Source organism: Cryptomeria japonica, chromosome 8 (assembly GCF_030272615.1).
Source record: "Cryptomeria japonica chromosome 8, Sugi_1.0, whole genome shotgun sequence".
NCBI lineage: Eukaryota > Viridiplantae > Streptophyta > Pinopsida > Cupressales > Cupressaceae > Cryptomeria > Cryptomeria japonica.
Window position 1 is genome coordinate 548,052,666 of NC_081412.1, and position 72,089 is coordinate 548,124,754.

General features: G+C 36.4%; 1 protein-coding gene across 1 annotated transcript; it reads left to right on the forward strand.

Moving 5' to 3' along the window:
* Positions 1 to 8,068: 8,068 nt before the first annotated feature.
* LOC131067106 (AT-hook motif nuclear-localized protein 10) lies at positions 8,069 to 58,413 on the forward strand. Its single transcript, XM_058002042.2, has 5 exons — positions 8,069 to 9,399; positions 11,045 to 11,112; positions 17,356 to 17,487; positions 57,405 to 57,566; positions 57,646 to 58,413. The coding sequence occupies exons 1-5, from the start codon at positions 8,928 to 8,930 to the stop codon at positions 57,982 to 57,984; spliced, it is 1,173 nt and encodes a 390-aa protein (XP_057858025.1). The 5' UTR covers positions 8,069 to 8,927; the 3' UTR covers positions 57,985 to 58,413.
* The last annotated feature ends 13,676 nt before the right edge of the window (positions 58,414 to 72,089 follow it).

Consider the following 72,089-nt stretch of genomic DNA (forward strand, 5'->3'; position numbering starts at 1 on the left):
ATCTTAAGGTATAAATTCTTTTGTCATCGCCAAGTGGGGAATCAACATCACAAGCAAAATTTGACTCAACAATATAATTCTCTACCCTCAAAATTTCTATGGCTAACCAAATTTCTTCATTTGTGATGGGGAATGAACTATCCTTGACCTTAGTTGTAGAAATTGCTAAGCACTCAAATTCAAAAGAACAAATAAAGGAGAGCTTAAACATTTAGCTAATATTGCCATAAAATAATCGAGATTCCTCCATATAAAATCTAAACTAGGCTTTGCGTGTTTCAGGAATTCATTTTTGCAAGTGAGCTACCTAGATGTAACTAGAACATTACAAAAGAGACACTTTGCCCTCCATAAAAAACATCTAAAAGGCAACCCTCCATAGTTAACCTATTGAGTACATGGGCCACATGTAGAAAAATCCAAATAAAATGGAAAAGAGGTTTGGAGATGTTTACCATAGAAAAAGCGCTAGAAAATCTGTTATAACTATCATCCTTTTCCAAATCAATACTCACAAAATCTCCAAATTTTTATGCCAATAACTTTTAAAATATAATGTTTTGCATAACTAGAGGAAGTCTATAAAAAGAATCCATTTTAGAATTTTAGAAAATTATCTCTCTATATTAAAGAAAGGTTTCCAATGACACATGAACACACTAACCTTGTGAAATTAGAACTAAGGAATCTAGCACAAAACAAAAAAGAAACCCCTAGATAATAGAGATAATGAAGGTTATTTTATATTATTCCAATTTTTTTTCATCAATTTTATGAATCTCCTTAATCATAAGTCTTATACTTATTAACAATTGTATATCATCTATCCAAATACTTAGGAAAAATAAAGATTCAAAACATCCTTTGCAAAATAAATTAGAATGTAACCTAAGGAAATGAAAATTGAGCCTTGCCAATCCTTATCACCAAAAGACAAATATTTTCTCCATCACTCTTCTTCTAATAAATTATAGTGCTAAAGGTTGGGTCAATGTCATCTATGTTCATATGTTAAGACTAGTCCTCAATAGGAGGCACCCTCATAAGCATATGATAATACTAATTGTCTTTATTCAATATTTGTTCCTTACAAATAAATCACATAGATGAAAAGGATTTAAGGCATCGTTAAAGCTTTGATAAATTTTCCTCTTCCCAAACTCTTTTGCTTGCAATGACAATTTCTTAACTAGAATTATCTCTTTGGTACTAAAATATTTTTAAAGAAGTTTTGAAAGCCAAAATATTTCACGTTAAAACAAAAAATACTAAACTTCTCTCATCCCAAACCATTCTTCTTCCCCATAGAAACTCCCTTCATTTCTTGGTTGCAAACTCACCTTTACCTCTAATTAAAATCATCCTTTCAACTACAAAATTCCTCTTGTCCTCTCTCTTCCACTACACCCCTTGCTCCTATTTCTACCTCTCTTTCCACACCTTAGAGCCTCACTCATTAGTAAGCACACATTTTTTGCATTGAGACTTTGGTGATCTTTCCTACAAATACCAAAACAAAGCTTAGTGTTTGGATTATCTTGCATCTTTTTTTCTTTTTTTTTGTCGTTAGAGTATCCCTACGGCCCCAGCCTAGTGTGCCCCGACCTTACCCTAGTTTAGGCAAGGGGCGAGCTAGGGGTGAGACTAATCCCTGTGGCCATGGTGCCATCGGGTGCCATCAACACCGCCCCCAAGTGCCCGTGGTAGAATAACTCTGGGAGAGAGAGTCGAACCCAATACCCCAAGGAGCAAACTTGAGACTTAAGACCAACTACTCTAACCCGTGGGGGTGACTATCTTGCATCTTTATCCTTTTTGATGTCCTTAAAAAAAATCTCCCATCAATGTGCCTACTACCTTAGCTCATTTACCTTCACCCACCATTATCTTCTTATTAGTTATGAGTGAGTCTCCTTTACACATAATTCACGCTTTTTTCTATGAAGTTGTTAGAGCTTCAATCATACCATAACTTAACCAATGTTTAATCAATTATAATTGCATGCTTGAAAGTCAAATTTTAATTATAATGACATGCTTGAAAGTCAAACTTTAGCTAAACTTTAAAACTTTAGAATTAAAAAATATAAAGTGTATGAATTATAATATAATTATTAATTTTAAAATATTGTAATAAAAAATATTTAAAAGTAAAGACATATCGTACTTAATTCAATGTATCTTAAAATAAAAGAATTTTATTTAATTAATTATAATTATATACATTTTAAAAAGCTTACCTTTACTTAAACTTTTCACAAATTATATGGAATGATATATTAGTATCTCGTTTCAATAAAAAGGCATGCAAACAAGATTAAATTGGTCTTAAACACAAAGAATGAGACTAAAAGATGATTATTTCTTTTAACTTTTTTCATATAAATTTTAATTCGATGTTAAAATTTTATTTTTTATTGACTTTTAACTTTTTCATATTTTCTAATTTATTATTATTATTATTGAAATAACTTGTACTTTATTAGAGTGTAAGATCATTATAAAATATAATAAACTTTACGATGTCACTTTTATTATAATAATAATCATTTCAAATTAAAATTTATTAGGTTAAATATATTTAAATTTAATGTATGTCCGTATTAAGATTTGGAAGACAATAATACAAATTTATGAAGATAAAAAATTCCAACACAAGTGTGAAATTGAATTATTATCAAGTTAGTTTATATTAGCAATATTTATGAGATTAAGGTATTATGTTTCCAAAAGTGTTGTATTGAATGCATTTATTATCTCTTATCCTACTAAAATAATAATTAAAATTACACTTAATTACCATATATTGTATTGTGCATATAAATTTATAAACTTTCCTAAAAATTCTAAAAGCAAATGTTATTTTCTTTTAACTTCCCAACCGAATAAGTGAGAAGTAAACTTTACCTAATTCTATAACTCCACTAGTCTTCAAAATTTAACTCATAAGAATAGAAATGACTTAATGCCTTCATTTCAAATATATTCAAGTATAAGCATGATACTATAGAAAATATTTAGCCTCCTTTCTATTTATCTTTTCTCTCATGCATAAAAAATAGGTAGAGAAACAAAGAAAAAGCTGAGAAATATAATATCTTAAACAATTAAAAAATGTCACTTATATTTTGTTATAAAACTAAAAGGTATGAAAAATAAAGAATAATGATACATTGTACAACAATAAATAAAATATTATGATTAAATAATACATTTAAATATGTTTTTTTTTGGTAATTTATTTCTAGATTCATGTTCACACCCACTCACAAAATTAAAATTCATAATCAAAATAATTTAAATGAAGATAACACGAGAAGTTAATACTACCATTTTTCATCACTCAATCCTTCCTTTTAACCTCTCTAGAGAACTCTATAACAGATGCCCTAGAAATGACCAAAAGTTCTGAGAAGGAGCCTATCTCTTTCCACCAAGGGCTCATAATTTTTCTCTACCATATTCATTTAGACATGTGTCACCCCCAACCCATTGTTGTGGAGGAAGCCCCCTACATTCTAATTCCCTTCTCGTTACTACTAGTTTGGACTCCCTTGACAGACATAAAATTAAAAAGAAGTGCTTACTGAACCTTGGTGATTAAGGTGAAAAATGGGTGTTTACTAGTCTAGGCACACAAATTAGGAAACAACCCCACTTTCAACAATAATCATACTAAGGTAAATGATACTCAATAGGTTCAACCTCAAAACCCATTGACAAAGGACCTAGACACATATTGGAATTCAATTACCTTGTTTGAGTTGAAATGAATTTTGGAATGATGTGAATTAAATGCAAGAACTAGGGTTTTTTTTTTTAACTCTAAGGTATCCTCGTGTCTCAACCAAGCAATTTCCACCAGACCTTGCCTTGGGCTTACCTTTTATTGCCAAGTTGGGGTCACTAAGGGGCGAGTTGAGGTGAGACTAGTCCATTGTGGACAACTAAGAAGGCTCAAACAACCCAACCGACAATTAAATCCAGCATGCGAGAGTTGAACCTTGGACCTACATGGGACAAGCCCAAAGCCTTAGTACAACCTTACCAACTATTTGAGCTGGTGGGTTTCCCCAAGAACTAAGGTTGATGATGTAGAATTGATAAAGATTAGCATGCATAGACAATTTCAAAATAAATATGCAGATATAGAGTACAAAAATGGAAATAGGAAGTAGAGAGGAATATGTGGATGGAATATGGGCCCAAAATTTTGGGACAGAGATGTTAGGCATTCTTGACCCAAAATTGTCAGATGTAGATAACATAAATAGTTTTAGAATCAGGATGTCGAGCTCTAAGTATCTCCCTGAAATTTCATCGGAAAGACATTTGGTCACTGATGCTAAGTAGCCTTGACCCATTTTTTTTACTTATTCAAAATTTGGTGTTGTGAGTCTTGTTTTTTCTCTTTTTAGATCTATATTTGTTGTCTCTAGATACTATAACTTGCACACACAAAGAGGAAAAAATGTTGTTGGATTGATAGGTGTTTGCCTAGGGCAAACCCTAGGTTTGGAATTAACCCTATGATGAATTGAAATGAAAATGAAAGTGTGCCTTGATAGGGAAGAGGCTAAAATTGGAATTGAAAAGTTGAATTGAAATATTATACCTTTATGAATCTTCCTTTTCTTGAAGTCTTTATGGAAAGGTTGATATTGCCAAGTAGGAATTCATGGATGTCTTTGTGAGAACTTGATCATACATGCCGTCTTGAATGCTTGAAATCTAAATACTTGATGTCTTCTTCACTGCTTTAATAACACTAATGAAGAGCATAAAGATGTTGACTCCAACCCTAGGAGATCTAACATGCTTGCAGGTTAGTTGCTGGCCAAATAAAAAGAGAAGGTGAATGGGGATGATAATGAGGTTGAGTCTGGGATGAAGGAATTTAAATATTTTGAGGATGGGGATAGCTCAGAGAAGGTGACTAACAACCAATCAAAGAATTCTCGCCACTTGGACAACACCAAGATGACTTTGTTGTACTTGATTGAAGGTGCCCACCTGGCTAAAGATGCCCACCAAGCTAGTGACCCCCACACTTGCACAGAATGTGACACAACAACTGCTAAACTTGCATCATTTAAGGTGAAGGTCTTGGACATTGAAAATAAGTTGGTGAGTCTATTCAGGTTAGGCTCGAAGGTGATGAACGGGTCTACCACCATGATCTGTCTGTTGTAGGAGAAGGAACTGATAATACATGACAACACGAATATACATTACAAAGATATGTTTAAGTTCCCCATGAGGACTGGGGTGACCTCTTTGCTTAGGCCCTTGGTTGTTGTTTTTAGGTCTTCTGGTTGTGTACTTTAAAAAAAAATTAAAACTTATTGTTGGTTTATTACTATATAGACTATTTATGATATTAGCAACTGGTTTATTGTTAAAATATTGTTAATGTGCTATTAATAGCTTGCTTATGCTACCTTTGAGCTATTTGTTAAAAGGGTTAGCACATTAGTTTTTCTACTTCTAATATAAAAAAAATGAGAAGTCAATACATTGCAACATATTTGAACCCAAGGCTTAAAGTATCTCCTTTATTTTTTATTTCAAACAAAATTTAGTTATAATCCAATGGCTAGAAATGCACTTGGAAGTTAAACATGGATGAATATGTTTATTAAGGTGTCATTGAAGCTATAACTTAGAGGTATAGTGGAGATGGAGTGTTTATTATCGTCATATTATTTATAGTATATGAATGTCTATGTTTTTGTAAAGGTGAAATGTGCTATATATATATATATATATATATATATATATATATATACATTCAAATTATGTATTCTATTTAAGACTCGACATACACCATATTTTAATATGAACTTGAACCCTATTCTATGATACATTCATATCTTCTTTAATTTTTTTGTTTTAGTCTTAGGTCATGATTGTAAGGGCAATCCTAAACGTAGTTCATAATTGCATATGCAACCTTGACCTCTAATTTTTAATTCAAATCATCTATTACTTGTTAACTCAAGTACACAATATTCAAATTTACATATGTGTTGTATAAAAGGATGAGTCATTTCTACATCCGTCCATCTTACATCTAATCATCGAATTATCATCATAGAGAGCATATTAATATATGTATTCATAAGGACATTTCTAAGCATTTGCATTTTATCTAACATGTTATGAGCTTGTTATAGATCATTGAATTGATCAAGGGGCTCACTCAAGGCACAAGGTGGGAATTTAGTTGATTTTCATTCCTTAGCATAACCGGGTCTAAGAATGCTTCTAAGCAACACCATTCTAGACATGTAGGCAAACAAAAATCTTAAGATCGAAAGTATACAGTTCAAAGTTGTGCAAAAAATTTAAGACTATAGAAGTAGCTCAAGGTTACAAATTTCTAGATTAGCGCGACTCTATTTTAATTCATTCCCACTCCATCAAAACTCACCTTCAATTTAGATTACTAAACATACACTACAATTGAAACTAATAAATATATCTTTTAAGGTTTGGACAATTTGCCTCAAGGTTGTGTGTTCATACCATATATTGTGACATCATTTGACTCAAACAACAATAAATTTTTTTATATTACTAATAAAATATCTTTTTAATTATATAAATTTATTTCTACAACTTTATTACAACTTTAAATTGATTCTGATTCTGATTATGATTGTTTTATTACTTTATTTAAGTAATAAATCTACTTAGAAGATTGTATTTCTTTTTTTTTTTCCACTTTTGTTTAACTATTAACTCTTGCGGGATCGAGCGAGTTAGTTGCAAAGTGCGGTGTGTCATTGTCGATGTAAATAAATTTACATTTACATATAAAATATAAGATGAATTTCCAGTCCGCATTACCTCCTCTCGAGATTCAAACATGGAGATTCTCCGAAAGAAGACAGAGAAAAAGCATACTTTAGATATGAATTAAAAATAATCTCAAAAAGCGTGTTTCAAAAAGGAATTCATGAATTATAGAAAAACCTTTTTGACCACGAAAAAGAGACGAGATAAATTTGAATTAATACCTGAGATAAGCATAAAAAATCCTTAATTTCAGGCATAAATTAGGGCATGGATTTCAGGGTAAAGTTTGAACGGATTGTATTTCTTGTGTAAAAATTTTTCGAATTAAAAGTTTTGAATTATATTTTGTAAATTATTATTAAGAAGAGAAAAATAAGTAGAGAATGTGATCTGAGATCTAGATTTGAAAAATTCAGTACAACTTTATGAAAAATGTATTATCTATAATATATTTTTATAGATTGTAGAACTATCACATTCTAAATTTGTATGTTTTTGTTATTTAAAGTGTTTGGAATAATCAATCATATTTTGATTGTTTACAAGGAAAATCGATGTTAAAAAATTTGTTATTTATTAGAAAGAATATTATCAATGATTTGTCATATTGTTTATTCTATTGAACTGAAGAATTGATTAAATTTAATTGATAAGAATGATAAAATGTTGATTGATGATACCATACACCAAACTTCAAATCCCCAAATTCAACCTGTAAAGATTCAAATTGAAAAATTCAACCTATTAATGACTTTGACAGACTAAATTTATAGTAATCCAGTTGTTTGTATCGAAAAGATTATCAGATTGGTAGTTTTGGCAGTGATTGAGGAAGCGTCAATATCTTGAAATTTAGTAAATATGTATTTTCGCACTGTAGCGTTGGCATTATGTTGTTCTCACAGAAAAAAAAGAGGGTACAGTCAAAGAAAATGGATGATGAACAGAGTTGGTTGGTTGGTTGGTATGTTCTTTTGTATTAACAAATCAGAATTCTTTAAGCGTCAATTTGGCAGCTTTCAACTTTATCTTTGACTCGTTAAAAAAATATATGAACACAGAAAGTCCCCACCTCATGATATCGAGATTGAATTAAAGTGAATCTATTTTGAATTCCACACACAACTGCAATGATTTTATATTTGATTCTTTCCTATCACGCCCGCCTTTTGGGTATGCTACCAATTTTTAAGTCTAATATTAGAACAAAACAAAATAATTTTCAAGTCCACCTTTTTTTTTTCTTGCAATACAAATTAGGTGCATATTGTTTAAGCGAATCGAAATGCCTTTTCAAGTCCAGGAAAAGCAACAGGAAATCATTTTTATTTGATATTAATTTTTAATTTTTAATTTTAACTTTATCTCTAAAATACTTTTTATGTATTTATTTAGGTTATTCAGCTACTGGTTATTTTTTCAGCAGCACAGCAGGCAGAGACTGTAGTAAGCAGGAGGCACAGAGAGTCTGTAAATGGTGGAAGTACGTGAAAGAATAAAAGATGTTTCTTTGGCGGTTTCATTTTTTGTTTTGCAGGTTTTGAGTTTTTAGAGTTTCATCCTTACAATTTTTTACTGATGGCAGTCTATTTAAATTCCATGGCATTTATAAGTAGACGTGGCATTTAGTGTTAGGAGATATCGCATTTGTAGAATATAAGCATTTCTAAGTTCAGGAGATAAATAGTGGCTTCATTGGATAAAAAGGAGGCGAACATAAGCACTCCATGTTTTGCTTAGGGCGGGGAAAAGAATTGGTATTTAAAACCCTAGCTAGACAAAGAGATTTTATACAGGTGTAAATGCCAATTTAATCTCTTAGTTATATTTCATTTCGAGAAATGAATAGCAGTGGCAGAGGAATTTTAGTTTGGTCTTAGGTGAAATTTAGGAAAAAGCCAGCATTGGTAATGCCTGGCAACTCCGGACTCGCTTGAGTTTGATATTTAGTAACTAAGCTTTTAAATACAACTGCAAGAGTGGTTAAGTGGGTCGGGAGCTGGGCATATGCTGAAAGAAACACGTAGCGTTAGTATTGTAGTCTATGCTGATAGATGGGGAATGCACAATTCTGGTTATTTTAAATTTATATACGGAAAATTTCTTAGTGGCTTTGAAATCTATGAATGGAGGGCAGAGAGTCCGTGGGGTTGAGTGGTCCTGCGTCTTTTGGTGCACTTTTGCAGCAGCAGCAGCAGCAGCAGAGAGGAGTAGGCTCTCTACATAATAGTAGTAGTAGCGGTATGGCGGCACCTACTGCATCGACACCTGCTGCAGCTATACATTCCCCAGCAGCATTGAGGCCTGCAGTGACCATTGCTTCTACTCCCAGCAGTAATCCTCTATACGCAAGTGATTCTTCTGCCGTGGTTGTTTCCCATGGTGTCAACATGGGTGTGGGAATGGGGGTTGGTATAGCACGCACTGAGCCACTTAAGAGGAAGAGAGGGAGGCCTAGAAAATACGGGCCGGATGGAAGTATGGCATTGGCTTTAGCTCCATTGACTCCTTCAGTTCCAGGATCGTTTTCCGCTTTGCAGAAGCGGGGTAGAGGGCGGCCACCTGGGTCAGGCAGGAAGCAGCAGTTGGCTGCTCTTGGTAGGTTGCTTGCTCTTCCTTTGCTATGAATCGTTGTTTTCATGGTTAATTGTATCGTTTGTTCACCATTATTGGAGTGCACTGTCAAGCTTAGAACACCTTTATGCTTAGAAGCCATATTTTAAGGGTTTCTATTCTACCAGGGTATGGTCTGCATTACTGCCCAACGGGCTAGCACCGGGGTTATCATCTTTGTTACAAATCATTTGGCAATATATTATAAATTTGAGTTTCTGCATTTCTGCTTATGCCATGGTGTGTGAGATTCCTTTTGCCTTGAACATCGTTTTTGTCCGTGTGTTGAATGTTGTTTTTGGCTCTTTAAGTAATTTATCCTCGTTTGGAAGCAACTATCGTCTGTAACAGTGCTTTGTATTTCTGGAGCTGCCTCGAACCTTTTCAACGAACTATATCCTATTTTATTTTTCTTAATCGAAAAAGTCACATCTTATGAATAATAACTAAAAACAAAACATTGGTAATCTAAACAGAACTGGTCATTTCGTGGTCCATAGCCAATATCCATTCTTCAGTTCAATGATCTGATCAATCGCATAGTGATCATGCATAGAGAGTATCGACCAGGACACTTCGTATATCCAGCATACGGATAATGTAATACAGTACATAAAAAGAACTAGCCACAATTATAATAGACAATGATTGTAAATGATAACAAATTTTTTCTTCTATTACATGTAGCGTCTAAACCAGTAGAAATCTCTAGATCGCAAATCAACAGTATTTTATCTACAAGAAACTTTAATTCATGGAAGAAAGTGTTAAGCAATGTCCTAGTTTGATGTCTTTTCTCTACTGACGAAATTGTTCAGAAACAATATGCTTCCAAAAATATTGTAACTTTATATAATGTAAAATTCACATATCCCAAAAATACTTAATGCTAGAATTTTAATGTAATGCATAAAAATACAAGTATTTTAATGTAACATTTTACAATGTTTATCCCAAAAATACTAGTATTTTATTCGCATGTCCAGCATAAAGATAAGGTAATACAGTACAAAAAAACTATACAAAAATTTAACTGTACATGATAAACCGATCAAAAAATAACTGTACATAATAACAATATTTTTCTTCTATCACATGTAGCGATTCAACCACAATTTTAAACGAGTAGAAATCTCTAGATTGCAAATTATCAGTATTTTATCTACAAAAAACTTTAAATCATGGGAGAAACTGTTATGCAATATACAAAAACAATAGGCTTCCAAAAATTCTATAATTTGGGAACTTTCCATCCAGTCCATAGGATAAGTTGGGTATGTCCAAAGCATGATAAAAACAATTCTAGGAAATTTAGGTTCAGGGTTAAGTAGCATTAGAGCTTTTGGAATCATATTCTGAAATTTATTCCTATGTAAGATGGTTACTTGTGTATCTTGATGGTAGGAAGAAAATGCTTAGACAGCTATTATGTTTGCCACTCGTAGTCGAATCAAATTGTAACAGAATAGAAATACATCAACGTTATTCTATAAGAAAGTTGATATTGATGGGTGTTTTGTGGGGCTATTTCTTTCTTATTATCATTTCAGGCAGTTATGTGAGTTCTATGCAAAGATTGGTTTCCCATATTGTTTTGCTCATTTTGTTCATTTTAAATCCTGTCTCCCAGGAGAATGGCTTGCAGGATCAGCAGGTGTGGGTTTCACTCCACATGTTATAACAATAGCCACAGGAGAGGTATGTGATAGCTTTGGTAATCTTGTTCGGAAGCTAAATCACTGTTCATAATACTTGTTTGTATTTGTTGTTGTTTATGTGAAGAGAAATGTGACAACATAATAATTTTGGCATCAAGCCAAGTCAGCGTAACAAACACTATGTTTTTTTCTATGTATATTAGTTGTAAAAAGCCACACTGTTGATTTTTTCCTTCATATTTGTTTCACAATCTTCTGTCAAGTGTGGGCGTAGGAGTAAAAGATTTTGAAAATTTGGTTTTAAAAGGGAAAAATATCCCAAATGTTGAAACATGACATCTTAGATGAAATGTTTACCATAAAAAATGAAATATATTTCAGCTCTTAATTTATTGACTCTCAATTTCCAGTTCCTCGATACCATGAAAAATTTCTGATAGTATATTGCATAGAAGCAAATATCTTTCTAGGAAATTTTTTGGCAAACCAAAAGTTAAATATTTTTTTTTTACCTGGAAAAAACCAGGAAAATTTTGGGAACCAAAAAAATTTGAGAAAAAAAGGGAGAAATAAATGACTTGATTAGCTTTAAAACTATCCTGATTGCATAGAGAGTGAGAGAATTGAAATAGCGTGCACACCATGAACTTTAAAATATGAATTTTCCTCATTAATTTTGAGATCACTGATTACAGTGCACACTGCATAATGCATTACTACATGGTTCAACTTCAAAGTTTGAACCACAAAATCAATTACAGACTACAAAATACAAATGCCAACCTATAAAGTACAAACTACACAGTAACACGAAGCAGATTGACCCAATGATGCTAGCTGCTATGAAATGTGATGCACTAGGGGGCTGTATTTTCTTATGATGACGCTCCGACATTTTGCTCTCTTCTAATTCAATTCAACTGCTCTTCATCAAATACCTAGGCTTCCTTCAAGACATCAAGATTCAAACTAATGACCTCTTCGCTTGTTGGACTTCATATTTTAATTAAAAAAGAAATTTCCTTCTTCAATGATATTAAACTGAGATGTTTTACTAAAACTAAAGAATATTGAACACAAAAACTATGGTCCAAACGCAATAAGACCTTCAACATGAATTCTTCTTAATGGTATCATGAGGCAAATTAAAGTCAGCCTTCGATTAACTGAAGTTATCTCAACTTTTTTTTTATGGGAAAGAAGACAGGGTAGGGTTGTCAAAAGGGATCTCTGATTTCTAATCAGGTAGACTTGTTCTTCAAGTTTTGGGATGTAAAATTTAACAATTAACCCTATAATATCTCTTCTCAATCAAATTTGGTTGTAGTGTTTGGGCTTATATTTTATTTGGATTGAATGTTCATCTAGTTATGGCAGGAAGATAGATGCTAGATTGCCCCAAATATTTATATGTTTATCAGGAGTTGCTTCAAATGGTGTAAATCTGAGGTGAAATCATGCCAGAAATTATCAGACCAGCAGCTTTTCATCTGGAAATCTTTCGGTTGGTTCCAGGCTATTGGCTTCCAAATAAACTGACTTGTGAAATATTCAGATTCAGATGCAGGTAGTAGGAGTTAGTAATGTGTGCATTTAAATAGGCCAATAGATCTTCATAAAAATATCATGATAAAAGATATTATAGAAAATGACATTAGTAACATCAAACTCTTATTTCAGCAGATTCAAAACAAAAGTGAGAGGATGTGGAGAAGAATAAGGAAATCTGAATGAATGTCTAACATTTTCGTTTAGATCAATAGTTTTAAGGTCCAACTGATAAATTTAGAAAGACAGTGTTTCTTGTTTGCTTTCATATTATAAATTCAGAATACAATTGTTTTGTGTGCGAATATATAGGTTTGGGAAAAATGGCCAGAACCAAATTTTTTTCTTTTGAAATCAAAGATGATTAGTGTCAGTTGCTATGCTGCAAGTGATTCTATGCAGGTTTGCAATTTAAAGTATTATGTTCTTGTGTGAGGCAAACTGTATAAACTATGCACAAAACGTTAAAACCCTAAAAACACAGAGGAAATTTGCACAAAAAAGAAACCAGAATGTGGAAAAAATTTCAGAGCAGAGTTATATATAGAAAAACTGGAATATCGCCAAAATATTGCAGTAAATTGGCTTTACCTGGGAGAAAATCAGCTTTTCTTGGTCAGATTCTTGTTGACTGATATTTTCAGAATTTCAATGTTTTTTGGAAATTTATTGGCAGGCAGGGCAATAAATGTGATATCATGATTTCTTGTGATATTTTGGCAATATCTGTTTCTATGGTATATTTGTGATATCACTGGTGAGATCAGGCTTTTATTTTATAAATTATCATCATGAGTTGAACTGACGATTAGTGCCACAAGAACAGCGTTATGCCAAATAAAAAAAACTTTTTATGGAATTAAGGTTGTCTTGTTTGCAACAGAATGTTAGAGGTCTATAGAAGCAACTGCATATGAAAATTGTCATCCAATATTTCAAATCTCTCTTTTGGATCCATCTATAGGGATCCGACTTCAATCTTACAATCTGTAAAGATGGATCCAGCAGAGAGATTTGAAATTTTGGACAATAATCTAGATTGAAGTCTGTGGAAGGGAAGCTTATTGCTTGCAGGTATGAGAAGGGGGTGTAATCATGCTAGATTTCTTCTACAAGCATCAACAAGGAAAAAGGGAAATTTATGATTGTAAACCATTTCTTTTTTTAAATTGCATCAATGGAGATACAACTGGGTTTTGGCCAATTACAAGGGAATGGCTCGGTGGCATACAAGCCTTTAGTATTTCATCTTTAAAACTGTTAATGTTATAGGAGTCAGGTCTGTACCACATTTCTATGGAAATGCCACAAGAAAATATATGTGGAATTTCAACATGTGCCTATTTTGAGGCTAAAAACATATATTGGAATAATGAACTAGAAATTCATAGCCAACGCATGTTTAAGCAATAAAGAAGGTTATGTCAATCGTTACAGAGGAAGAATAAATGCATACTTCGAAATTTTTTGAATTGTAATCAGAGGATAATAACATGATAAATGTAAATGTTTTTAAACTAGCATACCTATAGTTTGAAAATTTAATGTAAAAGATGCTGAAAGATATCATCATGGGGACAATTATTTTATTTGTCCATTATTCTACTTGAAAAATTATTATATCATTATGTTATAATTATTATTAAATTATGACTAATAATATGATTATATTATTATATTATTCTTATTATTATATTTTTATTTTCCTATTAAACTCTTTACAAAAGCAAAAAAGTATAAAGACTAAATTATTACTATATTATTATATCATTATATTTTTATTTTATATTATTTTAATATTCCACTTAAAAATTATTATATTATTATACTGTAGCTAACATTAAATAATGATAATTATGACTGTTGTATGATTAAATTTTTATATCATTCTTATTATTATACTTTTATATTTTTATATTCTTATTATATTTTTATTCTATATTATTCTAATTCTTATACTTATCGTTGCAAAAAAAGTGGGTTTTCTTGACATTCGCTTTCAATCTTCCATGCTGTCATCAACTGGAGGCTTAGTTTCCTTAATCCACAGGAACTTTATAATACCTGACAAAGGTTCCAACTTCCAACATTCTGAGTCCTGACATGAATTCCCATACCTACCAACCATTCTATTGGCTACTTTTAAAAATTACTCGAGTAAATGTTTCAATTTGCACTAACTCTATCAAAATACCTGAAATTCTCTCTCTACAGACTAAGCTTCGTCTAACGCACTGTCAATAATTGTCTTAAACTAATCCTATATAATCTTGATAATGTATCCATGATTAAAATATTTTCTGCATATTGGTGCTAGTTAGTCTTTTGAAGTTCTCAGGTGCTTCCAGTATTTTCTGCATGCCAGATTATATAGATTTTTCTTTTCAATTCAGTGTTTGTTCTGTACAGTTTTTTTATAAAATGCCAGACCACAGTCCTTCAATGATAAATCATGTCTCTTCAATGAGTCATTAGGGTTGCCTGCACTTTTTCACAATAAATCTACAAGTGCTAGTCTTAACTCTAAAGCTCGTCTTTGCAATGATCCACTAGGAATTTTGCTAAAGGTGTGTGGGTTCAGGCTCTTGTGGGCCACATTCATGGTGAAGCTTGATGGTGCACTTATTTGACACTTGATGATATTTTCTCTACCCATAATACTTTGAAAGTTAAACAGCTTTGCTTCTATTCTTTGCAGTGGGTTTGGAAACACTGTGTTGGATTGAGTCTTCGAAGTCAGTTGATCAAGATATGTTCATCTGAAAAGCTCAGTCTTACTCTGATGTAATTTAGAGCAAGTAACGAAATAACTAAAAGAATAATCACTACTTGTTCAATCTTAAAGGTTTGATCACTCATGTAATGAAATCAACGATTTCTGGGCTGCTTAAAATTGGGAAAACGTGTAGACCCGTTGGAGGACTACCATTTGTTATGATGCCAAAAGGATAATCCTAAGTTACCGGATTCTTCTAGTTTAGCTCGGGTCCTGGTACTGGTACTGTTTGGGTTCTTCCTAGGTACGGCTTGGGTTCTTCCTAGGTACCTGGGTTCTCTATGGGTCCTTTTGTGAAGAACCCACAGAGAATCCAGGCATCCAGGAAGTACCAAGGGCCGTACCCAAGCATAGTTTCATAAACTAAAACCTCAGTTTCACTCCCATAACTTTGTGACAGCATTTTTTATCAGAATATGCCAGCAAGCAAGCAATTAAATATCATTTCAGTTGCATTTGTGAGCTATACATATGAACACAAGGTTACTAAACTTTATATCAGCAATACTGAGATTGATTTCAGTTGATTTACATTATGCATACGTAGCAGCTGTTTGCTTATGTTTTGTGAAATCGCTTTCCTTGTGTTGTTAATGATTTGGCATTTTGTCAAATGTTTGAAAAATGAAATCGAACCAGCTTCTGCACTTGACACAGCTAGTGGTAGTGGCAATCCAATTGATTGTGGTTCAAATGAAATTGAACCAAATGTTGATATTGACCTTGACTCTTCTGATGAAGAACATGAATATTAAAATCAATTATAATTTGAATTTTCATTGTGTAATGACATTTTGAAACTTGAGTATTTTCATTTTTGCAAATTATGAATGGGGTATCAAAATATTCTATTCTTTGATATTTATTGGCAATTATGGATTTATGAGTATCACTCTTCTTGTAGTTATACAATGATATAGTCTATAATGTTTGAACATGTATGTGTGTATGTACGGACGTACCCATACCCGTATCCGTACCCAAGGAACAATTTTTTTTGCCGTACCCGCGAATCTGTACCTGTATCTGTATCTGTACCCATACCCGAATCGGTCACTTAGGGATAATCTTGAGTAGTGATTATGCTGTCCCTTTTGTACTAGCTTCTGTAGGTTGTTTATTTACTGATGTAGTTGCTTAGTCATTGGTTTTTAGATCTGTGGATTTACATTTTTGGTTAACTGTGTTTTATTTTGTGTTTGAGCTTTCACTTTTTAAGGGGGCGTTTTTAGATATCCCAATATCTTAACGGGATGGTTTTTTCAGTCTCATGTGCTGGCTTTGATCATTGTTCAACAACATACACTTTCTTTCTGTCTATTTGTTTGAAGTTTGAGAAACCATTTAGGTTGCTGTTTTTGCTATCCTGGGTTATTGTACAAAGTGCCTGATCTCAACTTTAGTATGCAGTTCTTTATTTTTTTAAAGCTTTCATCACCTTAGGATGACATGCATGATCAGAAGCTTGTACAAATGAAAGGGGAAAGTATTAAAATATATAATTATGCCTATTGCTTCCAAGCTATTTTTTGGGCAACAATTTCTGTAATTGCAGAGAAATTTCGAAAACGAATTGCATGTGTTAACATGTTACTTTCTGCATTTACTGACCACTGTCTGCAATGTAAATGGTGTTTATACCATATATTTACCAGTCCAGTTAGTGTGCAAATTGTATATGTCTTTTTTTTTTAAAAACGTTTTCACTGCTATAATCAATTGAAAAGATCACTGTTTTAGATATTTGCATAAAAGGGCATGTTTAGACTCAAATGTTCTCATATTATGATCGGGATGCTAAATGTCTTTCTTGGATCAAATACCAGATATGTCCACAGACCCATTGAATATGCTTAAAGTTAGATTGATGAATCTCAGCAGTTTGGGAAACTCACTTTGCAGTAAAATGTTAATATATATATCATTATTGTCTACTTAGAATCTTTCTACCATATGCAGGATGTTTCATCAAAAATAATGTCATTTTCGCAACAAGGCCCCAGAGCAGTATGCATTCTTTCAGCAAATGGTGCTATTTCAAATGTGACACTTCGTCAGTCTGCAACTTCCGGTGGCACTGTGACATATGAGGTTTGCTTTGGAGTTACCATCTAACCTGTAATTTCCCATTTTTAGAGAAAAATTTGCTATAATTAAATCTTTCCTTGAGAGACTGTTTGGATTTTTTTATAAAGCCATCTTATCTATCTTTTGTATCCAATTTGCATAGCTCCTTTCTGTTGATAGGTCTTTTGGCACAGCCCCAGTGAGAGTGGAAGCTCTAAGCACACTCTGCTTGAAAGAGGTTTATTTAATTATCCCGAGGATCAAAACCTGTTGATAAGAGTTCATTAATTGGAAATTAAAGTATGTGAACTGTTTTTGTGTTTGCAAGGGGCTACAGTATCCTGATGACCACCTAGCATCCTTATTGGTTAGGGTTTCTCTGAAAATTTACTGAACTCAAGAACACGAATTATTTCAAAACGACTTTGATAATCATCTAGTTCATTGTATGCCATCAACATTTCAAGAAATCATCAAGAGTTAGGGAGGGCATGAGAGAAAATAAACTTGCTTTATAAAAGAATCACCAAAGAGGAAATTCTGCCACATTCATTCATTTACCAACTAGAACCAGAGTTCAGCAATGGAAATGATAACAAAAGCAACATGGAAAACAATGAATACTAGATAAGCAGATCTTTTCATATAGGTAGTGTCTATACAATTGTTCACTACAGGGTTGGTCCTAGACAACATATCTTTCTTGACGACTTGCTTTCAAATCATAAATGACAATACATATGGTTATTGGTTACACAATTGTCAACAACTGAATACAAGAAGTGACATTACTATCTAATGCTGACAAGGATTAACATGACAACATAGGCTTACTAACAAAATATATTTAATTTCCAGTCTGCTTTATTCCCGCATTTAGAAAAGTTGGAGTCCCTTCTGACAACAATAATAACAAAAAGAAAGAACTTAGCAAGAAGTTAGAGGTGGGGGATGAAAGGATGGCCTTGGAGCTCTAATAGGTGGTGAAGCTGTTAAGCAACAGCTTATTTTGCCGTAAGTTGCACTAATTTAAGAAAAAACTGATCTCTAGATCGTTAATCTGTTGGAATACCTGATTACAAGTGTAAATAGCCACATGATATTTGTCCAATGGATCAAAAGCTGCACGTACCCAGCAGATAAAATTCCATTTGCAGACAACCCTGTAGTAGATTATGTCGTCTTGTCTGTGGTTCGTACAAGCTGCTCTGAATGGAACGCAATCTGATGTAGTAGCCATATATATGGAAGCAATGATGGCATCAAAAAAATCATACCGTAGGGCTGTATTTATTGAATGTACAATGTTACATGTGAGTGTACAGAAATACTTGAGCAATCAGATGGACCAGCATTAAAACTATAGAGTGAAAAGAGTTTCCAGGCTGTACTGCAGAAATATTGCACGAGAACAACTTGTACAACATATGGTAGAATGATACATTATAGATGGTATGGTAGGACACATAACAAAATTTCCAGACTGTACTGCAGACTGTATGCCGGAGGTGGTGTGATCGTTTGTGCAAGTTGTTGCAGTCAACGGTTTTGGAAATTTTTCAGTTGTGGCATATAGTCAGTACAGTGGGTGCCACTGCTACAATATGATCTGTTCAAGCCATATCAGAAATTTCAGGCTGTATTGCAGCAGCAACTGAATGTACGTCATCAATTTAATGTTCTAAAAGTGTAGCCCATAAGGTTATGGTGACATCAGCTGATGATCATACAGTAGCTTGGCTAGTGGTGATTTGCCTGATGGTGGGTTTGTTGATGATGACTTGCCTGATGGCAGGTTCTCCGACAAGGGGTTCATCAATGATAGGAGACCTAACAGTGGGTTGCTCAGTGATGGGATGATTCTTGTATTTTATTTCCTCAAGGCTACCAATTTTATTCTTAGGCTTCTCATTAGTTTGGCATCACCCACTTTGTACTCTATAAATTTGAAGGTAAAGCAATATGCACAAATGAGATCCTTCCAAGTTTGGTGCTGTAGATCCTACAGAGTCATCATGCTTCTTCTCCTCACCTTTTTCTATTACCTTGATCTCCACAAAATTACAACTAGGTTCCATTCTCCAAGGGAGTTGATTTCATACTCAAAGCAAGATTGTAATGCTAAGACCCCTTCATCAGTCAGCTTTATAGTACCTCAGTTTCTAGCTATTGAATCGTTCTTAAAAGTCTGAAGATGACAATTCATCTAATGAAGCTAACTCTTAGTCCCTAGTTTGTCAAATTCATTGTGTAATTTCCACCATTATTTTTGATATTCTTTTTCAGTTATGGTTGGCTTTGGTGGCTTTCAACCTACCTTAACCAAGATTGTATCACATGTTTTTTTTCTTCAAGGAAATGACTACAAAATTCAAAATAAAGGGTTGAGTTCGAATGATTACCTTTTGAGCCATATAGATGCCCAACACTTTTATACCATACTGATTTACTTCTATCAAATACAACGGTAGTAGCCAAATAGGGGGCTACCCAAGATTCTTCCATGTTACCGCTGGAAGCATGGTCATGATAGATCCATTGTCAACAATATTATTTGAGTTTGCTCCCAATCATTTTTATATGTATAATTATAAGTTGTTGGGATATGTGTGAGATTTTGCCAAGATCAAAAGCTCAATGAAAAGTACAATAGAGAGACAAAATAGATGATAGGAATAAACTGTATTCTATCAAGATGAAAATACTGATCAACTAGATCATCAATCGTTACATACAATGAATATGAGCTTGCTTATATAGGGAAGGCTATATGGATATGTGAGCACACAAACATGACATGCGGCTCAATAAGAAACAAGGGTAGGTAGGAAATAGGTGTGGTAGGTAGGAGAAACAATAAAATATTCCACATGAGGTGGATCACCCACCGAAGGTGGAATTATCACTCCACAATAAGTGGATATGATAGAGTAGTAACAAGATCAACACCATAAAAGGTGGAAATTCTCCTACACACACTATCCCAATATGGCACAAACATCCAAGTGTCTCATACCCAAATTAGTATGATATGCATGTACCTAAGTAAACTTAAGTAAGGTGTAATAATATCCAAGATGAATAATTATTTACACCAACACTATGTTTATCATTAGGAGCGTAAGATTAATTACTTGATAACCTTAAAGAGAGTGGTCTTTCTTTTTCTTTAGATCCTCACCCCTTTATTGACATTTTGCTATTTGACACTAGTTGTGCATGTGCATACTCCATGCTCAAGCAAGTGCCTTGTACATTAGTAGTTATAGCATCATTTAGTTCCAAAATACTATCATTACTATGCGTTAAATCAATTACCTTTATCAGTGTGGTGGATTGCAAGACATGCCTTGTGATAGCCTTATTGAAATTGAGTTTTCTTGTTATTGCAATTGCATGTGATCACTACCTTTCTTCAAGTGTTTCTCCTATAGCTTTTTCTCTTGCTTTGGCCAACCTTTGCTTCTTTGTGTGTGGGTTTGGGTAGTCAACTCTTTTTGTTTGGGATGTAGTAATTGCCATTACCTCATTCTCAACCACATTAATCATATTGCAATTACCTTTGCTATGGTCCCTACGTCAACATCAATGATAGAGGAGCCTAGTAATTTGATCGGTAGGGCAATCCCTCGTGAAATGGCCACTCTTGTTACATTTTTGAAATTGTACAATTGGTTGTTGTTGACCATTTTTTTGGATTTGGCTTTTGCTTCCACCTTTTTTAAGCATCCATTATGTCATTAATCATATTGCAATTACCTTTGCTATGGTCCTGTTGATGTGTATTTTGTACACGACCAAACACAGAATAAAATACCTAAAGGGTACCTTATCCTCTCTTGAATAAAGTCTCCGAATGCTGAAGATGTCGCGAAAAGGATGAATCGGGATGACTTCAAGGTTCTTTGTATGTAGGATCTCTACGTGTGGATAAGCTCTCTGTGGTATGATGTGATTTTGCTGGAATCACAAGGGGACTTACACTTGATGACCTAAACGTCTGTTTTGCTGGAATCACAAGATTTTACTGGCTTAGATTTGAAAAAAAAGGAAAAAGGACAAGGTCGAGGAAAGGATCTAATTCTGACACTAAGAATGTAGGAGCAATGAATGATCTTTGATGAAATTCTAACTAAGTCTTGTTTTGACATCCCAGGACCATCTCCACAAGATTAGTGCGATCTTCGGAGGAAAGCTTTATGATGTTTAGATCATCGCTACAGGCATAGACACCATCAGGCTGATGCATGTCAATGAAGAAGCGACAATTGAAGTTAAGCTCAAGCTGAATGATTCCAGTTGACTACACAAGGCAAGTTTGCAATCAACAAATTGCCAGTAGTATGGATAAACAAATTTCACCATCAATCAAACACATTTCTTCCATTCATCTAATAACATGAAATCAAATCTGAGAAGTATAAAGACCATGCAAATTGTTGAATCGACCCATAGATTTCACCATTTCTTCAATGAAGTTTACAAGTCTTTTACAACATCTTGGCAACAATCTTTGCCTTCTCTCTCTACTCCACTCTAATTGCTATACTATTAACTGACTATTCACTAACTATTTACCCACTACTTTTCCACTATTCACTAACTACTTTCTATTATCCTTTACAAATGAAGAGCCGGGGCTTATACAGTGCCCTCAATACCATTCAATGGCTTGGAATATGTTCTCCAAACGCATTTCACCATTCAAAATGAGCTGATTCTCGATCATCCACAAGAAGCGTAGAAGAGGATCCTTGCTCTCTGGGACACTGAAGCTGCCTTCTTTTGTTTCTGGCCTGGGGACATCCCAAAAGAAGATCTTTCCCTGCGCTGCCGATTCCATCCTTGATAAGTACTTCAAGCAATGCATTTCATCATGTTCATTTGTCTCGTGAACTCGACACTGTCCTGGCCTTGCAAACTCGGACAATCTGTGTGGATAAAGTTGTGTATCTAATCTCCACCAAAGTTCAGGGAAATCAACTTGTTGCTCATTGTGAAACTGTTGTTGCTCCATTGAGAAATCTTTTCTTTTTGATTTTTTTTTTGGATTTTCTATTTTCACTTTTTTTTTGGATTTTTTATTTTTCACTTTTTTATTTTTGGATTTTGTGGAAAAAGGGAGATCTTGAAAATCTCAGATTCAACTTGAGAGCACAATTGGTTCCAGCTTGCTTCCTTCTTTCGCAAGTCCAACTGACGATCCAGCGATCACTTTCCTTTTCTGTATCGGCTCTACTGAGTGTTTGAAAAAGGCTTTCCATTGATCTTCCTTGGATTCAAGAGTTCGCGTTCGCTGTCTTTTCTTCTGCTTCAATTTTGGTCGAGCATGGAGGAGGGTAAAAAGCTCTGGATAATTTCTTCAAATGCGATGTGACTTGACAGGATCGGACGTTCAAATGCTCAGCCCTCCTTCTAGCGCCAATTCTGTTGATGTGTTTTTTGTGCACATGCGAACACAGAATAAAATACCTAAAGGGTACCTTATCCTCTCTTGAATAAAGCCTCCGAATGTTGAAGATGTCGCGAAAAGGATCAATCGGGATGACTTCAAGGTTCTTTTTGTAGGATCTCTACATGTGGATAAGCTCTCTGTGGTATGATGTGATTTTGCTGGAATCACAAGAGGACTTACACTTGACGACCTAAACGTCTGATTCGCTTTGAATATTGCTGGAACACAGGATTTCACTAGCCTAGACTTTTTGAAAAAATGAAAAAATTAAGTTGAGTGCTCAATATTTGTTATTTGCCTTTATTTGCCAAGTCGGTCATCCTTCAAAAAGGGGGTTTTATTTCATTTTATTTCCTTTTTGTCAAGTCGGCCTCAACAAGAATTAGGGTGAGCGCCCTATATAAGGAAGGAGTATTGTTTCAAAATTCAAATCATTCATTCATTCCTTCTTATGCGAATTTGAGGAGCACATTAGAGGAGCGAAATCTAGCAGATTGGAGGCGAATTTCTTACTAAGTTGGAGGCTAAATCCCAGAATTTGCTAAATGTTGGAGGCTAAAGAAGGTGAAGGTTTTGAAGGCTAATTGAGGCGTAATTCATCCAAAGGAAGACCACAATTCAACTCTTGTCTAGCAAAATCCGGTCTTCTTTCTTCATTTTCCAAGGTTTTATAGTTAGGCTTTCAAAGGAGAAGGTATGAAGAATCATTTTGAAGTTCTTATTCAAGATTTATATTGATTTCATTGCCATCAATTTGAAATATTAGAATTCTGGATTTATCATTGTCATTTCCAAATTAATATCTTAAATCATTCTCTTGAAAGGTCCTAAATTCTATGCTTTAAGGTTTGATGCTCAAAGACTAACTTTAATCTTTTGTGTAGGCATCAATTACTTGGCGGACCCTCATCAAAGAAGATCAAGCCAGGACAAGGACGACCTCCTCCAGTCCAGCATCAACAAGGATGACCTTCTCTATCTATCTTCTAGTCCAGCATTTGAAGGAAAGCATCACCAAATTGAGCATCAACCAAGTGTTAGACAAGGTGGCATCCTAGTCATCACTCCTCCAGTCAGGTTGGTCCACCTCAGCATGTCCAGATTCAATGTACCTGACTCATGGGAGATGGCACAAACTTCGATGTACCTACCCCGCCTATCCATTGGTCGAATATCCCAGAGAAGACATGTGTCCAAATAATGCAATTATTTCATTGGTCAGAATTAAGTTTGTTGTAACAAACCCTAATTAGGTTTTCATTGTAAAATCTTGGCCATTGATCTCAAATTGATCCAAGCCATTGAATGGTATTGAGAGCATTATATAAGCCCCGGCTCTTCATTTGTAAAGGATAATAGAAAGCTAATAGTTAGTGAATAGGGAGTCAATAGTTAGTCAATAATAGCTAATAGTAAATAGTCAGTTGATAGAATAGCAATTAGAGTAGAATAGCAAGAGAATGCAAAGATTGTTGCCAAGATGTTGTAAAAGACTTGTAAAACTTCATTGAAGAAATGGTGAAATCTATGGGTCGATTCAACAATTTGCATGGTCTCTATACTTCTCAAATTTGATTTCATGTTATTAGATGAGTGGAAGAAATGTGTTTGATTGATGGTGAAATTCGTATATCCATACTACTAGCAGTTTGTTGATTGCAGACTTGCCTTGTGTAGTCAACTGGAATCATTCAGCTTAAGCTCAACTTCAATTGTCGCTTCTTCATTGATATGCATCAGCCTGATGGTGTCTATGCCTGTAGCGATGATCTGAACATCATAAAGTTTTCCTCCGAAGATTGCACTAACCTTGTGGAGATGGTCCTGGGATGTCAAAACAAGACTTAGTTAGAATTTCATCAAAAAATCAATCATTGCTCCTACATTTCTTAGTATCAGAATTAGATCCTTTTCTCGCCCTCATCCTTTTTTCCTTTTTTCAAAAAGTCTAGGCTAGTGAAATCCTGTGTTCCAGCAATATTCAAAGCGAATCAGACGTTTAGGTCGTAAAGTGTAAGTCCCCTTGTCATTCCAGCAAAATCACATCATACCACAGAGAGCTTATCCACACGTAGAGATCCTACAAAAAGAACCTTGAAGTCATCCCGATTGATCCTTTTCGCGACATCTTTAGCATTCGGAGGCTTTATTCAAGAGAGGATAAGGTACCCTTTAGGTATTTTATTCTGTGTTCGCATGTGCACCAAAAACACATCAACAGGTCCCTACGTCAGCATCAATGATAGAGGCCTAGTAATTTGATCAGTAGGGCAATCCCTTGTGAAATGGCCACACTTGTTACACTTTTGAAATTGTACAATTGGTTGTTGTTGACCATTGTATTGGATTTGGCTTTTGCTTCCACTCATTTTTTGGCATCCATTATGTCATTACATTCGATAGCTTGTAGATGCATTAAGAGATGTGCCTTCATCAAAGTGGTAGGTGGCACTAGTGGCTCTCCTTGAATGAAGGCTACTTAGGCACTCATACTTTTTAAATTGTATGGGCAATCTTTCATTTATGGCCCATAACTTGGTAATTTCACAAAAATCTTTGACAATTATCCTTGATATGGCCTTTTTCTTGCAGTGCATGCACAACAAGTCGCTTCCTTCCTCTCTTTTATCTTTCATTAACTCTATCACCATTTGAAGCATAGATGGAATACTTGCAGAACACTCGACAAGTTTTTCTCGCAATTTTTTTTGCTAGGCAAGTATTTATGCCATTGACTAGTAGAAGAAACTTGCCGAGTTTTTGGCGAGTTTCTCACAAAAACTCGGGTGCATTAAAAAAAGAGGACCAAAAATGTCAAAAAATTATCTATTTTTTTTCAAGTTAGTCTCATTCCCTTCATCAGAATATATATATGAAATATAAAATTTCAATATGTCTTTTTTCTTTCTTATACTTTAAGTTATATTTCATGTATATATTGGTAGGATGTTGGAGAGTGGTTTTAGATCTCTAGGAGTTAGAATGCAAATTCTAGGTTTTAGAAGATTTTCTATATTTTTAGATAGTCAAATTTCATTAATTAGTAGGCTCCTATCAACATTCTCTAGCTCTCTCTATCTCACTCACTTTATCTACCTCGAAATCTAGCCCTATTTTTCTCCCTATCACTCTTCCTCTATCCCCTCTCTCTACCACTCTCTCCTCTCTCCCCCAAGATCTAGACCTATCTCTCTACCCCTCTCTCTCTCACCCTCAAAACCCCACAAGGGGTGCTACCCTCAACCTCATTTTGGCAAGGTGGAGGAGCCACATCGGACTCTGAGGACTAGACCCTCTAGTTCTATCTCTCACCTAGTTTTCACTAGAGCTGGGAAGAGGAAGATGTAAAATGTTTCTATGTAGTATCTACTTTTAGTTTTACAAAAACAATTTTCTATTTCATTTTGTTTCAGTGTATCAGCAGTCAGCATTCCACAAGAGGATGCCATTTTGTACCTAATGTGCATTTAAATCAATCAAATATATCTAGACTCAGCTCGTGTCTTTTGTGTACTCATTTATTGACTCATTGGATGCATCTCCTCACTGAATTTTGCAAAAAAATGCATTTCTAATTAAATTTAAGCAAATTCTTAAGTTGCCAAGTTTTGGCGAGTTTTTGGCGAGTTTTTTGTTTTTTTTCTGGCCTTGGCGAGTTTTTGTTTGTGGCAAGTCGTTCAACTATGATTTGAAGCATGCCCCTTCTTAGAGCTTGAACAATCTTTGTTTTGCCATCACTTGAATAAGAACTATTTTCACTTTTTCTTGAGTGCAAGGACATATTGTTTTCACTTTTAATATCCATTGCATGTTATACACATCCACATTAGATTTAGGTGGAACTACCTTCATCTTCCTTTGTAATGAGGTTATCAACCCTTTGATGAACCAACACTTACTTAGACCATCAATCTCTCCGTGTATGGTTTTAGTTTTGAGTTGCTAATATTGTCTTTGAGTAGAGTTTTGTCCAAATTCTCCAACTTGATAACCCCATTGTCATAGACTTCCCAGATTTTAAAGGGACTGAGCCATCTCACTTCGAATTTAACTGGTTTAATTTCGTTACGGCCATTATATTTTAGAACTAACTATCTAAAGTTCATTCTTCGAAGATCTTTATCATGCTCGTACTTACTAAGTGGGATTTGTGAGTCTTTGTAGACCTGCAAGTCTAGGCATGAGACTTAGTAGATACTCAAATTGAAGCTATAGACTCATTGGGTTTGTCTTGGACCAAGATGAGTGAGGGCCCAAGTAGTCTCAATAGTATGGTTCATCCAACTAGTTAGGCTTTGAGAGGCAACCATATTCAATAGGTCAACAATGTATGTTGAGCTTACCAAGTTATGAAGTGGGGATTAAAGATTGCTTAATTTTCAGATATTCTCTCTTCTATGAGATCTGAGGTAGATAACATGATTTTACAACGATTGGGATGGTTCCTTATCCATTTTCTTTCACTACCTTGGCACAAGACCATTTTAATGACTATAATAAGTGCATTGACATAAGACAATCAATGAATCCTTGATCTCTATTATTATGATCTATAGGGTTATATTTTATATCTCAAATATAAAGAAATGGATTCTTTCACAGCTAATCTTTACTAATTATCTAAGGAAGACTAGATGCATATTTAATATTTAAGTTTTTAGAAATGTAATGTGTGCTTTTTCATACAATTCCTATCATAATGGGTCAATACAAGCCTATCAATGTGTCTACAATTTTGAACAGAAGCTACAGATGTAGGATGGTCCTTTGCTATAGCTTGGAGAGAAAACACCAACAATAGGAGATTAATAATGTTGAAGAAAAGGAAATAGAAATGGAGCAATAGTTGTATTGTATAAAATTATAAATACATATTGTTATATAAGCTTGAGAAACTGGTATTCATAGAAAGCTCATACTGGCTAGTATCAGTCAAACTATGTCACATATTGTAGTTAAGCCTGTTATTTTTAATCTGTACAAGATGACAAAATATTTGATGTTGCTGTTTTGTGCAAGCATCAATTTTTTTTAAGCTCGTTCTTGCAAGTTTCTTTCCAAAGCAGTGGTTTATAGGTATGACCTTTATTCATTTTAAAATAGAAAATTGATTAACTTCTCACAGCTATATTGCTGAGAACTTTACTAAAGCATTGAGTTCATCTTCTAAAAGCTGCTGATTATTAGTTAATGCTCTTTGTGAAGTTGGATTAGATATTAATCAATACGGATAGAGTTTTGTTCATAAATAGATGAAAGCTTTACATATAGATGATTGGAGGCAGAATTTAGAAAATAGGAGAATGAAGCTGCTAAGTTATCTCAAGTATTACTACATTAGGTGTAAAGGAATTCATGATGATACCATGCATCCATCCCTGGCCTCATTCTCTTTAAGGTAGAATAATCTTAGGGCTATCATGTAAAATGTAAGGTCACAACATATGTGTTCCATGGTTAAGATACTTTAAATTATAATGAGCATGTGTTTGATGGCTTTCAAGCAGCTCCTCATTAGAGATACCTGATCATATCCTTGGATTATCATGTGCACGTCGTGGTTAGGGTTAATAGTGATTATCAATAATCATTTTTGTAGGATTCGAATTATAATAAGCACTTGTTTAATGGCTTTCAAGAAGATCCTCTTTTGAGAAACCTGATCAAGTCCTTGGACTATCACGTGCATATTGTGGCTAGTATTAACAATAATTATTAAAATTGCACATCAAATCATTTTCATAGGCTGTCATAATACTTGGAAAGAAACAGGAAGATGTGAATAGTCAATAACTTTAGATGAGCCAATGCATGGACACGACAGAATTGAGGGAATGCATTTGTCATGTCAAGGGCAACTTTGCCAACTTCTAGATCCATTGCTCACCTTGTGGAAGAAAAATGGAGGAACAAAAGAAATGGGAAGACTTTCTTGAGGTGGGAATAAAAAAAGTTCCCATAGATATTTAAGATTTGTTGGATAGTCAGTTAGTTGATCAATGTTAACTTCATGGAAGAATTGGTTGATAGAGACCTTGCTTCTATTGTTCAAATTTCACATAGCCAATTGAATGTAAAAACTCATTATTGTTCAAGCTTGACCTTCACTTGTGCTAGTGGATGGATGGAGGAGCGATTCAAAATTCTTTTGAGTATCAATTTTTTTGTTTGTTTATCATAAAGCTCCTAGCAGTCGTATCTTACTTTGTGTATTTTTCTGATCAATATTGTGCTCCTCAGGGACATTCCTTGCAAAAATTTGAACATTTCAGGGACATGGAGACAGTTAGAAAACATCCCCACCCCCATACTCAATACTCAATTTTAAAAATTGTCAAATGCTCTAGGGATGGGATTTTATGGCCAAGAAATGGATGGTTGGGGGATGTTTAGACTTTATACATGATATCAAAATAACTCTTAAGACTGGAAAAGAAAAATGGTTTGGGGGGCCGCACAAACCTCCCCCACACCTTTAAACCAACCATAAACCTAAAACAAGCCCCAAAAATCTAAAAACAAACTCATGTTGACATTTTGCAATTTGTGAAGAGAGAGAAAGAGCAGCAGTGAGAAGAAGAGAACTTTAGTGGAAGGCAAGAGAGCATCGAATCAATGTCATTTGAGATAAGTTTACTATTCATATTCATTTGCTCAAATTCCTTTTCTTTTTTTTAAAGTTCTACACACTTTAGGAGGGTTTTTTTGTTCTATGTTTGAAGTTGCAATCATGTTTTGAATTTTCAACAAAAAAAGAGTAATAGTGAGGGTAGTGAGAGTGAAGAGGTTCAAATTCAACAAAGAAGTCGTAGAAGTACTAGTGGGGTTTTTTCTTGGAGTGAAAGTGTTTTAGGGATTGTGAGTTTGAGTAATCCATATGAATACTCTTTACAACTCCTCAAAACCTATCCAAAAGGCCCGTTTAATTGTTAATAATCTCTTTTACAAATTGCAACATGCATAATGAAAGACAATAAAATCATTCAAGGGGGTTAGTAAAGTATGGCTTTTTAATTTGTGCAACAAATACTATAAGACCAGCTACGCTAGAGTTTATTCTGATTTTTTGTGCATAACTGGAATAGGGGTAAAATATTGTGATAAGCTTTGTTAAAAAGGTTTAGGTGACTAGGTTGCACATGGAAGTGGATGCAAGGGTTAAGGGAATTCCAATGTAGACTATGCAGCCTAGTGTGTCAATGCCCACCCAAACTATATAGATCAGAGTTATAGGACTCGCAGAATCTGGCCTAGACTCGGTGATTCCTGAGGCGGATCACCTCTGCCGAGGCTAGAGGACCTTGGACTCGAACTCGGCCGAGTTTGGCTAGGTCTGTGCATACTCGCAAGTTTGTCATGCTCGGTAGTGTTGGTGTTTGTTTTATCATCTACCAAACATTAGGATAGGATACTTGAAGGTATTCTATCCTCTCCTGAAAAATCACTACTGATTCCAAGGTCTATATGTGCGAACAAGCGACTTTAGTGGAATAGCTTCTTGGGTAGTGTATGCTGAAATTTTCAAGGGGGACTTATGTCTGACAAGTATTCTTGAACTACTGGACTTAGATGGATTTAGCAATTTTTAGGCTCTTCTTTTTTTTTTTGGGGGGGGGGGGGATTTTCTGGGATTTAGACTTTCAAAAGAAAGGGAAAAAGAGATAGGGTTTAGGAAGGCTAATCTAATCCTACGAATTCTGGAGACGGTATCAATTGGGTGCTCTCGAGAAACCAAACCTTGCTTCGCCACACTAGGGACAACTACACAAGGCCGGTGCAATCTTCAATGGGTTGTGCTTATGATCGAGATGTTGGGATGCACAGGGGATGGGCTCAGACTAACTTTGCACGGTAGAATGGAAATCATCCATTTTACCAAAAGTATGAGCGGAGATACACCATTGATTGACACTTATCAAATCCTTCATTCAAATTAACAACAATGAAAGCAAATCTAAACTAATTCTAACTAAGTGTTGAGGCAATTGAAACCATGCAAATCATTCAAATAATAGAGATTACAAAGCAGCGCACATGCAATATATTATCTGGAAATGACCTTAAGCAACAATACATCAAAAACCTCACCCTTTTCAAATGAGAGGAGGTAGCCTTATATAGTTCTCAAAAATAAATGAACGGCCGAGATCAAACAGTGATCAAGGGCCTAGATTGAAGGCTATAAACCCTAATTAGGGTTTCCCAAAACTAACTACCCTCGACCGATTACATTTGGGACACTTGTCCTTCTTGCTAAATATGAACCATCAATGAAAATAGAAGGTTGTTGCATTGTGAAGTGTGCCCTTCTAGAAGCTTCTGGATAAGTCAGGTTCATCAAACCTGGACATGCTGACTTGGAGCGATCTGATTGGTTGGAAAATGACGAGGCGCCACCTCAACGTGTTGGATGTCTTTCTTGAATTCTCCAATTTGTGTCAAGAAATCTCCTAAGTATGGAAATTTGATTCCTTCTTGTCGCCATTTGATTCTGCTTGGGAGCTTGTCCTTTTTAATTCCTTTAGGAGATGAAATTCTTCAAGAAGTTGGAAGTTTATCTAACTTTTCCATATTTTCACCAAGTCTGAGAACTTTTCTTTCTTGATACCCTGAGATTCTTTCAAGTGCCTCAAATTTGGAGAAGAAAACCCCTTGTGAAGTTTTTCTCATACTTAGCCAAATTTTGGCCCTCTCTATACTCGGACGAACCTTGCTCGTGGTCCCGTCTGCAATTCTGAATTTGGCTCGAAACTCCATTTGTGTTTTCTATGATGATCCTGCCCTCAGTTGCCAATTTATGTTGCGTGGGAGGAGGGTAAAAGCTCTAGATAACCCCTTGCAAATATGAAATGATGGGATCGAGCTGTTCAGGCATTCGCTGCGATCATGTCCTCCTTCTCAATACCTTGACATTTGGAGAAGAATTTCTCCATGCCTTCATCATAATTGAGGAAATTGAATTTTTCTTTGTAAAACATTTCCCATACTTATCCAAATTTTGGCTATCTTCATGCCTGGATGAACCTTGCCTGTGAACTTGTCCTCAATCTTTCGTTTGGCTTGAAATTCCAGCTGCGATCTCTATGATGATCCCGCTTCTATTTCCTCCTACGACCTGTAAAACCAAAGGAAAATAAGTTAGAAATCTATCTTGGATTAAAGAAAATCAAGGCTGCGAACGGCTAAGTGTTGGGGAAATTTCACTTCATTTTCATACTTAGCCATAAAAATCGAATTTTCACCTTAAAACCCTCAGTCTTAAGGCTGGTTGTGGTCACCACCAAGTGTCAAAACTTTCAAAAAAATTTCATACTTAGCCAAAAAAATGATTTTCTTCCTTCAAAATTTTCGAAAAAATCATTTATTAAATTCTGGAAAATATTCAGAAAATTCACAATTTTAATTTCACCTCTGACTTGGATAGAAGTAAGGCTAGAATTTTCTCCAAAATATTCAGAAAATTCAGAAAAGTTTGGATGATTCTTCCTCGTACTAGTTGCCTTTATCCAGAAATTTGTAAACCTTTTGCCAAAAATATTATCCAACTTCCAGCAATGTCTAGAATTTTCTCCAGATGATCTTCAAACTGACATACTTTACTAAGCTCTCCTTAGTAACTTTGAATTTCTTGGTGTAATAATGAAGTTGATAATGAAGCATTTGTAGACAAGGTTAAATCTTCAAGTAAAACCCCTAAAATCATCCAACTCATACTTCTAATTTAAAAAAAAAACTTTCCATTTTGATGTAAGTTCGAAGATATTCATCAATTCTCCAATATTCCATTTCAACAAAACTTTCCATTTTGGATTTAATTTTGAAATCTCAGTGGATTTTGTGACATCACCGACATCTTGTTGATTTTGTTTGACTTTTCAATGCGTAGGTGGACTTTTGAAATTTATCTCCATCTTCTCCAAGGTATGACGGACTTTGGAGACCTTTCCTCATGGCTCTCTTCAAGGCAAAATTTTTGGCTAAGGCATGGGGCGAACTTTAGCCTTTGCTCCTACATGGTGAAATTTTGGCTAAGGCATGGGGCGGGCTTTGAAGGTCCCTCCTCATAGCTCTCTTACTTTGGCGGACTTGGGAGAGGGCTCCTACATGACCTCCATCTTGGGCGGACTTTGGTGGCGGCTCCCATCTTGGGCGGACTTTGGTGGTGTCCCCAACTTGGGCGGACTTCTATCACTCCTCCTCCTTAGCCTCCCAACCTTGGCGGACTTTGGAGGGCTCTCCACCTTGGCGGACTTTAGGCTAGGCTCCCACCTTGGTGGACTTCAAACCCATCCCCTAAGCGGACTTCAAGCAACCTCCCCTTGGGCGGACTTTGGTGTTAGCTCCCCCATGACCTCTCTAGCCTTGGCGGACTTTGGTGAGTGCTCCCACATGACCTCTCTAGCCTTGGGCGGACTTTAGAAGGCTCTCCACCTTGGGCGGACTTTAAGCATAGCTCCTATATAACCCTCCTAGCCTATGGCGGACTTTAGAATGTTGGCCACCTTGGCCTCTTTAGGCTGGGTGGACTTTGGACAAGGCTTCTCCATCACTTGGCATGCTTGGGCGGACTTTAAAGAGTGCTCCCACCTTGGGCGGACTTTGAGGCGCTTTCCACATGCTTGGGCAGACTTTGAAGAGTGCTCCCACATGCTTGGGCGGACTTTGAGGCGCTCTTCACCTTGGGCAGACTTTGAGGCGCTTTCCACCTTGGGCGGACTTTGAGGCGCTCTCCACATGCTTGGGCGGACTTTGAAGAGTGCTCCCACATGACCTCCCAACCCATGGCGGACTTTGAAGGTCTCTCAAGAGGGCGGACTATATATGAAATATAACATTTAAGTACTTTAAGTTATATTTCATATATATTGTCAGGATGTTTGAGAGTGGTTTCGGGCCTCTAGGACTAATAATGCAAAATCTAGTTTTTGGAGGATTCTCCAATTTTCCAGACTTAGTCAAATTTCAGGATCAGGATGACATTCCAGACTTAGCCAAATTTCAGGACATTTGAGGATCAGGATGATTTTTCGAGCTGATTATCCTTTGAAGGTGCCATGACCCCCTAAAATATAGGAACTTAGCTTTTTGGGTCAAAATTTGAAAATTTTGGATCGCGGTCGAAGCAGGTCAGTGGTACAAGTGTAAACCCTAGGTTTGCATCCCGAAAAAGCAAAAAGCCTAAAATCTAGGGATTTAGCTTTTTTAGGTCAAAACTTGGAATTTTCGAGTTTAGGTCGAAGCTAGTCAGTGGTGCAAGTGTAAACCCTAGGTTTGCATCCCGAAAAAGCAAAAAAGCCTAAAATCTAGGGATTTAGCTTTTTTAGATCAAAACTTGGAATTTTTGAGTTTCGGTTGAAGCAGGTCAGTGGTGCAAGTGTGAACCCTAGGTTTGCATCCCGAAAAAGCAAAAAAGCCTAAAATCTAGGGATTTAGCTTTTTTTAGATCAAAACTTGGAATTTTCAAGTGTCGGTTGAAGCAGGTCAGTGGTGCAAGTGTGAACCCTAGGTTTGCATCTCGAAAAAGCAAAAAGCCTAAAATCTAGGGATTTAGTTTTTTTAGGTCAAAACTTGGAATTTTCGAGTTCCGGTTGAAGCAGGTTAGTGGTGCAAGTGTAAACCCTTGGTTCCCCTTCCGAAAAAGCAAAAAGCAAACATCCCTAAAAAATAGGGAAAACTTTCTAAAAATAGCCATACCGGGGATTGGGCTAAAAAGGCCAAAAACAAAACTTCCTAAAAAATAGGAAAAAGCAAAAAAAACAAACTTTCTAAAAATAGAAAGTTGTCCAAATTCATCCAAATCAATTGCGATCTTCGTCCTTTGGCCTCTCTAAGCACTCTGGTGGTGTTCGCATTTCGGAATCACGTAACTTGCAAAAACTAACTTTCAATCGTCAGGCCTGAAATGCTCTGAACTGGACAAGGCTTGGTGAAACTGCAGCAAAAGGTCATAGGACACTTAACAAACACCCTAGGAAGCAGGAAAAGAGAGGGTCCCCATTTGCAATGGGGCGATGTGTGAAAAAGGTCACAACAGGTAGACTCGCCGAGTCCTGAGCCTTAGACTCTGCCGCTTGACAAGTAAAAAAAAGGCAGAAAAATTTAAAAAGTCGGTGGAGTCTCTATTAGAGACAAATTTCAAGGACGTGAGGAGTGATAAAGCCAACGCAAACCTTGGACTTTGATGGATATTCTACAAATATTATTTTCTGAGCATTAGATATCAGCCAATAGAGAAAATAACTCCCAACGGCTTTATAAAATAATAAAAGTCATTTGAGCACTGCCCTTGGACCCTGCAAGGGGCGCTGCCCCCAAACCCTCGCTGAATAATTTGGGGGGAAACTGCGCCTATAAAAGGGGGGAAAATTTGACCTTTGAGTCTGATTAGGCTCCATAGAACAACATTGGTCAATATTTATATCAAACTTAGATTTATGAAATTCTCTATTGAAGTTATTTCTACAAATTTGTTCAATAATAGCTGTTCATTAATTATGATTTAGTTGCTATTTAGTGTGCAAATATCTTTGTTTAGTTGAATAAGATTGAATGCAAATATGTTGGAAGACATAGCTGATAAGGTGCAACATGTTGAAATACTCTTGAGTTATTATAAAATGTCAAGCTGGTTACAAACCAAGTCTGCTCTGCAAATATTATTTTCTGAGCATTAGACATTTTGCAAATGTTTGTTATAATTGTTTGGAATATATTACAAGGACTTGGGGTGAAATTAGTAAGGGTATCTCATAGTGGTATCAGAGATTTGACACTGCCAGCTTGTCGGGTTAAGAGTTGCAGTTGTCAGACAAAGATGGAGTCCAATCAGAATCACATTGAGGAATTCAATACAGAGTTTATAAAGTGTTTGCAGGTGTTCAAATATCAGGAAGATTTTCTGAATCAGATTCATCAGATTTCCACAGTCCATGTTGCTGATTTGCATTTATACTTATGTGATCAATGTAAATTGGTGTATGTGCTTCTATTTGATGAGATTATTGTGTCTTTAATGTTTATTTATTAAAGGATGCATGAAACAGGTTTTAAATCCTCAAAATTTTTTGAATTTCTTGGGTTTTCCAATTTACCGAGTCTTGGCCGAGTTTGGCTGTCGAGTCCGATTCCGAGTCAAAAATCAGCTTGCCAAGTCTGATCCAAGTCCGAGTTGTTGTTTGTAATTAGGGCTGGCGGATTCCAATTGCCTTGGGCAACATTGGAATCCGCCTAAGGGGGCCAACCCCTTCTCCAACATATAGGGCCAGGCCCCATACCTCTCGGCTCCACCTAAAAGGTCCCCACACTACACCCAAACCCAACACGCCTTCATGATAGGGCCGACCCTATCCATTTCGCTTAAAAGGAATTAAATAAATTAATATGTTTAATTTGCAAAGAAGGCCGACATGATTAAGAAGTATTGCTACTCCTATAAATAAAGCATATACTTCACATAACATCATCCATTCAGTTTTGCAAGAAGATGCGAAATATATTCTAATGAAGCGAAATATATATTCAAGGTAGTTGATAACAACGAACTACATTAAAGGGCAACAAATCATTAATAGAAGACAACGAACTTCATCAAAGGCAGCAGATCACCACCAAGAGATAGAGAACTCCATTGAAGGCCCAAACAAACCCTATAGAAGGACTGCAAACTAGTTGAAAGGTGCAGCTACCCTTGTTACGGACAACAAGTCAGATTAGAAGGACTGCAAATCATGATCTCCATTAGCAAACTAATTGTGTAGACTTCTATGTCATCTTCCTTGTGACTGCAACATCTATACTCTAGATAAGTGTGTAATTATCAGTTGAATTCAAAACCATAATCAGATCTGAGGATCTTTTCTGGTTGGGTTTTTCCTCCTAGGAGGTTTTCGCAGGGTAACTGTGCTTTGTCTTTATGCATTCATTTCCTTTACTATGCTTAAATCTGGAAAACAATAAATCTAATTAACCTAGTTAAAACTAATTCTGATTTTCTGAGTTTTATTCAATCTGAAAGTACTAAAAATAACATGGTATCAGAGCTATAGGCTAGATCAACTTTCAGATTTAGAATTCAGTACTCCTTTATTTCCAGATTGTTGTCGCATTTGCAGGTCAGGTCAATGGGGCTGAAAGTTGAAGATAGGCTTGATGGGAATCTCAATTTCACTGCATGGAAGGTTCGAATCAAGTTGGCACTAGAGGAAGAAGATCTTTTCCAATTCATTGAAGCGAAAGAGCTAACTGAACCTACGGATGCAGCCGAGCTAAAACAATTCAAAAAGGATGCTGTCAAGGCCAAGAAGATTCTCATTGATTCAGTCAAAGACCACCTAGTCACCTCTATTGCCTCATTTACCACTGCAAGGGAAATTTTTAGCCATCTACAAGGTACATATGAAGTTAACAATCTCAGTAGGGCAATTACTTTGAGACAACAACTACTTAAAATCAAAATGGCAAAAGAAGACTCTGTTATTTCCTACTTTATGAGAATTTCAGAACTAAAGAATCAGCTAGGTTTAATTGGTCATAACATGGAAGACAAAGACCTTGTCATGATTGCCCTAAATGGTCTACCTCACTCATGGGAGTCATTTATCCCAACCATAAGTGGCAGGACTGAGTTACCTACCCTTGATTGCCTTAAGAATGATTGCATCCAAGAAGAGTCTCGCCTCATCACAAGAGGGCAAACCAAAAGTCTCTATGTAGATGATCATCACATGCTTGCAACCCAATGCAAGAAAGGGGGAAATTGGAAGAAGCCTCACCCAAAAAGAAATAGGGAATTCAAACCATTTAGTTCCCAACACCCTTGGAAGAAACCAAGAGATACCTCGCGTGTCCGATGCTTTAGATGTGACAAATTTGGTCACTATGCTAAAGAATGTCAGATTAACCCTACCCAAAGTGAAGCCAACCTAAATGAAGTCTTAGAACAAAGTAATGACTTCCTATTCATCTCCGCTCTGTCTAGCATTGTTCCTTCAGATAGTAATACATGGTTGATTGACAGTGGTGCCTCCAAACACATCACATGCTACTGTGATCATCTTTCAGACTTAGTAGAAAAAGATACCAGCCTTCACGTGGTAATTGGTGATGACGCTCATTATTCGGTAAGAGGTTCTGCCTCTACCTCTCTAAATTTAGACTCTGGTATTTCTCTGCACCTCAGTGATATCTTGTTTGTTCCTGAAATTAAAAGAAACCTAATTTCCATTTCTGCTCTAGAAGATAAAGGTTATCAAATTGCATTTTCTGAGGGAAAAGTTCTTGCTTGGCCTAAGAAATCTAGTTTTAAATCTGCTTGTATAATTGGTCATAGATATGATAGTCTTTATAAGCTCTCTACTAACCCTATTCAAGCCCTCATTAATGAGGCTCTTGAATCTTGTGAGCTATGGCATAGAAGACTTGGACACTTGCATTATCAAGCTCTTCCTTCTCTTGAAAAGTTAGTCAAAGGTATGCCTAAACTCAGTCAAATTCATGATAACACTTGTAAAAGTTGTGCTATAGGTAAAAATGTTAAAAGTTCTTTTCATAAAAGTGAAAATAGAGCTAAAGACAAATTAGAACTTGTTCACTCTGATTTATGTGGTCCTATGTCTATAGCATCTCCTAGTGGATTTCTTTATTATGTAATCTTCATAGATGATCTCTCTAGGAAAACATGGATCTACTTCTTGAAATCTAAAGAGTCAGATGAAGTCTTAAGTAAATTTAAAGAGTTTAAAGCATTAACTGAAAACTCCTTTGGTAAAAGAATTAAATGTCTAAGATCTGACAATGGAGGTGAGTACACCTCCAGTAGCTTTTATGATTTTTGTGTTGAGTCAGGAATTAAGAGAGAGTTTTGTGTTCCATACAATCCTCAACAAAATGGTGTTGCTGAAAGAAAGAATAGGACGATTGTTGAGGCTGCAAAGGCTATGATTCACGATCAAGACTTGCAGACCTTCCTATGGGCTGAGGCTTCTAGAACAACAATGTATATCCAGAATAGATGTCCACACCGTGTTCTAAAGAACATGATCCCTGAAGAAGTCTTCACAGGATCCAAACCAGACATTAGTCACCTCAGAATTTTTGTAAGTCCCGTTTATGTTCATGTGCCCAAGGAAAAGCAAACAAAGTTGGAACCTTCCGGAAAGAAAGGCACGCTAGTCGGCTACAGTGAATCCTTCAAGGCATTCAGGATATTCATCTCGAGTCAAAGGTATGTTGAGGTAAGTAGGGATGTTACATTTGAAGAAAACATTGCCTTAAACAAATCGAAAGGTTCTTGTGTTATTGATGAAGCTAATGACAATCAAGATATAAATGTTGATACTAACCTTGAGATTCAGAGGGAGCTGGTTGAACTTCCACCTCAAGAAGAACCTATTGATCCACCAGAGCCCATGAATCCCACTGATATTCCTAGAGACATTGTCGTTACCAAAAAGAGGCCTCTTTGGGTAAGAAACACCATTCAAGAAGCCGAAAGATTTGCTGCTCCCAGTGGCACCTTCCGTGAAACTAAGAGACGTCAGGTATTCTCCAACTACGTTGCATTGATGTGCAATCTCATCGAAACTGAACCTTACAATGTTGAAGAAGCCTTGATTCATCATGCCTGGAAGCTTGCTATGGATGAAGAGTATCAGTCAATCATCAAGAATGATGTGTGGGATATTGTGCCCAGACCCCAAGGTAAATCTGTTGTTTCCTCTAAATGGTTATTTAAAATTAAACATAATGCTGATGGTAGTATTGAAAAATATAAGGCTAGATTTGTAGCTCGTGGTTTTTCTCAAAAGGAAGGTATAGACTATGAAGAAACATTTGCTCCTGTTGCTAGATATACTTCTATTAGAACGATAATAGCTATTGCTGCTGCTAGGGGTTGGAAACTACATCAGATGGATGTTAAGACTGCCTTCCTTAATGGTGTCATTGAGGAAGAAGTCTATATTGAGCAACCTGAGGGTTATGAGATTTAGAATAGATTAACTCATGTGTGCAGGTTGAAGAAAGCTCTGTATGGCCTTAAACAAGCTTCTCGTGCTTGGTATGAAAGAATTGATAAATACTTGCTAAGTCTAGGTTTTTGTAAAAATGATGCTAACTCTAACACATACTTTAAGGTAGCCAATGATGAAATGCTAATTCTAGTTCTATATGTGGATGACCTATTCCTTACTGGTAAAAATGAACTCATTATTAGATGCAAGAAAGAACTAGCTTCAGAATTTGAAATGAAAGACTTAGGTCTAATGCATTATTTTCTAGGTCTAGAAGTATGACAAAGATCTAACGAAATTTTTCTAAGTCAAGGAAAGTATACTATTGACATTTTGAAAAGATTTAGAATGATGGATTGTAAACCCATGTCTACTCATATGAAATCTAATTTAAAGAAGTTAAGTGTTTCTACAGCTAACTCTAATTTTGCAGATCCATCAGAGTATCGACAGTTGATTGGATCACTGATTTATCTAGTTAACACTAGACTAGACATATGTTTTGCTGTGAATGCTCTCAGCCAGTTTATGAGCATGCTCAAACATGTTCATCTTGTTGCAGCCAAGCACATCCTAAGATACTTGCGAGACACGGTTGGTTTTGGGCTGAAGTATCCACTTAACTCTTCAATAACCTTGGAAGGTTATTCAGATACAGAATGGGCTGGAAGCATCAAAGACAGGAAAAGCACCTCTGGTATTTGTTTTAGCTTGGGATCCGCAGTGATCTCTTGGGCTTGCAGAAAACAATCCTTAGTAGCATGAGTACTGCTGAAGCTGAATACATTGCAGCAAGTGTAGCTTCCAGAGAAGCAGTGTGGCTTCACAAGCTTCTTGCTGGGCTGTTTGGTTAGGCTTGGGATCCTACTGTTATTCACTGTGATTACCAGAGTTGTATTAAAATGTCTATCAATCCAGTGTTTCATGACAGGTCAAAATATGTGGAAACCCACTATCATTTCATTCGGGATATGGTGCAAAGAGGAGCTATTCAGCTGAAGTATGTCAACACTAATGAGCAGGTTGCAGATATTCTTACCAAGCCTCTATCCAAAGTGAAGTTTGTGTACTTCAGGGACAAACTTGGTATTATGGAAATTGAAACCCTAATTGAGAGGGAGTCTCAATCTCAGTAATACATTGTGTTGTATCAAACCACCCTCTGCGGGCAATGTAAGGTGGTATTGTAAACTTCTCAGGGAGAAGTGTAATTATTAACCATCCTCTGTGGGCAATGTAAGATGGTATTGTAAATGTTAACCACCCTCTGCGGGCAATATAAGGTGGTATTGTAAACTTCTCAAGGAGAAGTGTAATTATTAACCATCCTCTGCGGGCAATGTAAGATGGTATTGTAAAACTTCTCAGGGAGAAGTGTAATTGTTAAACCATCCTCTGCGGGCAATGTAAGATGGTATTAGTGTAATTGTTGACCATCCTTTGCGGGCAATGTAAGATGGTATTAGTGTAATTGTTGACCATCCTCTGCGGGCAATGTAAGATGGTAGAAAAGATCCTCTCCACCCTCTGCGGGCAATGTAAGGTGGATCCAGTCTATGCTTGTGTGCAAGCTGGAAGATTATGATTATGTAGTTCCATACTTGCTTGTGTGCAAGATGGAAGATTATGGTTATGATTCTCTTCCCTAATTAAGAGGGAGTGTTGTTTGTGATTAGGGCTGGCGGATTCCAATTGCCTTGGGCAACGTTGGAATCCGCCTAAGGGGGCCAGCCCCTTCTCCAACATATAGAGCTAGGCCCCATACCTCTCGGCTCCACCTAAAAGGTCCCCACGCTACACCCAAACCCAACACGCCTTCATGATAGGGCCGACCCTATCCATTTCGCTTAAAAGGAATTAAATAAATTAATATGTTTAGTTTGCAAAGAAGGCCGACATGATTAAGAAGTATTGCTACTCCTATAAATAAAGCATATACTTCACATAACATCATCCATTCAGCTTTTCAAGAAGATGCGAAATATATTCTAAGGAAGCGAAATATATATTCAAGGCAGTTGATAACAGCGAACTACATTAAAGGGCAGCAGATCATTAATAGAAGACAGCGAACTTCATCAAAGGCAGCAGATCACCACCAAGAGATAGAGAATTCCATTGAAGGCCCAAACAAACCCTATAAAAGGACTGCGAACTAGTTGAAAGGTGCAGCTGCCCTTGTTACGCACAGCAAGTCATATTAGAAGGACTGCAAATCAGGATCTCCATTAGCAAACTAATTGTGTAGACTTCTATGTCATCTTCCTTGTGACTGCAACATCTATACTCCAGATAAGTGTGTAATTATCTGTTGAATTCAAAACCATAATCAGATTTGAGGATATTTTCTGGCTGGGTTTTTCCTCCTAGGAGGTTTTCCCAGGGCAACTGTGCTTTGTCTTTATGCATTCATTTCCTTTACTATGCTTAAATCTGGAAAACAATAAATCTAATTAACCTAGTTAAAACTAATTCTGATTTTCTGAGTTTTATTCAATCTGAAAGTACTAAAAATAACACGAGTCTTGTAACTATGATATAGATGTTTGGAGTCAAAGGTGAGAGGGTTCTACTTCTACCGTGGGAAATAAAAGTACTACTATTGTTGTAGGGTTGTTTAATGCACAGTCACAAGATGTGATTGAGACTTCCATTGCCAATTTTTTTACGCCCATGCCATAATATTTAATGTGGCATGTTCCTTCTTTTCAAACAAATGTTCAAAGATGTAATTGTTGTTGGTTCCTCATTTGCCTCCTTGAAGAACATAAGCTACATAACACTCTCCTTGATAGAGAATATTTTAAGGTGAGTGTCTTGATCGAATATATGAAACAAACTTGGATAAGGGATGGCCTCGCTATCATCATGGATGGGTGAACAAATATTAAATGTTCGCTATTTGTAAATATTATTGTCACATGTTCAATTGTCTCTTATTTTATTAGAGCTATTGATTGTTTGGGGAAGAGGAAAGACATAAGCTTCCAATTTAAGATTTTAAACGATGCCATAGAAAAGATTGGGGCCTTTAATGTTATAAAAATAGCGACCAATTCAATCCATGTATGCAAGTTAGTTCGCTTATGGTGGAGGGTACTTACAAATGCAATTTTTGGACCCTATCTTGTGTTCATGCATTGGAATATACATTGAAAGACGTTAGGAAGATAGATTGGGTGAAGACAATAATGATAGGAGCTAGAGACATAGATATGTTCGTTTGCAACCATCACGCTACTTGTTTTGTTTAGGACTTTTTTGAGGAAGGAATTGCTCAAGCATGTGGATATTAGATATGCTAGTTGTTTCATTTTGTTAGAGATGATGCTTGAGGTGTAGGAGTCTCTACAATTAATGATGGTTAATTCAGATTGGGGTAGATGGCTACAGGGTAAGCACAATTGAAGGAAAAAATGTGGAACAAAAAATATTTGAGGATGATTGGTGGTCCACAATGAGGTAAGAAATCACTAATTTATTATCAATTAAAAAAAAAGTTAATTTATAATGTTTTTAGCTCGTAAATTATTTTCATTCTTTGTAATAGCATTCACTCTTTATCATTTGAGTCTTAATCTTTTTTGAAATTATAATTTTTGTAACTTGTTTTCATTTGCAGATATGTTTGCTCCTTCATCTCACTTGTTGTGCAAGTCATAAGATATGTTGATATAGATTCCTAGTGTTGGAGAAATTGATGAGACATTTGATAGCATGTTTGGGCAAATGAAACATGCCATTCATAACAAGGATCTCACTTTGGGATTTTATGAGAATTATATTAGGCCCATTGTGATGTGGTGGTGGAACATTATGAGTAACCCACTTCATCTGGCAGCCTATGTTTTATAAGTCAAATGCTACATAGCCAGGCTTGAGATAATGCCTCCATCTCATGATGAAAAAGTGAAGGGCGGGCTCATGAAGGCCCTTTGGAAAATGTATAATGATGAGTCTATTGTATCTTACACATGGTGGTTAGCCTTTGTCAATCTTTGTGGTCCTAAATTCAACAAACCAAAGACAAGAATGAGTAGAGAGCTACATTAGCTTGAATTGACCCTATTGGATGGTGGATGTGGCATGGCAAGGATGGACTAGAGTTGAGGATACCTGCCATTAATTTCTTTTCGTGGGTTATTAGTTCCTTCATTGCAAAGAGGAATTAGTTTACATATAGTTTCATTTAGTCAATCAAGAAGAACAAACTTACTTGTAGATGAAGTTGGTGGCCATGCATAGTGCCTTGCAGCTATAGGACTGACAAACTCTTGAGTATCCGAACTCTAGCTGCATGTTGGGATGTTGATCCCAAAGATGGCATACAAGTTGATGAGGAGGAGGCACTTGAGGGATTGGTTGGGGTTCCATTGGATGAGACAATCCCCCATAGTGTCAATGAATTGGATTCAAACTTCAATTTTGATGCAGTTTTACTAGATGCTGATTAGGGGTAGCCGCATATTTTCAATGTTTTTGTTATTTTTGAGTTGAATCTTGTTGCCTTTGGGCATTTTGTTGTAATTTTTATGTAATATATATGCATGTTGACAATGAAAGCAAGCAAATCTCATAATTCAAGTCTATTGTCATGTATTAGTGTACTCTAATGTCTATAGTGAATGCTTTGTCGACGTGATCATAGAAATATTTGAAATTTTCTTATATTTAAAAATTTTCCCAATTATTTTTAATAGCGATCCCCTTAAAAAGGGCCTCCCAAAAAGCTTGTCCCAAAAATTAAAAAAAAGGCCATCGATATTATTTTTTTGGTGTCAGTGGTATTATTTTAATAGCCCTGTACGTCAATCTCAATTTAATTTATACATGGCAAAGGTTAATACAGGCAAAGGTTAATACAATACCCTTACTAAAGATAAATTACAATTGCACCAGTGTCAAAATAACCAGACTAACTGATTGAGAAACACGACCTTTTGAAGTTAAAAAACCTAGGATCTCATCAAATTGATAGTAAATTACCTTGGTACAATTTAAAGAATCTGTATGGCAATAACAAGGTGGAAGCCTTGGCCCTCCTTGAGGGATTGGAGATTGCTAGGAAAGCAAGATGGCAGAAATTTTGGAGGACAATGTTTTTTATGAGTGCAATATATTGTAATACTTGTCAGGCATGGTAACTATACACCGTAATTTAAGAGGTTCTACAATCCATCTAAAAGCATCAGATTTATCCATATCAATAAGAAGGGTATTTGAGCTATAGATTTTGCAGCCATTTGGACTATTATTCTCTTAAACACTTTACATGACCCTGAAACATGGATGGGGGCACCTTTTTACATGCAGAATCATTAATATTGTAGCTAAGGAACACAGAGAGAGTATAAGCCCCCTTGTCTATGAGTTTGCTTAGTTGAATTTCCAAAACCTCACGAGGTTCGCGTATCAAAAGTACACATTTCATGACAAGTGTTAAAGGAATATTTAAACTTGGGTTGTGTATGAAGCTTATACATATTTTCCTTCTGAGAATTGCCTGTCTTTGTCTTTTTCGAGATGGCACCTGACTTTTTGTTCTAGGGGAAGACCTCCCTTTCTTTATAAGAGCATCTTCTTGAGCCTTAAGGTGATTTTATATGAGGCCTTTTACCCTCGTTTGATTTCTCCACACCATTCTTTATAGTTATGTTGAGGCCAACACTTTTGCCTATGTCATTGGTGAATTCATATTTTATATTCCTTAAAACTATTGGGCTATGAGGCCATGCTCACCAAACCCTTTCCCCATAATCATCATTGGACAAGGTTATGACAGCGTTCAAGTAACAACCTTTTTTTATTACAATATAAAAAAAGTACATACTTACAAAAAATTAAAGATATTTTCTATTATGAGAAATGACTAGTCTTATATTGCAAAAACACAATACAACCCTCTCATGAGATGCAAAATTTTAATTTTAATGTAATAATTATTTGTTACATTTGTATTCATAATTCCCCTTTAATGTAGTTCTCATGTGATTAATAAGGTTCATTAGTCTTTGAAAGTTACTGGCATTCTGGTTGCAAAGTTGAATCTGGCATGTGGCCATGGTGGCATTCTGATATTTCTAATGCCGTTGTAACTTTATGAAACTATTTATCTGAACATCAGCACTAAAATTCATATGGACCAGACACGATAATCTAAATGTCTAAGCTAATATTGCATAGGAACTTATTGGGAACATTCGCACATAAGTTCTGGCTGACATTTTGATAATCCAACATTATATATGCCTCAGCCAATTTTTTTAATGAAGCATGAACCTATCTGAATATCAACATATGGTTAAATGGGTTTATGTTGACATTGCTGATGAGCCAATGATTTAGAAAATTCTGAATGGTTTTGTCTGTGCACTAAGTTATCATTTTGAAGACATATATCGACAATCCTACAGATGAATTAACATACATCTAAGTTACCGGTTCCGGTTCGGATTCGGGTACGGGTTCACGGATTCGGCAAAAAATTTTTTTTTTTGGGTACGGGTACGGGTTCGTCCGTACATATATATTAATATATATATATATTTTAATTTTTTTTAATATATATATATATATGTTCAAACTTCAAACATCAAAATTATATATGTTCACAGTTCAAACATACAAATATGAAACATCAAACATACAATGTAACTTTCCCATACAATGATACATAGATGATAACAGATAAATCATAAATCAATAAATCATAAATCCATAATTGCCAATGCCAATAAATATTCTGAATTAATGGCTTGGGTTGGATGCTTCAGATGAAGATGAATATGGAATTTAAATCCCATAGATGGCTTGTAATTTGAATGTTTAACTTTATACTTTATTGTGTCATGACATTTTCACATTTTGAAACTTGAAACTTGAATATTATTTTTTTTGCAAATTATGAATATGATTAAAAATATTGTTTTTTTATTGTTTTTAAATGCTTGCTAACCCGTGGCCCCGTTTTTGGGAACCCACGGGCTTGGGTTCACCCGGGTCCTCCTGGGTTCGCCCTGGGTCCCACCTGGGTCCTGCCCAGGCGGTTGGGTTCCCTGTGGGTCCTGCATGGCAGGACCCACAGGGAACCCAGCCGCCTGGGCAGGACCCGGGTGGGACCCAGAGCGAACCGGACCAGGACCAGGACCGGGCACGGACCAGGACCAGGACCCAGCCAAAATAGGGGAGAACCGGTATCTGAGACATACATAATTTAAAAATTGGCTAACTTCTTCGTGGCAAGGTATGAGAAGGATTATTGTTGGACTACAAAATGATCTTTAAATTGAGGCATTTTTTAACAATATGGACTAAGAAAAGGATCAACCATAAAGTTTTTTAGATGAGCACTTGTTCCTACTTTTTGAACAATCCTTGATGAAATCTGAGGTTATATATGAGAATTATGGTTGCTCATGTTTGGAGTTAGCTTCCCCTTGTAGGATAACAAAATTCCAGCATTCCACGGGGACGCGTCCCCCCATCAGGGACGGGGGGACGGGGACGCGACGTCACCCGCCGTCCCGCCACCGCCACCCAATCGCCGCCGGGACGTGGAGACGTCTCCCTGTCTCCGCGTCTCCTAGGGAGACGTGGAGACGTCTGGGCGTCTCCCCGTCCCTCGAGAAACGCCCAGGCGTCTCTCGAGAGACGGTAAGACGCCTAGGCGTCTCCCGCGTCCCCACGCCTAAACAAACTAAAAAAGCCACATTTAAAAAAAAATGTGCCTTTTGGGGGGATTAAGGGGTAACCCTAATTGGACGTGGGCCCCACCCAACCCCCCAAAACAACACAAAAGCATGTTTTTTTTAGATTTAACTCTCATTTTGGTAAACTGATTTTTTTTTCCAGCAAGCTAAAGAGGAGGAAAAACTTGAAGAAGACTGATTGAAGGGGTGAGAAAAGCTGATTGCAAGTGTGATAGGAGCTAGAAGAAGCAAGAAGAAGAGGAAGAAGAAGATTTTTCTACATTTTGGAGAGATTTTTCAAACACAAGGTAGGGTTTTTCAACTTTTTCTTGTTTTTTTTTTTTTTTTTTTTGAATATTTTCTGATTTTCATTGTTTTATGTCATTTTTGGATTTTTTTTCCCTATTCATCTCAAGACTCAAAATGAGATTTGATGTTGATCATTTTGCCCTCAAGATTCAACATCAAATCTCATTTTGAGATGAATAGGAAAAAAATTTAAAAATATATTGTTAAACTAGGCTGATTTTATTTTTATTTTGTGAAATGCAGTGTCAATTTCACGATGAGCTCCCAAGGCATGAGTGAAGATGACATGGAAATCCATTCTCATAGTGAGAATGATTCAGAATATGAACCTGAAAATGAGGGGGGTGACCATGGGGCTGATCCTGGAGCCCAATCTAGCTCTATGGCAAGTGCACCAGCTAGTACAGGTTGCCCTTCAGAGTTGTTGGCACCATATGCTAGAGGTCATTTTGATCCCAAGTCTCCTCTAAAACAGTTTGCTTCACGAATATCAGTACAAGGCACTGCATCACATTCAAGTGGGGGAACAAGGAAGTGGAAGTGCAATATTTGTGACACAGAATGGTTCGGTAGCATTAGTAGGGTGAATGCACACTTTCTGTTTTGGAGAGGAAAAGGCGTGAAACATTGTAAGTTTTTGGAGGAAGCCAAAAATATACAGTACAGAATTGAGTTTAACAGGATTTGGGGGGTTCCAGATGACACAAATATTTCAATGCCTACTACTTTGTCTGCTAGGGCAGCACTTCATACTTCTCATGCTTCGCAGATGGGAGGAATGATGTTTGGATCTCCATCCACTTCCACTTCTACTGCCGCCAGGGCTGGGAAACGTAAGTTGCAGACAGCACAGAGCAACCCCATTACTGATATGTTTAATGTGTAGCTGAGAGATGAGATAGATGAATCCATTGGCAAGTTCTTCTTTGCCAATGGCATTTCATTTCATGTTACACGGTCTCCTTATTATAGGGAGATGATGGCTATGGTGGCCAAGGGAGGACCATCTTATGTGCCACCAGGGGAGACGAAAATGAGGACCTTGATTTTGGATAAAAGCTATTCCAAGATCAATATATTGATGGAGAAGATGAAGGCATGTTGGGTGGCATTGGGGTGCAGCATAGTTATGGATGGGTGGACGAACATTAGCCATCGTCCACTCATCAACGTCATGGTCACATGTGCAGAGGGCCCATACTTCCTTAGAGCAGTTGATTGTAAGGGCATCGTAAAGATGCTGATTTCCAGTTTCAGGTCCTCAGGGAGGCTATTGAGGAGGTTGGGCCACAAAATGTGGTCCAAGTAGTGATAGATGCAGCCCATGTGTGTAGAGCAACAGGGAGACTCATTGAGGCAGCCTATAGACACATTTGGTGGACCCCATGTTGTGTGCATGCCATGAACAATGCACTCAAGGACATGGGGAAGATAGACTGGATTAGAGGAGTGGTCACCGATGCGAGAGATGTGTAGATGTTTATCTGCAACCACCACACTTCACATGCACTCTTCAGGACCTTCGCGAAGAAGGAGTTCTTGAAACCAGTTGAGACTAGATATGCATCCTATTTCATTCTCTTGGAGAGAATGATTGAGTTGCAAGAGGCATTGCAACTCATGGTTATGACTAATGAGTGGAATAGGTGGGCTGAGGCCAAGAAAGAGCAAGGGAGAAGGGTGAAGGAGATAGTGAAGAGTGATGTGTTTTGGACTGATGCGAAATACATTGTCTCTATCATTTCTCCAGTATTCCAGGTGATCAGATATGGGGATGGGGATGCACCTAACCTTGGAGAGGTGTATGAGTGCATTGACTCTATGCTTGACCAGATGAGGGCTGCTGTGCGAGTGAAGGACCCCTCTTTAGCATTCTACAATGAGCAAATCCAGCCTATCATTCAGCGTAGATGGGACAAGTTGAACACTCCTTTGCATATGGCTGCCTTTGCCTTGAATCCTAAGTGGTACAAGGCTAGACCGGGTAGACTGACACCGATTCAGGATGATGAGGTGAAGGCGGGTTTCTTTAGGTGCATAGAGAAGATGCTTGATTCCAGAGATGCCGGCACAATGCGCACTGAGTGGGGAAGATTTGCCACTCTTAGAGGTTATTCAGATGCGGCAAAGATGGATATAGACAACATGGCACAGGAGGACCCATTTTATGGTGGAATTGTCATGGCCCGAAATCTTTGACCACCACTCTAGCCATCCGTCTGCTATCCCAGATTTCTAGTTCTTCGGCTACTGAGAGGAACTGGTCTACATATAGCTTCATCCACTCTCTTAAGAGGAACAAACTTACCTCTAATAGAGCAGAGAAGCTTGTGGCTGTACACAGTGCTTTGTGTCTCATTGACCGCAAGACACTCATGTACAAGGAGAGTCCAGCGGCACGATGGGATGTAGAGCCAGAGGAGCCTTCACAGATTGATGAGGATGATCCTACCACTTCAGATGCAGGGCTAGTTGGTGTGAGCTTGAGGGACCTTGATCCTCAGGAGTCCAGTAGTTCCAATGAGGAGGAGTTCGCAGATGATTAGAGGCCTCCATTAGCTACAGTTTGAGTTTTTCAGTTTTGTCATTTTGTATTTGACTCTAGTCTCTTTTGTAATGCTATTGCTACACGTATTTGTATTTGGCTGCTCATTGTAATGATGAATCATGTAATCATCTTTATTATTATAGACTTTGCAATGGCATCAGATATTCGTATTTTCGTTTTCCTTTTTCGATATTCATATGATAGAAATGAGAAATCTCCAATTTGACAATTTCATTTGTCAAATTTTATTTACTTTTAGCAATTAGTTACGTATCACTAATCTAAGTAATCTTGGTATTTCCTATAGTTTCATTTGAAATCTAATTCTTATACTGTTATACATCTTTTCAAAACTAGTTTTTCAAGTACTATATGTATATGTATAAGTATATGAGCACCACCACCCCGCCACCCCCCCCGCCGCCGTCCCCAAATTTAGGCCCTTGGTCCCCGCGTCCCTGCGTCCCCCCATCCCCGACGCCCGTGGAACACTGCAAAATTCAGATATTGTTGTTATTTGTAGACCCATAAGTTTTAAAGGAGAGTCAAGGGAAAGGTATCATACTTAATCAACTACTAAATTTTTTAAATGGTTGAAAGAGCTCATAATAAAATTTTATCAATGCTGTAAAGGAAACAAAAACTTAACATGTTGTGGGTCACTGACTATGATTTAACCTATTCACCTACCTACACGCATGAGGCGCTTGAAAGGACTTTAAAAGAAGCATCTGAGATGCTGCCCATTGATTGGTGCATTCAGTTGCACATCATCCAGATTAGAGAAATAGCATGTACGTGGCTGTGCAACCACATGCATATAGTATGAACCCAACCATAAACTGTCAAAGTACCCATGATCTTCTGGGTTCATATGCCTTCTACACATCATTACTAAGTTGTGATGTGAACTGTTTTGGATGTTGTCTAGTGGCCAGTAGTTTTCTTGATCTAGTTCACTATATTTTTACAGGCCATTATTCTCTTTTTACCAGCCTGGATCAAATAATGAATCTTTGTGATCAGGCCCTCTCCATGACTTTCCTTGGTAAAATCCAAAGATAACTGGTCAATAGGAAGTTTATTATTTGATGGTATTGTAGCCGCAGTTCCATATGCTTAAGCAACAATCGAGTCATGCATGCCAGTCTTCTCTTTGGGGGTTTGTCTGTACACAGTGGATATTTGATCTTTCTGTCGCACCTTTTCTATTTATCTTGCAAAATCTTTTTAACTAAGGATGCTGTATTCTTAGATTTTCATGACTACCGTTTAATTTGTTATTTCCTTCTCTCAAAGCTCATGGTTGTATGTTTACTTGTATGCCTTTTTTAAGTAATATAATCTCCATATTATCCATAAATGTGAGCATTTATGTTCCTTTTGTTAGACTGGTTCTCATTCTTGTTGGCCTTTTTTAAATTTCTCTTTCTTATTGTCCATCAAAATATCAGTTTGACAGCAGCAGCACTAAATTGATAGTTTTGCATGTCTATCTCAATATAAATTATATTTTGCAAAGTTTAATACAACACCCATATTCAACACAAATTTGAAATTACTATTGCACTAGTTATTTCTATTTTCTATTGATCATCAATATTTCTGGTTAGCAGCAGCAGTACTATATTTATGGCTTTGCATGCCTATCTTAATATAAATTATGCACTGAAAGTTTAATACAACACCCATATGTAACACAAACCACAATTGCACAGGATTTAAAAATAGTAAGGCTAACTGATTGACAAACATGCGACCTTTTGCTATCAACTAGGGGCTCGTTATATTGATCAAAGGCTACCCACATACAATTTAAAGAATCTTTATGGAAATAACCAGGTAACTTGAGATTACCACGGCAACAAGCTGGGAGGACATATAAGTGGAAGGTAAATTATTTTGATGAAGGCAAAGAGGAACCATAATTGTCAGGCATCATGAATGGACACCATATCCAAGAAGCTTAAAGGATTTATATTTCATTCAAGAACATCGAGGTCATCCATTTCAAGTGGAAGAGTAACCAAGCAGCAGATTTTACAGCCAGGATGTTATGGTTCACGGGACCATGGTCTGTAAAAAACCCAGCAGATCCAAATTTTACTTGGAATTTTTGCATCAGCAAAAGCTCTGCAACTTCAAAAAAAAAAATTCAATTCCTCAAAAATATCTAATTTTATGCAAAAAACTTACAAATACTGTGTGAGGAAATGGCATAGGTGTTCTTAAACAGGCCAAAAAATGTGGATATTCAGGCCATTTTGCATGTCTGGTGAGTCCACAGAGCAAACTTGTCAAGTACATGCAGGCAGTCTGCCCTGTGAATTTGCTTTGGTTCAAGTAAAAGTAGATTGTTTTCTTGAAATTCTCATGAGTACTCAGTGAGTTTTAAAACTATGCAGAGGACCATGATAAAATAGATGGAAGCACTGTTTTACAGGCAGGATTTTTAGGATTAGAACTAAGGAATGCAGAGAGAATATAAGTGCCTAGTCTTTGGGGTTGTCTAGGTGAATTACCAATTCCTAGGAAATATCATGAGATACATTGTTTCTAATGGAGCGGATCCAAGTTGAGGAGGAACTAGATATGGTAGAAGTTTGCAATGAAGGGGATGGTGACGATGGTAGAAATGGATAAGCCTAATTATTGATAGAGTGTAAAATTTATGTTTTGCAATGAAGATGATGGTTGCAATGGTAGAAATGGATATGTCTAATTATTAATATAGTGCAAAAAATTGCGTTGAAAACATTCATCTACGTTCATCTTATTTTCACTATGATAGCAACATATTTTGTCAAAAAATAGCAATTCAAAGCCATTAAGATCAATAAGAAGAAGATACAAATGTTCATGAATTTTATGTTTGGAACCATATAGACCATCTTTGTTCCAGGAATATGAAAGCTGGATAGCTTTTTTTACCAGTTCTGTACATATGAAACATATCTTTCTGTGAATCAGACTTCGTGAATTAGTAAGATAGAGATATGCAGGCTTATATAGGAGGATCAGACTAATGGTGCAGATTATTTTTTATGTCCGTGGGATAACAGTGGCACAGGACACAGACTAGGCATTTACAAACATCATTGCATGAGAGACACTGACTAGGCATGGACAAAGATCACTGCATGAGGGACGTACACCAGGCATTGACAAACAATCTTTGGTCAACAAGCTTGAGATTTTACAAGCATGAAGTGGTTTTGCAGGTTATACAAGTAAGCAATGAGAAAATTTGGAAAGTATATGGCAGTTGCTGATATTCTATAGGAGGTCATCAAGTGCAGTATAAAGCACACCATTTTTGCTTTCTGTCTTGCCAGTGAAATAATAAAGGTCTTTGGTAGTGACCCTTCATGTGCAAATTACGTAGGAGGTTTGATTTGGAAATTCATGGGCACACCATAGGCTTTAAAAGAATTCAGGAATTCAAATCGAGGCTAGAAGTTGCAGATGACTCTGTTTTTTGGGCATCAAGATGCATTAAAGACTGCCCACATTTACTAACATGCTTAAACATTTTTGTTTCATTGGTTGACCAATACAAAGATTGGCTTCATTGGCTGACCAATACAAAGATTGGCATCACAATACAATACAAGGAAGCATGCCAATCAATTTTGACAGTTTGAGAAGATAGCTTTTGTTGTCACAAAAGTTTGCACCCTTGCTGAGCTATCAACTCAGCAACCTTTTGAAACACGGAAACAACCCCGAAGTGTGGGACCTTGTGCAAGGGGGTTGAATCTCCGGAGAAGGCCGACTTCCTTCTCAATCCAATTGTAGGTGTTGATCCAACTCAACACTCCAAATCCTCCTTCTAAACCTACCCTAATAGCTTGCAAACAAAAAGGGAAGAAAAAAATGCTAAGATGAAAAGAGGTGATGCACCAAGATAAGAGATGTTTCTCTCCCCACCCAGAAATGACACAAAGAAACAAATCGAAATACCCAGGAGAAGCACAAACTTCAGTTGCATGAATGACCCCAACGCATGTATGGAGGTTAGAATTTGCTAAATGTCAAAGGGGAGAAGATTTCACACAAGTCACACTCAAAAACAAGTTAACACGACATATATGTAAGAGAGAAGGCACAAAACATACACCTATGATGAAGGTAAGGAAATATACACAGCATGCATAAGTTGAAGGAAGACAAGAATGATAATTTCAATTCATTTAGAGGCCAAATGTCAAACTTACAATTGCAGAAATGCAAGAAATATGCAAGTCTTCAAGAGAAGTGAAAGAGCAAAGAAATAGCTTAAGCCAATAGAGAGAGAACCCTTTACAATGAGGCTTAAGATCCTTTATATAGAAAACTAGTTGCAAAGGAGAGACTATTGATCAAGGAAGAGAAGCCTTGACCCTTGTGTGTGCAGAGGAATGTTAGTCAGGGAATGCATGGAAGTGCATGGACTTGACATGGCGTACATGCAAGCAACCCGGCTATACCTTGACAAGGCAATCCCAAGAAGAAAAATACTTTGAGAAGGTGGATTGCCTGACATTCTAAAGTCATAGCATGCAGGCTTGAGATGAAGGCCATCAAGTAACCATAAAGAAGCATGGCCCTGCACTCCACTTGATGGCAATCCTGCAAAAACATTAAATGCGCCCTTGTAGCTCCATGAATGAAAATGTACAAGTCGCAAGAGTTGGTGGAGCGTTGAGAGCTTTGAGTGTTGATCATGCCATTTGGAAGTGTCACAAGTCGGAAACCTGGGATTCCAGGGTTTGGAAGACTTGGGAAACTTGGGTTTCGGGATTCCAGGGTCAAAGAAGGAAAAGACATGGAACTTGTGAATTTCGGGATTTCGGGGTCAAAGAAGGCAAAGGCTTAGGAACTTGGGAATTTTGGGATTTCGAGTCAAAGAAGGCAAAGGCTTAGGAACTTGGGAATTTTGGGATTCCGGGGTCAAAGAAGGAAAAACCATAGGAATTTGGGAATTTCGGGATTCTGGGGTAAAAAAGGCAAAGGCTTAGGACAAGACAACACTTCACATCTCATGATTCCATTGTTTTTTCCTTGATCAACTAGGGCAGTGCTGGTCCATGGAACATATCTCTGATCGGTTCTCACTGATGGACCAAGGATGTCATAAAAATGACAACAGCTTTGATGTGACAATGTCTTCGAGTTGAAGTTGTTACCGTTCGATTGTTGATGATATTATTGGTTTGTGTTGCAAATAGTAGTAGGATTCTAGTAGCTTGTTTGGTTGGAGCCTGTCTAGAGTCTATACTTGAGAGATTACATATTTTATTTTTGGGCAATGACATTGACATAGGCATTATCATCTGAACCTCTGATCATAATAATATTGATCTTAAAAGCTTCCAAGAAGATATATCAATTTTTTTCCATTTCAACAAATCCATTCAAGATCAAGTACACAGAATATTGCAGCCTCTTAGATTGTCTCTCTTGACCTTGAGAGTAAGTACACATTATATTTTATGGATAAGTGCATTGATTTCAGAATTTGTGGATTACGTAGTGATGGAAATTTTTTCTTTTTCTATTTTTAGAGCGTAGAATGTCAGTGGTATTCAGTTTTTTGGTAACAAATGTTTTCCGATGATTTCTACATTTGCATAGAAAAGGTTCAGGCTTGAATGGCTGCCCACTGGATTTGCACTGGAGGATACTTTCATTGTATTCCAACTTCTTTGGGGGTGTTTTAAGGCTCGATAGTCCATATATTGGGGGTATGCTAGCAACTTTGATTTATTTCTGCCTAGATCAAGAATGAGTGAGGCTCTTCATATTTTGCCTTTTGGACTTGGGACATGATAGCATATCTTTGATTTTTCCAGCTTTGCATATGCGTTGAAAAGAATAGGAGAGCATATCATTCCTTTCTTATTTATCAAGAAAATGAAGTGATTAGCTTGTATACGTATTCCTCGAGTAAATAAGGATTATTTTTTTTATTTTCGTGGGTTCTCATGTTACTTTCATCTCTACAGGCTATTAGGGTCTTAGTTCTTTTGTTGCTACCCATTGTATACATCTGCTAATTTATTAACCTTCTAAAAGGGTGTTTCTCAAAATATAATAATGAAAGCCTAGACTGATGTAAAGAATATTTACTATTTTGCCTTGTAGTTATATGCTTTTATGCAAATGTTTTCTGGAAAAATGCCCAAAAAGAGCTGGATGTATTCTGCCTGGTTATGCTTAGCACTTTTACATAGGAAAAAGGTGCGAAACATTCTCTTCTCTCAGTGCATACCATAGGTAGCATATATAAACCCTTTCTTATTTGACCTTGCCTTACTTCCAAGATATTCTAAAGAAGCGACCAACTCAACAATGTTGGCCAGAATTCAATTTTAGTCTTCCAGGGATTTTAAAACCTAAACACATTATTGCTACTTATTTTGGTTCTCAACATTTGTATTTAGTCGAGGAAAGTGGAACTTGTGCCTTCTGGTCATGGAGATCTTTATTTGCATGGCAATAGAAGAATTTTCATCTCCAATAGCTTAAAGTGACTAAACAGGTTTCTCTTGCATTTTGAAAACCAGTTTTGAGTAATAGTCTTGCAGAACTTGAGGTAAAAGTTGTGCCCCAAATGGTAGAAATTATGTCAAAGAGATAATGTTTAGAGAACATAGATCTGGTCCTCTGGTACAATTTCTGAATAAGAGTGGTGGCTATGGTTCTTTTATTCCAAGGGATTTGGCACACTTTCTCACCCATGCCAACTTTCTGTTTCAATTATTAAATTGGATCAATATTAAACTTTTGGTAAGAGATTCAATCACCAGTATGCTGACAGTTTACAAGTATTTGGTATCATTAAATTTACAATCAGATATTATAATGGATATATTGGACACTAATGTCACTGATAATAACCAAGCTCTTACACCATATACGATCAACAATTCAACATTTTCATTGTGTAGGGCCGCTTTGAGATACTCTCCTTGTCAGGCTCTTTCTTGCTCACTGAGAATGGTGGAACACGAAGTAGAACTGGTGGGCTAAGTGTTTCATTGGCTGGTGCTGATGGCCGTGTTATTGGTGGAGGGGTGGCTGGAAATTTAATGGCAGCCAGTCCGGTGCAGGTAACATCAGAGGCATACATTTTTTATTTTTGTTTGTTATTTTTATTAGTTAATATATGCAACTTGCAACTTGCTGCAGGTGGTGGTAGGTAGTTTCATTTCAAATGGCCGAAAAGCTCAGGCTAAACCAGCAAATCTTGAGCCTTCCATTGGCCTGTTACAGGCCGGAAATTCTGGTGGTGTAGTAGCTCCCATCCCCCTTTCTAGAGGACCTATGAATGACTCCTTGGGAGCTAAATCTGGTGCTCCTAGTAATCCTTTGTTGAATCAAGGTACTGGAGCTTCTATTGGTAACAATACTAGTCAGCAACAAGTTCGGAATGTTGCCAATTTTCAGTCCATGGGCTGGCCAGGCTCACAGTCTATGAGTGAAATAAGGCGTAATACAGACATCAATATCCCTTTGCCTGGTGGTTAACTAAGAACTTGAAGCTTTTAGAATCAGATTCCCCGGCTTAAGTATTGACCACTGTTTGATGATACCATCGACTTCAGAAGGACTAAAGGCTAGGTGTGAATTATCTTCTGCTCATTTTTAATTGTTGTTTAAAGTTCATTAATTTGTGTGCACTTTTGAGAACTAACCCAGAAAAGATGTAATCCTTGGAGAACAGTTAAACCAGCTTAGCAAGCTGAACTCCATTATATTTGATGTAAAGCTAAAAAGCTATGATTGTAGTTTTAAATTGCTTTTGGATCACCGATGAGCTTGTTTTTTGCTCTTCAAAGGACTAACATTGCCATTCATAAGGCACATGTTTGCTGGGGTCTATGTGGACGATGTATTCCCCTTAATTTATAAGTTGTGTTTATGATATTGCAGTTCATACAGAGCTGGGTTCATCAACTTTGATGAGCATCTGACTTATTTTACATGATCAAGGCACAACATTCACTAACTTGAATTAGTGAAAAATTCAATTCTGACTATGAACAGGTTGATAGATCAAGCTAGCTTCAGGTTAGCTTCGCAGCCACAGTCTAATTATTTTTAATCTTTCAAAAAAATGATAATCATAATTTTTTAACATCAAGTGTCTATATTTGAAATTTTCTCATTAAGACATTGTTAGCTTCTAAGCCATGGCCTGATTCTAAACTTCAAAAAAATGTTAATAATTTTTGAACATCAAATTTTGTTTATTTGAAATTAACTCAATTAAGAAATTTAGTAAAAAGGGATAAGCATAATGTGGGCGGTCAAGTCAATTTTTAGCATATTTATGAATCTAGAGATGTATAATTTTCTAATAAGGACAAGTACTGCGATTCATTTGACCATCTTAGCTGGGGCTATAGTTTAGACTTGCAGCTCCTATTGACATTCTTACATCTACGAATGTTCGCCCAAATATTCTTGCCACTTGACGAGATCTGGGAAATATTTCAAGATGGTGGAAATGTTTTTTCATTTATAACCAATGGGAGTGAGTTATTGAGATATTATGTTTTAATCCCAAAAACAAATAAGAACAACTGTAACAGTAATTGAAACAATAAGGTAAATCAGATGCATTGGACACACTAACGAAAGGATTATTTAATTAAAACTGTAGTTCCATATTTTGTAAAATTGAAGAATAAATGTTAATTTTTTGTTGGTGATTTCGTTTTCTCTTGATGTTAATTCAATATTAAATTAGTAATTTTAATATTTGAAACTTGATACAAATATAGATTAAAGTAGCTGGGCAAGTTTCATAAAGGATCTTTTGGACATGTTTAGGCATATCATGGCTAAGAGCAAAATTGTGCTTGACAGATAACTGCAAATATCATTGACCATCAACCAATTATATTAAGTGTATAAAGCCATATGATATCACACGAGAATGTAACCTTATTTCATCTGACACAGCACATGCTTCTTGCGATGTATGTAAATGAAATCTTTTTCTTGATCAATGGAATATTGCAGCTATCATATGAAGTTGGGTTCATCAACTTCGATGATCATTTTCCTTCTGGTGTTTTATACGATTCATGCAAAAACATTAAGCAACTTGAGTTCACAGACAATACAGTTCTAACAAGGAATACATTGGCAGATTGTGCGGACATACGATGCTAGGCTCGAAGTCATGGCTTAGCTATTTCTGAATTTCCAAAGCAACACTGCACATGATTTGTCAAATGTCAAAGTTTCTGTTTTTAGAATAATTATCTATTTAGGTAAAAACGAATTCACATGGTGTGGGACAGGGCCTAAATTTGGTAGTCAACCCTGATTGTCCAGCAAATTTTTCTTGATGGTTATCTATTCAAATTTGCTTGTCAAATATTAAGACATACTTTATTATAAATAAAATTATACATAACACACATATATCAAAATAATTTTAGAGGAATTCTAACTGTGTATTTGAAATCTCACTTTTGAAGTGATAGTCTTCCTAAAATTTCAGTGTATATTACAACAAAAATAGGGAAGTACAGTCATCAAATTTAGGCCCGAGTGGGGGGCAATTCATTATATATTGTGTGGTCATTTCAATTTAATTCATTACTGTGAATCCAAATTTCTACATTCATACGATTTGATAGATGTATAGTGCTTTATTCTACGTCCTAACAATGGGGATGATTTGATCATCTTTGGATACTAGGTACATGTTGCTCTCATTTTTCTGTATATGCTTGTCTCGTTGTTGACATTTGGAAAATATTTTAAGATGTTCAAATTGTTCTGCCGTTCAAATCAATTGATTAGAACGATTTTCCTTAATCACAACAATAATACTGGACAACTATAATAAATTATTGAAAACTACACTATGCATTTGATCAGCTGCTTCTGGTCAAAATGAGGAAGGCATTGCTAGGGGCCTTGAATACTAAGGGAGGAGACCTCTCCCTTAAGTCTCAATGAAGATACTAACATGGAATGTTAGAGGCCTAAACACTCCAAACAAAAGGCATTGAATGAAAGCATCAAATCGATATAGCAAATGCCAACATGATAATGCTACAAGAAACATAAATAAACTCAAAGCTCTTTATCAAGTATTGTAAACGTTGGAAAGGAAGCTTCATTGGAACCCTTGGATTCATTGGCGGGTTGGATTACTTTGGAACCTGACATAAATCAATATAAACCCTATCAATTCCATAGCGAATTGGCAACTTGTCAAGGTAAATAGCCTAGTTTCAGAGCTCTCTTTTTCCTTTTTAATGTGGCCCAATTAAATATCATGATAAGGGGAGTGTTTGGGGGCAATTTCAATGGATAAATGCTTTGGAGAAAGCAGGAGGATTGTGAACTCCTTCGTAGTCACAAATTGACTTTGACAAATTTATTAACAATGCCAATCTTTCGGACATCCTACTAGCCAATGGTTTGTATACATGGACAAATTGTAGAACGGGGTTTACAAGCATTACGGAAAGAGTTGACAAGGTTTTAGCATTCCTACTAGCCAATGGTTTGTATACATGGACAAATTGTAGAACGGGGTTTACAAGCATTACAGAAAGAGTTGACAAGGTTTTAGCATTAGTAAATTGGATGGGACAAAAATAAGAAATCGGTTACTCTAATTAAGTTGATATTTGGCTTTGATCATTATCCAATCTGTCTTCAGATAATATAAGAAAACTCACCTACAAAAAGCAAATTCAGATTTGAAAAATGTGGCTTAGATAAAGATCTCCTGGGACAATAGTGGACAAAAGCACAAGGCTTGTGAGGTTCTCGAATGTGAATCTAAACCAAAAAAAATACAATATGTAAAGGGAAAGCTCAAGGTATGGAACATAGACAACTAGAAAAACATTTTCCAAGAGGAGCAAGTAGAAAAGCAAGTAAATAAAAAAGTAATAAAATTTGGTATGTCCCAAGTTGAGTACCAAAAAGAATAAGGTCTAATAGTTGCACATGCAAAATTGCTTGCAAGAGAAGAAACTTATTAGAAATCAAAATCTAGAGAATCTTGGCTAACAAAAGGGTCTATCAAAATCTAGAGAATCTTGGCTAACGAAAGGGTCTTAGAGGATGTTGGTAAACTTTGATGCATTATAGAGCAAAATGATGAGGAAGAAATACTTAGATTCAGAGGATCCAAGATGAATTGTAACAATAAAAAATCCTCCTCTGGGATTGCATATATGGAATTTTATGATGAAATTAAGGAACCTAATAACATAACACATCATGGAAAATTAACAATGGTCATGATGCGCTATTTTAAGTTGATTTATGGAATAGTCATCTTCCTTCCAAGGACATCAAAGAAGTTGTTGATTGTCGGGAAGCACTAGAAGCAATCCATGGTGAAAAGGTTGTTAATTATATGGAGAGAAAAATGGGTTATACTATAGGGAACATTTTGTTTGGAAAAAATTTGAAACCACACTAGTATCAATCCAAGCTAAGAACACTCTTACGAAGCTTCTAAAGAAAAGATCAATCTTATTGATTAACAAAGATGATAAGATAATATGGTGTGGTGCCAAGTCTATGAGATACTTCGCTAAATATTTGCATCTCCTTAAACTCTCTTTCTTTCATCCCGATGATGGTTCATGAAGTGTGACTCGAAACGTTTATCCAAAAGTTTCGACACAATCAAATCTAGAAACAAGCAATAATTTTTAGCCTATAAGATGCTCCACTAAACTAGAATATGAGCTACTAAGTAGAGCAAATCCATTTGGACGTGGCCAAAAGGCATGTTGGGGCCAATATGTTCTCCATAAGGTCAAGGTTTTCACGTGGGCAACCATACACAACAAAACCTTGACAAGAGATCGATTACAATTGATTGGTGTTGTTAATCTATCACAATGCCCTTTATGCCTTCATTCAAAAGAAACAACAAGCCACCTCCTTCTTCATTGCCCCTTCACAACTGAAATTTGGAATTGATTAGCACAAAAACTTAATTGGTACAATGCCCTACCCCAATTGATACATGTGTGATTTGTTTCACTATTGGCCATGTTTATACAAAGATTCTCTTTGGTCAAGACTTTGGGTGGTTGATCCTTTAATAGTCGTGTGGCAGCTGTGGAAGGAATATAATAGAAAAATCACCAAGGAGAACATGTCTTCAACGAAAATAGTGATAAAAAGATCAAGGTTAGGATCTGTTAACACATTTCAATGAAAGCAAAGGAACCTAGGAAATGCAGGTTCACAAAATGAGAGAATATGATGATGATGTTATATGGCCCCTATTAAAAGCCCTCAAACATACATGTCAAGCTAAAGATCCAATTAAAAAGGAAAAATGTCAATTGGATGACCCCATTGAGTGGAAGATTAGAACTAAACTTTGGGTAGGGTATCAAAGGGAAATCTCGATGCCTCTAGGGTTGGGTGTTTTCTAAGAGATAGTGTGGGATTTTCGATGGGATGAACAATGAAGCAATGTGTGTTTCTCTACTAGAAGGAATAAAGATATGCACAAACAAGAAGATGGGCATCGTGGATATAGAGGGAGACTGCCAAATTCTAATCGATGCCATAATATTAAAATCAACAATCAATTGGATAATTTGAAGAGAGATTGAACATATTGTGATGCTAAAAATGAGGTATATAAGAAAGACATACACATATAATGCGACAATAAAACATAATGGAAAGCTTAATTGAAAACTAAATTAAAGATGCAAACCATAAGCCTTCCTTGAAATGTCCCATTTTCCTCTATTCTTGAGAACCTTGAAGGTGTTGGATTGATTGGCTCTCAGCAGAGAAATGACCTCCAAAGTGACAACTCAAGAGTTGAGTAGCTACTTGATCATGATTGATTATGCAAATGATATGAAATGCATGATCTAAGAAACTAGATTAACATGCTATGATTAATCCAAAAGTCTAATTACTAGATGATTGAAATGCAAATGCCTATAGTAATGATGCTAAAACTATGGATGCAAGGGATCCTTATTGCTCCAAAATGAGGGGTATTTATAGGAAGTCCAAGGCCAAAGTTGAGGTGGCAGGAATCAACGGTCCAGATCTGATCTGAAGATATCAAGGGCCAAGATTGATGAAGTTGGAGAAGAGGTTGGAGGAAGAGATATTTGTCATCTCTGTGGTGACAAGTGTCAAGGAGCCTTGTTCATGAGAGGGCAAGTGTCCAAGGGGGGAGACATGTGGCAAAGTGCCATGTGTCTCAAGGGGAGAATATCCACACCATAGGAGGTTAGGATAAGGAAGTTAAGATGGAGTTAGTTAAACCCGGGGTTAGATGGAATGAGTTAGGTTAGGGGATGGTTAGGTTAGGTGGTTAAAAGTTAGGAGCCATGAGCTTTTGAATTTAGAAATTCAAATAATTGGAAAAATGGTAATTAATCTCAACAAACTTGAGTTTGTTAATTTTAATTAGGGATTAGAAGAATTGATTTAGATTGGGGGGGAGGATTAATTAATTTAGATTAATTAATCAAAAGGGATATGAAATGAACTATATAAATAAATTATGTAGATTTATTTACTAATGAATAAGGGAATTAATCAAATTTGCTTGTGAATTCAATTAATTGGGAAGGGGGATTAATTAAATAACTGCGTATTTAATTAATTATCTTCAGACTATTTTTTGGTGTATACATTTTGCCCCTCTTTGAAGTGAGGTGTGATGACGTGTTGATTCAAAGAATAATCTCAATGTGATGATGTTGATGTGATATTGATTCGATAAGATGCCCCAACCATTGATTGCTAAATTGTGATACAATGATGCCCCTTCATGAGATCAATTGAGATAATTGACCTTTGGAGTTTTTGGATCTTGGCAAAATTGATTTCTCGATAGATTATTGGATGAATTCTGCAACTGTGGTTGATGAAAGTGCGAGTTCTTCAATCACTTTGATGTGGTTCTTGATGTGATGATTGATAGAGTTTGATTGAATTGATAAGATTGATTAAATCGATAAGATCGAGATTTAGTCTGGTTTCAGGAATGACACCTCCTGTATAAGACAAAGATGATCAAAGCATCTAGTTTCAGGAATGATATATCCTGTATAAGACTTGATCAGAACGTCTGGTTCCAGGAAAGATACATCCTGTATAAGATATGATAGAATAGATCAGATGAGATCGATTGATAGAATTGATAAGATTGATTAGATAAAGAACTGACATTTTGTTGATATCTTGTTGTAGGAAGATTTAGATAAGCTAATGTTGGCATATTTGAGGGAGTAGCATAAGATTCACTTTAGGTCAACAATATCTGTAGAGAGGGGAGCCGTCGTTTTGATTGTGTATACACTTATGATGATACATTGATGATTCCTGCGATAGATTTGGCCTTGGATAAGATGAGCTTTTGTGATCCCATGCAAGAATGAAATGCAAGCTAAATGTGAATGAAATGCAATGTGGTGATCGGACTGGTCATGGAGTCATTGCTTTGTTTCATCATTGAGCCTTTAAAATGTGGGAAGTGAGTGCAAACATCAATGGTATAATTGAACCATGATGACCTGAGCACTACTTTCCTGGGTGTTGATATTGCAAGTTAGCACAAGCATCGAGGTATAATTGAACCAAGATCACCTAAGTGGTGCTTGCATAAAACAGGCAGTATTAACCATTTCTATATGCAAGTTCGAAATGTCTTCTATGATACTCCAATGATCATGTCCTGAGACAAGTTTGCACATATGAATGATTAATTTATATACAATAGAGAAGATAAATATCATGTTCCTTCCTTGTTCCTCTAGTCAAAGACATCCTGGAGTCACTCAGAAATCATGATAGTGAAAAATCAAAATAAAATAGTTGAACCATTATTGTCGAAGTGTTAAAATCATGAGTCAAAGTATATCATCCATTGATATGTGTTTTTCATGTTTAGACCAATATACGATAGTTGATGGTTGACAATGTGATCTTATGTTCAATGTTGGACGTGTCTCAGTTTTTCGCTTGACAAGTGTTGTCTAACTGTTGTTCTACTCGTTCGATTAAGCTCAAAATGATGAAATTTTTTAACCCTAGCTAGGTTCAGGATTTTGCCCCAGCTTAGAAACAAACCTTATTATGATATATACAATGATCCAAACCATGACGAGAAATCACCTGGGATGTCTGTGTATGTACAAAGGCTTTATGATGGATATGAACAACGCTGACAGAAATGAATGCAAGCGAAAGGATGCATGAACCAATAGATGGAAGAGCTAACTGACAGATAGCGCTTGTTTGCCAGGTTTTCACCATCTGTTTTTATTGCACTTTTTCTCATATTTAATTTTTTGATTTTTCACTATTTTTGTATTTTTTTGCTTTTTCACTGTTTTTGGAGTTTTCTACTTTTTCACTGTTTTTGGATTTTTCCACTTTTTCACTGTTTTTGGATTTTTCCGCTTTTTCAGACATAAAACTTCTTCAGATGCATGCTATTTATGGGTTCCTCGAGCTGATCCCTGTCCTGTGTTGATAGTTGATATGCTCTTGACCCAAATACTGCTGTGACCACAAACGAACCTAACCAGTTTGGTTCAAACTTTCCTTTCTTTTCTCGATCGGACTGGTTTCATGGATTTTCCTTTAGTACTAATTCTCCAATTTGAAAGATTCATGGTTTGACCTTGTGATTGTAACTTCGACACATTCTTTGCTGATATACCTTTAAACGATCAAAGACATTTTGTCTTCGTTCATGGATTAATTCTAACTCTTTTAATCTAGATACTCGTTGTTCTTCATTTAGGATAAGAACTTTTAATGATACTCGTAGACAAGGTATCTCTACTTCTATTGGCAGTATTGCTTCTGATCCATAAACAAGAGAGAAAGGTGTGGCACCTGTTGGTGTGCAGATACTAGTACGGTAGACCCATAGAGCAGGGTACAATTGAATATGCCAATCTCTGCCAGCATCATTCACTGTCTTTTTAAGGATTTTTAAAATACTTTTGTTTGATGCTTCTATTTGCCCATTTCTTTGTGGATGGTATGATGTGGAAAATCTGTGTTGGATCTTGAATTTCTCACATAGTTCTTGGACATCCTAATTCTTGAACGGTCGCCCATTATCAGTGATAATGGTCATAGGTATTCCATAGCGACAGATAATGTAGTTCAAGATAAATGCATCAATTTGTTTTCCTGTGATATTTGTGAGAGGTTCTGCCTCAATCCATTTTGTGAAATATTCTGTAGCTACAAGGATAAATTTGTGACCATTGGATGAAGAAGGATTTATCTTTCCTACTAAATCAAGACCCCATTGACAGAAAGGCCAAGATGTTGCCAAAGCATGAAGTTCTTGTGCTGGTGCATGAATCAAATTCCCATGGATCTGACATTGTTTGCATGTTCTAGCTATCTGAAAAGAATCTCATTCCATAGTTGGCCAATAATAGTCCAACCGTATGAGTTTTTTCGAAAGGGTAAGGCCACTTGAATGAGTGCCACAAATGTCGTTATGGACTTCATGTAAGGCCTTCTCAGATTCTTCTTGTTCGAGACATCTTAAAACAGTACCGTCTAGACCTCGTTTAAACAGGGTATTTGCGACAAGAGTATAATGGGAGGATTAGCGAATAAAGTTTCTCTTTTGATTTTTTGACAAATTGGGAGGTAGGGTGTTATCTTTCAGGTATGTATAAGTTTGGCCATAGCAGAGGAATCATGCCCAACAAGGTGACATATAGTTTGGGAATTGGGACAATTATGTGCAAGGTAAAACAACTCTTTCACCAGGAATTCGTAACGCTCTTGATTTTCTCGTGTTTGCAATAGAGAAGCAAGTGTTTCCATGGCATCTGTTGCTTTGTTGTCATTCCTCGGAATCTGCTGAAGAATTATTTCGACAAAGTATTTCTTGACATCATCAACCATCTTTTTGTAAGGCATGAGTTTGTCATCCTTTGTTTGATAATCATCATTGATTTGATTGATGACAAGACGAGAGTCTCCAAAGACCTATAACTGTGTAATGTTCCACTCTTTGGCCATATTGATTCCTGTAACCAAAACTTCATATTATGTTGTGTTGTTGGTGCATGAAAATCTTAATTTGTACACCTTTAGGATTGTATGACCTTGTGGTGTGATGAATAGAATGCCTGCTCCCGATCCATGTTGTGTTCCATTATTGATGCCTGCTCTTGGATTGATATTCGGGTGATGTATTATAAGATCTTGATCGAACTCTGGAATGTGTGCATATGACCATCTTTTGATTTGCCTCCTTTTGAAGAGTTCCAAATATTTTTGCCTTTCTAGTTCTGATGGAAAAGTTGTTGGATATAGATCAGTTGTGCCAATGGTAACTGCCTCTATTGGTTCTATCATGATAGATGATCTCTCTTGATAGTGTTTAGGTAAAGTGTCAAATCTCCCATCTTCCGGTGCCTCGAGGAGGTTTTCATCATTAGATGCGTCCTTTATTTTTACTTTTTCTCGGTCTAATGTTGCCAATAAATGGTTTTCAGCATTAGACTTGACATTGTTTTCTTTATTTTCATTTTTGCGACTAGGAGATTTGGCACCCATTTGACTTGAAGATACGTTAGTGAAATCCCTGGTGAAAGTTGTTGTGGGTTTGATTCCATTAAGATATAAGGATATGGCATGGTCATTAGGAAAGGTATCAATGGTAGTATGTCTTTCATTTTCCCAATCCATAAGTTTAGGATGGATTAAGGGTAAATGATCCTCAGGGTGAATTGTTTTAGAGATATTAGGGGTCAGGATAGAGATGTCAGAGCTTTCAATATGCATTTCAATGTCTAGAACGATACTCTTGTCAGAATGACCTCACACAAGTAGCTCTTGATTGCCCTCGATTAAGTCCAAGTCAACCGAATGTGATTCTAATTCAAGCGGGCTAGTTCCTAACGTTTGTCATGCATACGCATGAACTACATCAACACCTACATCTGTTTCTTCCCTTTCAATTTCAAGTTGCTCTTGTTTGTTTTTCCATGATAGAAAATACTTCGTTCCCTCGATCTCTTAGCTGCATTTGTTTTTCCATGCTTGACAAAATTGATGCAAATGATTGTTCCTTGGATTGTGTGCTTGAAGATGTTGCCTCTCTGTTATGTGGAACAATGACCTCTTGAGCTGGTTTTAGATTACTACAACACTGCAATGGATTTGAGTCTGTTGAGATCGTGATTTCCTGCCCATTGTATGGAAATTTCAGGCCCTGATGACATGTTGATGGAATAGCCTATATGTCATGTATCCATGGTCTTCCCAAGAGTATGTTGTATGGTAAGTCCAAGTCTAGAACTTGGCATGCTGCCTCTTTCTGCAAAGGTCCCACTCTGATGGGTAATATCACAATTCCTTTAGAGGAATGCTCTTCTTCATCATATTCTTTGAATATGATCTTTTTCTGGGGATCAACTGCATCTTCTAAATAACCTAGAGCACAAACAAGACTCATTGAGAAAATGTTTAAGCTAGCTCCCCCATCTATTAGGACACGTTTAACGAGTGTTCTATGAATGAGGACTTCAATTTGCAAGGGAGCGTTATGGGGATGTTGCAAGGAATCAATGCTTAGATATGAAGGAGATGGGCTTTGAATAAGATCCTCTGAAATAGGTTTGATGGTCATTATGGATATCCCTTGGGAAAATTCATCCTTGGGTGTATTGTTTGGTGAGGATGCTATGGAAGGTTCTTGCAAGTTTTTAAGAGGTGTAGGAATAGATGCCTTTGGAGAGTCAATTTGCTAGACATAGGTGCACGATTTTGATCGTCCTCAACAAAATCCTTTAGGGATCTCTTTAAGAGTTGCATAAAAGAGCCACCTTTCTTTGGAGATGCATTTGAATCCTTGTGAGGTTTTGACATAGTTGGATTTTGATTTTGGACTTGTTTGATTTCTCTGATATGTTGACCTATTATGTCTTCTTCTTGTATTTTGCTTTGGTATTCCATGTTTCTATGATCTTCAGCTATTTCAAATGTTTCTATTTATGTTTCTTGGATCTTTCATCTCTGCGCTTTAGTTAAAATGGGTATACACATGCGTTGAATATTGTGCAAGGATCCAATTGTCTAGAAGGTGTTTCGATAAGTGACCAACTGTCAATGTAGGTATGATAGAGTGATATGACATGAAAAGATAATTCAATGATTTGTAGATTTGTAAGTTTTTCGATCTTAGTTTGGAGTGCAATGATGATGATTTTGATAAAACCAAGTCCAATAGGAACGATATATCCTATGATGTGGGACAAGGTTATCTTGATCAAACGTTGCAGTTTCGTGATAGAGGATGATAGATCCTGATGAGAAATTATGTTTTGAGTGATTAGTTTATCAAAGAAGGTGTGATGTTGCACTTTGAGATGTTAGATCTTAAACTTGTTGGAGATGAATACTTGAGAACCTTAGTGTGTCTTGCTTTGAATTTGTTTTAGTAAAATATAACCTAACTAAGTGACTCGAGAAGTTGACCTAGTCTCTATGTTTTGACTGTCTGAGAAATGGGTTGCTTTTGTTTTCTGATTTTGGTGCAGTTTACTAGAAACGCTAACCAAATGACTAGAAACGCAGATATTCTGACTAGAAACGCTGCACCAAAAACGCTGACAAACTGACCAGAAATGCTGATAAACTGACCAAGAACACTGCTATTCGGACCAGAAACGTTACTATATTGACCAAAAACGCTGACAAACTGACCAAAAATGTTGCTATACTGACCATAAACGCTGCTATATTGACTAGAAATGCTGCTATATGGACCAAAAACGTTGGCAAACCGACTAGGAACGCTGAGGAACATACCAAAAATACAATTATGTAGTGCAGTGACTCTAAAGTTCAAAACAATGATGTTTAGACTCAACAAATTGGGTGTTTGAACTTAGGAGATTGTTGTTTTGACCTAACTTTTTGATTTTTAGACTCAGATAACTGAAATTTAGACCTAACAAGTGCAAACTAGGAGATTTAATGTTGAAACATGAACAATTTGACATTCAACCCAAAAGAGTTGGTGTTTAGACCAAGAGAGTTGACATTTAGACCAGAAGAGCTGACGTTTAGACCAAGAGAGATGACGTTTAGACCATAAGAGTTGACGTTTAGACCAAGAGAGCTGACATTTAGACCAAGAGAGCTGACGTTTAGACCAGAAGAGTTGACTAGACAAGAAGAGCTGGCGTTTAGACCAAGAGAGCTAACGTTTAGACCAGAAGAGTTGACGTTTAGACCAAGAGTGTCGACGTTTAGACCAGAAGAGCTGACGTTTAGACCAAGAGTGCCGACGTTTAGACCAAGAACTTTGAAGCTTAAACTAGTGATGTTAGAACTTAGACAATGGTTATTTTGACCCCAAGAGTTAATGTGTAGAATGAGAAAATTGATGTTTATACCTAGCAAGCTCAACCTTGGAGAGTTAATGTTGAAATATGAGAAAGTTGACATTCATACCAAGAGAGCCGATGTTTGGACCGAAAGTGCGACTGTTTGGACTGAAAGAGCTACTGTTTGGACTGAAAGTGCGACTGTTTGGACCGAAAGAGCTATTGTTTGGATTGAAAATGTGATTGTTTGGACCAAAAGAGCTAATGTTTCGACTGAAAGTGCGACTGTTTGGACTGTATGTGCGACTGTTTGGACCGTATGTGCGACTATTTGGACCGAAAGGGCTAATCTAATGTGAAACTTGTAAATTTGACGATTTGAGGTTTGAGTTTGCAATTTTTGTTGTATTTCAATGGATACTATCTTGACTTGACTTACAAACAGAGAAATTAGATTGTATTTTTGTCCCAAAGGACACATAAAGTGTATGTTCAAGAAGCTTTAAAGAAAGCCCAAGTTTTTACAGGTTTCGAACAATTGAAAACGCATCATTCAGTCTATCCTAAAGAGATTGGCTTCATTATTAGTTCTTAGCCCACACTTGGTACCCTGTCAAATCACACAACCTTGTCACCCCCTAAAGGGTGCCCATGTTTTTGCGTTTGCGAGAGCTAGTGGAGTCCCATTATGAGCCTAGCAAGAAGGTCTCAAAAGGGGAGTTCGCACATACGCTCAAGAGGGACATATGGTGAGTACCTTAAGGAGAGATTCTTCCCCCTCCATGCACAAAGAATTTAATAATGTTCGGAGGTAAACCAGGTAGCTTCTAATTTTAATTGGAACTAGTAAGGGATCTGTTCGACGCGTCGGGGTATAAACTCAATTAAGAGGTCTCCCAGCCTTAAAAACCAAGGTTTGATATACCCAAAGGTACAGGGGAGAGCTATTCCCGAGCACTATTGTTGACTTGATTTTCATCAAATCACTTTTATTTTATAGCGGGTTGGAGTACTTGGCGTTAACTGTTCCCACTTGGGTTGTTCCCCTCTCACTGGCCTTAATGGCTTTGGCCTTATAGGCTCCTCGGGGGAGGGGGGGGGGGCAGGCCCGCTAAAGATATGCACTATTGAAAGGAAAATGTGAGTCTAGCTTTTTGATCACCTAAGAAAGGTGAGAGCATACTCGCCTATCATCAAAACACATAAGACATAATTGTTCATTTCCATTGTAATTAGTCTATGTGCCTAATTTATAAAAAATAAGTGCAAAATCCTATA

Bases quoted from the DNA above. Each gene is read 5' to 3' on its own strand.
- LOC131067106 (XM_058002042.2), top strand. From the start codon at position 8,928: ATGGAGGGCAGAGAGTCCGTGGGGTTGAGTGGTCCTGCGTCTTTTGGT. The intron at 11,113-17,355 runs GTATGTGATAGC...TACCATATGCAG, and splicing joins TAACAATAGCCACAGGAGAG to GATGTTTCATCAAAAATAAT. The intron at 57,567-57,645 runs GTAACATCAGAG...AACTTGCTGCAG, and splicing joins TGGCAGCCAGTCCGGTGCAG to GTGGTGGTAGGTAGTTTCAT.